The 65,326-nt window shown below is 46.7% G+C and overlaps 4 protein-coding genes across 4 annotated transcripts in view; all 4 read right to left on the bottom strand.

Moving 5' to 3' along the window:
* Positions 1 to 4,978: 4,978 nt before the first annotated feature.
* HOXD1 (homeobox D1) lies at positions 4,979 to 6,311 on the bottom strand. The gene is made up of 2 exons (XM_006866699.1): positions 5,669 to 6,311; positions 4,979 to 5,313 (listed from the first exon to the last, which is right to left on the bottom strand). The coding sequence occupies exons 1-2, from the start codon at positions 6,309 to 6,311 to the stop codon at positions 4,979 to 4,981; spliced, it is 978 nt and encodes a 325-aa protein (XP_006866761.1).
* A 17,738-nt stretch (positions 6,312 to 24,049) lies between these two features.
* Positions 24,050 to 32,299, bottom strand: HOXD3 (homeobox D3). Its single transcript, XM_006866670.1, has 3 exons — positions 32,213 to 32,299; positions 27,416 to 28,038; positions 24,050 to 25,657 (listed from the first exon to the last, which is right to left on the bottom strand). Exons 2-3 carry the CDS (start codon positions 27,951 to 27,953, stop codon positions 24,900 to 24,902), a joined length of 1,296 nt encoding a protein of 431 aa, XP_006866732.1. The 5' UTR covers positions 27,954 to 28,038; positions 32,213 to 32,299; the 3' UTR covers positions 24,050 to 24,899.
* A 10,605-nt stretch (positions 32,300 to 42,904) lies between these two features.
* On the bottom strand, positions 42,905 to 44,728 carry HOXD4 (homeobox D4). Its single transcript, XM_006866669.1, has 2 exons — positions 44,044 to 44,728; positions 42,905 to 43,522 (listed from the first exon to the last, which is right to left on the bottom strand). Exons 1-2 carry the CDS (start codon positions 44,477 to 44,479, stop codon positions 43,182 to 43,184), a joined length of 777 nt encoding a protein of 258 aa, XP_006866731.1. The 5' UTR covers positions 44,480 to 44,728; the 3' UTR covers positions 42,905 to 43,181.
* Positions 44,729 to 64,706: 19,978 nt separating this feature from the next.
* The window catches only part of LOC102838980 (homeobox protein Hox-B7-like), a 1,980-nt gene continuing 1,360 nt past the window's right edge, over positions 64,707 to 65,326 (bottom strand). The window contains exon 3 of the mRNA XM_006866698.1: positions 64,707 to 65,085. Within this exon, the coding sequence (XP_006866760.1) occupies positions 64,707 to 65,085 (379 nt within the window). The remainder of the gene's footprint in view (positions 65,086 to 65,326) is intronic.

The raw sequence follows: 65,326 nt of genomic DNA, 5'->3' as shown, positions 1-65,326 counted from the left end.
AAAAAAAAAAGAATACTGTTCTTTTTTCAAAGATCCATTACCTTAGTGTCAGGGATTCTGTCTCTCTGGGAAATGGCTAGAAGCTAACAGTGTAGATTCGCCATCTCGAGCTATGTCTTTCTGTGTAGTACTGAAAAAGAAATAGGTAGAAGCCTCCTAGAGGAGATAAATTTCTAACTCCTAGGTAGTGCAGTAACTCAGCCAAAAGTATCCCTGAAGAGCTGAGTGGAATGGGGAAGTCTAGAGAGTAGAACAAAGTCCCAATCTTCCCTTGTCCCCATTTCCTGCTATTAGAGAAGCAAGCAGTGAATCTGGTTCCAAGATGCTGTCTTTGGAGAAAAACAATCATTGCTATCATCTTATAGTCAGTGACTGGGCAGTGGAACTGCAGTAAGAGTTTCAAAAAAAGGGTCAGAGATGGAGTTCATATGGGCCAAGACAGCGTAGTGGATTACCTGTCAGACTGCTAACTGCAACGTCAGCAGTTAGAATCTACCAGCTGCTCCATGGAAGAAAGATGAGGCTTTCTGCTCTGGTAAAGATTTACAGTCTTGGAAACCCTATTCATGGTTCTATGAGTCAGAACTGACTTGGTGGCTCACCACCATCACCACTACCACCAAGGAAACATAAGATCCGCTGACTTGGCCCTCCCCGGTCCCTGAGGTGCCCTAACGAGATTGTTTTTATGATTTGGTTATTGCTTTTCACTTAAAGAAGTCCCCTCAAATTGCACAAACGTCATATTCCACAAACCTATATTTATATGTAAAAATGGGATGGGCTAAATGAAGTCTTGCCAACTCTATCTAGAGATATCTCTAAAGTGAGAGTGACCTGCTTTCTTAGTTATTAAAAGTTCAAATAACCATTTTGGTTCTCCTTTCTCAATACATCAATAGGTTATTAGAAATGGGAGGGATAATATCAAAGCCTTGATAATGTAAGTAAAAGACATTCCTTTCGTGTCAATATAGAGAATTTCTTCCCTGTTACTGAATTTAGTTAAAATTTCTACTGAAAATATATTTGCGATGAATAACAAGTATAACTTAAACAGTTACAAATAAGATTTTAAAATAGAACTATTACGTATATTATTGCATGTTCGTGCCCAGAAACTATGTATCAATATTGATAATTTTTCTCTCTTGGTCTGTTACTGGATTTAGTTAAAATTTCTACTCAAAATATATTTGTGATGAATAACAAGTATAACTTAAACAGTTACAAATAAGATTCTGAAATAGAACTATTATGTATATTATTGTATGCTCGTGCCCAGAAACAATATATACTAGAAGTCAAAATCATGAAAATCTTGCTTTCTATTTAGATGAAGATTTATCATTATCTGTGAGATATGTCCACTATGGTTTCACTTTAAAACCACAAATAAAGTTTTAACAATGGGCATTTTTCTTGTTGAGAGGTCTGTGGTCAGACAAAACATCTCTCTGAACCTGATTAGATTCTGAGGTTTTTAAATTCAATATTCAGCAAATATAGAACATTTCTTTGGCCATAAGGAATAATTAAGAACTTCAGAGCTTATACCACTCTCCTGAGCCTGCTCCTTTATTTCTCATGACATGATAATAAGACATAACCTCTTCTTGTCTTGGGTCTCACCACATATGAGATTGAGACAGAGTAACTCATACACAATTAATCTTTTGAGAATCTAGCTGACATTGCTTTAGGTTTTTACCACAGCAAGTCCTTCACTTGTTAGTACTCAAATTGTAGAAATTGGATATGTTCTTAAATGCTTTATTTCTTCATCCTCACTCCCAACTCTCCTGTATCCAGAAAAGTAGACACATGGTCATTATGTGAAGACAAAGGAATATTGAAGAGTTAATTATACAACAGTCCGAATTGTCCACTGTGTATTCATTCTTGTAATGGATTGCCAGAGGGTAAATTAGCATATTTCATTTGAAATCTTGTAAAATAGAAATGGGATTGTTTGGGCAGTTTCAGTTTGCATAATAATCATTAGACTTCATGGGAAATCTGGCTTGGAATAACACAAAAGTTCTGAATAAAGGAGAGGTGGGCAGTCTGTAAAGGATTCATATGAGCTAGTTAACAACACTGACAATATGTATTGGATAATGTCTAAAATCTACTTTTCATGTATAAACACAATCTCTCTGTGTTTCTAGAGACTTCATTAGCTTTCTTAGAATCCAACTCCTTCTCTTCCAAAGGTGATAGTGGTGGTTATGTGCTGTGGAGTGGGTTCTGACTCATAGTGACCCTGTTTAGGGTTTCCAAGGAGTGTTATCTTTACAGGAGCAGTAAGCCTCATATTTCTTCTGCAGAACAGCTGGTAGTTTTGAACTGAGGACCTTGAGGTTAGGAGCACTATCAGAGCTTCCAAAGATAGGCCTAAAATAAAAGATGCAGAAGTCATTGAATTGTTTCCGTAGCATTTGCTCTGCTGGATGGGACCTTCAGAGGTCACCTATTTGTCCCGATTGCCGGCCAGGACTCTCCCTAATACTGAATATAGCTATATAGCTATCTGCATTAAGAAAGCTTTTAAAGATCCCTAGGGCTGGTCAAAAAATAGCTAATATTGGCCTGATTCATAGAACAGCATTATATGTATGTCAAAATAGCCACCTTCATCAAGGAAAACATCCATCAGGGCTGTTAAGTGCTGGTGCTAGCTTCAAAAAGACAAGATTTATTTTCTCAGAGAAAAGGGTGATAGATTAAGGAAATGACCAAGTGTGTTGGTATTTTTTGTTGTTGTTTAGGTGTGCATTTGAATGTTTATCAAAAAGGAAACATTGTCATGTCAAAGATCACTGCAGGGGAAGCCTGGAGGTGGCTGTAAAGAAGATCACAAGTCCTTTCAAATACAGAGCTCAGAAGGGGGCTGTTGTTTGAAACATGAGCAGATTAACATCAAGTTATTAAAGGGCAGATGGTGAAACATAAGAATAATATTGACAGACCTGCTTTTTAAGTGATATATTTCTCCCCTAATCAGCTTGAGTTTGTTATAGCAGATAATTTTATTTCCTTAATTCTATTAAACGTTAGATGCAAAGGACGGGAATTTGAGTGTAATTTAAATTTTCTAAGACAACTAATCACATTGTTGTTTTATAGGAAAAGAATTGTTGAGATTTGTGAATTACTGGGTTGGAAACCTTATCCTAGAATCTGAATATCTAGCTAAAAGGAGAGCTGAGGCTCTTACCTGGGTTATTTGGGCCTATAAGCCTATCAGCTGAAATATACAGAATTTAAAGATGTGCCTAAATATTTAGGGTGGAAGGAGAGATGGGATGCAGCTAAAAGGAGATTAAATGATCTGCTCAATTGTTTCAAATATCCATTTGGTTGTGTAATTAATAGTATTACAGTTTTTTCAAATAACATTCTGGAAGGTTTCATAAAAACCTGATCAACTATGATGTTTCTAAAGAGAGGAAGTAGATAGGGGATAGGAGGGCTAACAGAGACAAGGTTAGAGAAAAGGTTACAACATTCTCTTTGGCCAGTTTTCAAGATTTGGGCTTGTACCTTTTCCAAAAGAATTCACTTGAAAATATTTTCTTTTTTAAAGCAGAAAGACATCCTCAATGCTTTCTCTCTCATCCAGGAGCTCAGTCTGGGTTACAGGAAGTGCAAGGCTCTGATTGCTGGCCTCTCCCAGTCTCCTTTGTAATTCTTGACTTTGAGAATGAGAATTCAATGACTGAGAACTTTTTGATGTGCAGCTGCCTTTCTCAGAGAACTGTAACCATGTAACAAAGTCTTCAGGTTGTCTTTCCTTTTCCTTTTGTCAAGATGAGAGGGAAAAGAACAAGGAGATCTCCCTTCAGTGCCTCCGAGGTTTTACAACATTCCCACAGTGGGCACCTAACCCTTGAGTGGATGCATGGTCTACAAACCCACCATAAAACTAGGCTATTTAAGGTACGGAAAGTACTTCCTTAGTTACTTGGATATTCGGCAGTGCATTTTGTTTCTCCGTAAAGTGCTCCGTAAAGTGCTAACTTGTTTGTATAGTTTGCCTATAAGAAGTATCATTTAAAGAAATTATCAACATAGACAAATCCCAGAGCAGAATCAAGACATTTCAGTTAGGGAAAAGTGAATCAGCTTTAAGGAAGAGAAATAAGTTAAAAGGAGTGTAAGGAAAAGAAGAGAGTAGCAGGTTCTATCATTTTTATTACAAAAACAAACAAACAAAAACAGACACTTCAAATCCTTTACATGCCATGACATTAAATGTCACATATTACATTTGTTGCAAGCAAATCTTTCTTTAAAAATATACATACTGTTTATATTTACATTCAAGTTTGGGTAACTGAGGTCAAGGTGTGGTTCAGGTTCTAATCTTTACCTACCCTGTGAATTTGTTCTGCTACTAACTAAACAGCGATTGTATCTTCACTCAGGCACATGGAGAGGTAGAAACTGCTTTTTAAAGGGAAGAAAAAAAGAAGTACAAATGTGAAGATCATCATTGAAGCATCAAGGAGTTCTTAACTAGCTTTGGTCACCTCAAGAAGCTGAATACATGTTGTTTTATCCTTTAAATGAAAAACAGAAGAACTTTGGGTAGGCGCTCTTCTGAGCATATAAGGAGGTTGACAGAGTTCAGCAACAAAATCTGTGCCACTCTTCCCCCACAGAATTGCATATGACGAAATTAGGCAAATTAGCAGCGCAAGGCTGGGCTGGCAGCTGAGTACCTTTTCCCTGATAAGACACAGACAATGCACAAACAAGTGGCTTAGGAGGCATCAACGTCATGTCTGTACACACACACAGGCTAGAACTAAGAAGCCAACGTAAAGTATTTCTTTTCCCATGTGAAAGCCCTGTTCACTTCTGCCCAGCTCAAACCCCCAAATCAAACTGCGCCCGCCGTAAATTTAGAGATCGGTGGGGATCTTGACTTCCGCAGATGCAGACTGAGGTAAGTCAGCTTCAAGACAGGACCTCATAAAGGCTCTTGGGTCTGAGAAGGGCTCTCGGGGTTCTTGCGGGACTTGGTGGGGCTCGTTCCTGAGTGGGGAAGTTGGAAAGAGGTCACAGGAGAGGCTGTGGCCAGAAGGCCTTCTCGTTCTCTTTTCTTCTGTTTCATTCTGCGGTTCTGAAACCAGATTTTGACTTGGGTATCATTCAGCTGCAAGGAATTGGCTATCTCTATGCGTCGGGCTCGAGTTAAGTACTTATTAAAATGAAACTCTTTCTCCAGTTCTGTCAGTTGCTTGGTACTGAAATTAGTACGGATTGCGCTGGAGGGGCTGGTGGCCCCATACTCCGTGAGTTTGCCTGCAACGTAAAGAAAGGGCGTCAGCAGGGCGAGAGGGCGTGGAGACCGAACAAACGAGGGCTGCCAAGGGCACTAGAATAAAACCCAAAGTCCCAGTAAAGGCCTCCTGGGTCCCTAGGAACTTTTACCATTATGTTAGGAGAAACTCCACGGAGAGATTCTCCATGCAATGTTCTCAATGCCTGGCTCGCTCATGGGAATTCGCCTGCTTTACAAAAGCCTTGGAACTCGTTTCCTTCATTAAACCCAACCCGAATTTCAAGAGGGACACTTGCAACACATTCCACGTGTAATTCCGAGGGGGAAACTCCGTCCCCAATCTCAGACGCCTGCGTCCAAGTCCCAAGTACTTACTTTTCTTTGGGGTGTTCCTCTTCACTTTCATCCACTCAAACGTGCTGAAGGCGGCAGGGAGGCCGGACGCTGGAGAGACGGATTTGGGGTAGGCGCCAGGAGCCGGGGATGCGGTGTGGAAGGGACCGGGGTGGCTGTCCACTGGCTCTTTGGTACACGCTGGAAAGGGGCCCGGTTCGCCGAAGGTCGCGTAATCCACCTGGCCGCTGAGGAGGAAGGAGCCACCACTGGAGAAGACGGCCGAGGTGGCGTAGTGGACGTGCGGCCCTCCATCGTCAGCCGGCCGCCCCAGAGCGCACGGGAAGTCGTACGCGGGCCCCAGAAAGCCGTAGTCCGTGCCTGCCGCAGCAGGTGCGGCGCCGGGCTCGTAGGCACCCTCCAGGGTGCACTGCGCGTAAGGAGGCGCGGGCAGGGGTGGCGCGGGCGGATGCCCGGGTGTGGCCGGGGGCGAGGGCGCAGGTCGAGCCCCGGCGGCGGGCAGGGGCAGGCAGCTAACGAAGGCGCCCTCGCCGCCGCTCAGGGGGAAGGCGGGCTGCAGGGCCACCGGCCGGGCGTCGGCGCGACAGAGCTTGGGCGCGAAGCTGAGCACGTCGCCGCCGCCACCTCCGCCGCCGCACGAGACGTACTCCAGGTAGGAGCTCATGGTTCCGGCCCACCTTCCCGAGTGCGCAGGTCAAGGCCGGGGTGCTCACCGCCTCTCGCCCCTACTGGTGCTGCCCTAGCCGAGCCATAGCTAGCCAGCCAGAGGTAAATAGTGGCTTAATATAGCGGCGAGGGCGACCACGTGTCGCTGGCCAGCCAATGGACGCCTTCCCCGCACGGCCGCGGCCCCGACTGGCGCGCGACTGCACGCGCCTGCCCCACCGCTAACTTTGCCAAACCTGCCGGTATCGCTGCCCAGTGCCTACCACTCCCTGGTAGAGCTGGTGAGACCCAGGAAATGGCCGGGCCAAGAGCGCAGGACGCCTGTCCTTTAGACAAGTATCGGGCGAGGTGAGGGGAAGAGGCTAGCCACTGGCTTCTGGGTGAGGGCATAGAGATGGAGGGAGCAAAAGCTTCTTCTCCTCGATCCTGGGTGGCTAATCCTTAGACTTCAGGTTGTGTGTGCCACGGTGTGGGAGGGGTTACAAGGGACATGAAGTTTGTCCTGTGAGGATTTGCTCCTAGACCATCATCCCCAGGGAAGGCAACAAACATGCCTCTCCACTTTTTTTTCCTCTGAATCCTATGCACTTTGGATTTTCTTGGTACTGGTGTCATCGCCCGCCTAAACCTGGAGCTGACATTTAACTTTCCGTCATTTTTCTCCTCCCCTTGATTCTTGGGACTAAATTTTATTCTGTAGGTGCTGTGTATCCCGGGTGGGAGTGAGGGCGGCACAATTTTTAACTAGGTTTTCACGTTGCCTCGCAGCATTCCTCTCTGCTTCTATCCCTTCCAGTTGTGGCTGTTATGGTGAGCGCGAGTGTCGGAATGCCACGGTTTTATTTGGATAGAAGATAAAGTTTCTGCTTTGTGAGGAAGTTTAGCAGATTCCCCTCCCTCCTTTGGCTATGTTGTCAAAATAAAGACTCAGCCCTTATGGTCAAACGGTTGTAGTGTTCCCATGTCCTCCGATCTTGGAGGTTGGCACACCGGTGCTGCGCATGCTTTCTCCGAGGGGTTTGGCTCGAGGTCGCACCGGCTTCCCGAAGATGGGTTAGATCTCAGAGGTTTGAACGGGTTTGTATCTCCAAGCAATTAAAGCTTCTGTTTCATCAGATAAGTGAAATCTGAGGACTCACAAAGTTAATGGGCTCATGTCTTTCCCTTGATAATATGGTGGGCTTTTTTTTTTTTTTAACTGAATGTAGAGGGATATAAAAGTGTAATTGGCATAGGAAATGAAGAGAAGGGTTTCAAAGATAAGCTTTACAGTGACAAAGTTTTCAATCTTTGAACAGTTTTCTTTAATGTTTCCTCTCTTTGGGGCATAGGAAAATAACAATAAATAAATGTTATGTATGCAAAGCAGTAATGGAACAGGTTGTTTTCTCAAAACCCTGTGACTAGAAGAGTTTAAAAGAGTCAGCGTTTGGCTTACTCAGATGCCCTTGAAAACTTGATCTATTACACACAGTTATGTTGACCCGTGGTTTTGTTGTTGTTTTACTGATCCACTTGTTATGAAAGAGCAGTTGTGCCTTTGTTTACAATTCCATATCCAGGAAATTCAGAAAACACTAGCCATCACAGTCCAGGGAACCAATTCCTTGCAGGGATTTGGGTTTGTGAATAAACAAAACCAGATCAAAATTGTAGACTGCTAGTGAGGCCAAAGTTGAACCAAGATGAGGGAAAGGGAGAACATAGTTGGAGTTGGAACACCCAAGTAAACTTCAGTTTAGCACAAAGCAAAGGAAACCTGGTGTAGTGCTATAAGATAAACATTGGAGTCCTAACCTTAAGGTTGGTGGTTCAAACTCCTTAGACATCCTATACAGGGCCACTGTGTCTTGGAACCAACCTGATGGCACTTAACAACAACAACAGAGTCTAAAGATTCCTGGGCTGATGAATTTCTTGGATTTGATTGGGAGATGAAGTGCTATGCTAAAAGTAGTCTTTCAACCTTGACTTTACTACTTCTGTTTTGTTCTATAGCCAATCAGATGACAGAAGTCCGAAACAGTTTTTATAAGGAGAAAAACAAATGCTCTTCTTTAGTACCATGGTAAGGAAAGGTCCCTACAGAGTGAGAGCAGACTTAAAATGCAGATGAATTTTTCACCACCCACCTGTGTTGTTAATGCAGAAGTATCAACAAATAAGATTCATCTGGATTCACAATGCTCTCTTCTCCGTCCTCCCTCCACTAGACTTTGTTGCTGTTGTTAAAGTGCGCGTTGGAGTGGTTTCCAATTCATAGCAACGCTGTACAGGGTTTCCAAGGAGCAGCTGGTGAGTTTAATAGCCAGTTTTTACAGGATGGGTGTCCCAGCTCTCACAGTTCTTTAGCCTAGAGGCTCCCGGAGGTCAAAAAGTGAGGTCCCCAATGTAAACCTCTTTTGGGGAACTGAGAGCCAAGATTTCAAACACAAAAACCCAGGCTGATTGTCTGTTGAATCTGATCAAAACCCATCAAATTAAGGGTCTTTCTCTAAGATTTTGAGGGAAATCTTGGCAGCTTAAATGGCAACAGTGACCAAATTTTTGCTGGTAAATACTTGGACCAAAAGGTTGCATCCCTCTTGACACAATTAAGCCTTGACTTTGTACCCACACCATTTCCCTTTTGAAGTTTTAGCCATTGTTGAGAAAAGAAAGTGTCCAAAGAAACAATTTGATTGTTTTTAAGTTTGTTTTCACAATTGTAGGTGAGAGTGGGTGGAAGGTTCAATTGTTGTTCAGTCTTTGTTAGCAGTTGCCTTAATAGTTGTATCAGACTACATTTCCTGTTATCCTTCTCTCCCCTCCCTTAATCTCCACATCCTTGGTTTAACCCATACTTTGGGCCACAGAATTGCCATCATTTATAAGGTGATTCTTGATTTGCTCCTGCTAGAAGTCTGTACTCTGGTGATCTCCGATTCAGGTTCAAGGAACATTTGGCAAGGAACTTCTATGGGAGGACACTTTCCTAGGGAAAGGTTAGGCTGGAAATCAAGGAAGTCCCCAACCAAAGGAAGAGGGACTCAGTTCTGGCCCAGGTCTTACCTGTATCATAAAGTCTACTCTAGAAAGATCTGAATCCATAATTTTCTAAGGAGAGACTGGAAGATATCACTGGGCAAAGTGTTGTAGAAGTATGTGACTATAAGATGTTTCAAGTAACTGTATAGTTTGCCTTTTAGATTTTCACAAGCTTTGGGAATTTTTTCTTATTAATTGTATTACTTGTTCACACCAGAGTTCCCGAGGGTCACTTGCTGTGCTTGGTCCTGATGCTGTGAGCTCTCTCTCCACAGGAGGTGACAGTAGAGAGGCCTGATTGCCAGGTTGTGTTTGATGTAGGAATGCTTTGATATTTCTCCCATCCTGCTTACCACAGCAGCTACACACTCTCCACTCTCTCACCTCCCAGGATTATCTTTCGCTCCTATTCTAATGACAGAGAGTAGCAGTCTGGTCTCCTATATGTTCTGAACATGCTCTTTTGACCATCTCCACAAACCCATCCTGTTCCCCTTTGGAGGTACTTGAACACATGCAAACACTTGGTTCTCAGTCTCAAGCATAGAACGTCTCTTGCTTGTTGAGAAAAAGGGGGAATCTGTTCTCTTAAAATAGATTTGCAGTTTTCTGTAACATCTTCAGACACCCCAAAAGGAGGGTGGGAATGAAAAATGTCTTAATGACTGGGATTCTAAATTTGTTAGAAGTCTGATTTCCTTGAGGAAATATCGCAGTGCTGTGTCTTTCCCTGAAAGCATTGTGAATGAAAGTTTTATGTGCCAAGTTCAGTGCCTGGTACATAGCTGGTAATACTGATTTTTCCCTTTTAGTCAAAAAACAAGTATTTGTTGGATGGAAGTAAAGAATGGACATAGTGGAGTATCTTCACCATGACTAATATTGATTAATGAATATTCTTAGCTTATTGGCTCCCCAACCAAACTACTTAGTGTATATAGGAATCATCATGTGAGCTGGATTTTTAAATGCAAGTGGTTTTTGGCCCACCCTTGGAGATTTTAATCCAGTAGGTGTGATTCAGGAGTCTTTATTCTTAACAAACATCATTGGATGATTCTAAAGCAAAGCTCTTCACAACTGTACTTTGAGAGTTTCTGCTTCAGGAGTTCTGGAGGGGGGTGGCTGTGATATGGTAGGAGGGGCCCTTGAAATAGCAAAATGAGAAGTCATGGCTAGCTGGAGCATGAGTGTACCTAAAAATTGCTCATAAACCTCTTGGGTGGTAGAGTAGGGACAGACAGGTCAATGTCAAGAACAAGCTTAAGTATAATGGGGCTGAAGATCCAGAAAGTATACTTAAGAAGTTGTCTGTAGGATTCCCTCATGTTTTGCTGACAAAACACGCTTTGCAGAGCATGTTCTCTTCAGGTCTTTGCTCCTTCCCTAACGGGTTTGATGATGCCAGTTGAGTAGGAAGTGAAAAGGACTTGCTTCTTCAAGTCTCTTCAAAGCAAATTGAAAGTGGTTCTGACTCCGTGGAATAAAAGAAGCCATGGGAATGAGGGTGGTCTCTTTTCCTTTCATCTCTCCCAAGTTGTCTGGAATGAACATTTGAGCCACAGGGCTCCATAAGGAAGGATATGTCCCTTAGCTAAAGCTGTAAGTCTTCTGCTGGTTTAAGGCTGACCTTTCACAGCAGAAGATGTCAGAACTAGAAAGCACCTTAGAGATAAGCCACATCAGATCCCTCCTTTTAGAGAGGGAGCCACTTTACACCGAGGATAAAAGGCCCACGTCCAGAATTACAGCTCTGGTCTCCTGACTCACCCAGTCTGTAAAGAGGGAGCCACAAGAAGTCATTCCTCACACTGTGGTGGGCCTTGATTTCAGGAGGCACCCTCATTTTTTGGAGACTCACTCAGTGGGGCCCCTTTAAAGGAGGCTGCCTGGAAGGCCTGCTGCCTTCTCTTTGGGATTTGTTTGCTAAACCCATCCCAGACTTCTGTAGCCCTGCATTGCAACAAAGGATAAAGATAGGCCTGTGTCCCCACCTCCTCCACCACAAAGCAAGGATAAACAATTCCCTCTTTCCTTTGGATATATAGTTGGGAAATAGAATTTCTAGATGTTGATCAGCATTAGAAGCTTTGGAGGGGCAAAACAAGGGATGTCACTAGATTAATTCATCTGGCTTGAGCAAGTGCAAAGAAGACATGACTGAGCACAGACAAGTACACCCAGGTCAGTTACAGTTACACGAACCAGTTATGATTTTTTAAAATATTGCTCCTTTAGTTTTTTGAATAGGGTATACATGTAAATGTACATGGTTCAAGATACAAAGGGTGCAAAAGAATAAAAGTGAAAAATCTTCCTTCTAACTCTGTTCTAACTCACCCATTTCGTCTTTGGAAAAACAACCAATTTTATTGTTCTGTCTATCTTTGCAGAGATGGTTGTACATACAATCCAACAACTATAAATACCCCCACATTATTTATACAAAGTATAGCACATTAGACAGACTCTTTTGCATCATGCTTATGTCTTACTATGGCATGAATATAATTCCATATAAATGCATACAGACGTTCCTTGTTTATTGTTACAACTTCATAGTGTACTACTGTATTCATGTAACACAATATATATGTAGTTCCTTCCTGGTTGATGGGTATCTAGCTTGTTTTCAATCATTTAATATTACAAACACATGTTCAAAGTTTTACTTCTCAGAAAAATTTCTAGAAGTGAAAATACTGAGCCAAAGTGTATGTGCACTGCTAATTTTGATGTTGTTGTTGATGTTAGATATCGAGCCTGCTCCAACTCGTAGCGACCCTATGTATGAAAGAGGGAAACACTGCCCGGTTCTGCGTCATCCTCACAATTGCTATTATGTTTGGGTCCACTGCTGCATCTACTATGTCAGTCCATCTCACTGGGGGTTTTCTCTTTTTCATTGACCCTCCACTTTACCAAACATGATGTCCTTCTCCAGGGGACTGGTCCTTCCTGATAACGTGTCCAAAGTATCATAGATGAAGTCTTGCCATCCTGGCTTGTAAAGAGCATCCTGGCTGTACTACTTACAAGACAGGTTTTGTTGGTTCTTCTGGCAGCCCATGACAATTTTCATATTCGTCTCCAAAACCATAACTTGAATGCATTAATTCTTCTACAATCTTTCTTATTCATTGTCCAACTTTCACATGCTTACAAGGGTATTGAAAATACCATGGCTTGGGCTAGGCCCACCTTAATCCTTAAACAGTTATCTTTGCTCTTGAACACTTTACATAGGTCTTGTGCAATAGATTTGCCTAGTACAATGCATTGTTTGATTTCTTGACTGCTGCTTCTATGAGTGTTAATTGTGAATCCAAGCAAAATGAAGTCTTGACAACCTCAATTTTTTCTCTATTTATTTTCTACATGATGTTATTTATTGGTCCAGTTTGAGGATTTTCATTTTCTTTATATTGAGGTTCAATTCACACTGAAGGCTATAGTCTTTGATCTTCATCAGTGAGGGTTTTAAATCCTCTTAGTTTCCAGCAAGCAAGTTTGTATCTTCTGCATATAGCAGTTTGTTAACGAGTCTTCCTCCAATCCTGATGCCAAATTTTTCTTCATCTAATCCAGCTTCTTGGATTCTTTGTTCACAATACAAATTAAAACAGTATGGTCAAAGAATACAACTCAGGTGCATACGTTTCCGTATTTTAAATTATTCAGTATCCCCTTGTTCTGTTCTAAAAGCTGCCTCTTGGTCTACGTACAGGTTACTCATGAGCTCTGGAATACCCATTCTTCTCAATGTGGTCTATAGTTTGTCATGGCCCATACAGTAGAAAGTCTTTGCATAGTCAATAAAGCACAAATAGGCATCTTTTGGTATTCTCTATTTTCAGCCAAGATCCATCTGACATCAGTAATGATAGCCCTCATTCCACATTCATTTCGGAATCCAACTTGAGTTTCTAGCAGTTTCATGCTAATTTTGATACATATTGCCAAATTGTTCCCCATAGAAACCAGTCAATTTCCAGTCCAACTAGTAATATGGAGTCCTGGTATGGTGCGGTAGGTTAATGCACTGGACTGTAAGGTTGGTTTGTACCACAGGTAGTCAGTTCTAGCTCACCAGCCGCTCCTTGGAAACCCTATACAGGGTCACTATGAGTTGGAATTGACTTGAAAAGCACTTAAGAAGAACAACTAATGGTATATGAATGGGAGTTTCTTTGTCCTTACATCCTTGCCAAATCAGTAGTATATTAAAGTTTTGGTTTTTTTTTGTTTTTTTTTTTTGTTGCCAATCTCACAAGTAAATTACTTTAACTCTCTCTTATCGGGTTACTATGAGTTGGAATTGACTTGATAGCAATGTTTTTGTTGTTGAGTTCCTTTTTTTTTTTTACTTTTTACTCTGAATTGAGTGAAGGCTTACAGAGCAGATCATTAGTTTTACATTCATCAAATCATATACTTCATTTCATTACATGATCGCAATCTCCTTCATGTACCATCAGAATATTTATCTCTGTTCACTTTAACTCTTGCATTCCTCCCAGTGTCTCCCTCTACTTTCATCATTTTTCCTCCACCAACCTCCCTCTTGTTGTATATTGCCTGTCCTGTCAGCCATGTTAACATGTGTGTACCCTCTAGCCTGTGAATAATTTTCCCTTCCCTCCCACCCCGGTACCCATCATAGAATGTGTCTTTAATCAAGAAAATCTTTTTTTTTTTTTTTTTTTAAGTTTTTATAACAGTGACTTCATACAATATGGTTGATGACTTTCACTTAGGAGTCCTAGTTTGGTGCTGTGGGTTAATGCACTGGACTGCAAAGTTGGCTTGAACCACAAGGTTGGTGGCGTAAGCTCACCAGCCACTCCTCCTCATACAGGGTCACTATGGGTCAGAACTGACTTGACAGCACTTAGCAACAAAAACAATTTCACTCAGCATAATGTCCTCTGGTAGCATAGTGGTTACGAATCAGGCTGCTAACCTCAGGGACAGCAGTTCGAAACTACCAGCTGTTCCATGAGAGAAAGATGAGACTTTCTGCTACCGTAAAGATTTAGCCTCGGAAACCCTATGCAGCATCGCTATGAGTCGGAACCAACTCCACGGCACATAACAACAACAATGTTCTCCATATCCATTCATGTTGTGAGGTGTTTTGCAAATTCATCCTTGCATAGTATATCATTGTGTGTATGCACCAAAGTTTGTTTTACCATTCTTCTGTTGATAGGCATTTAGGCTGACTCCTTTTTTTTTTTGCTATTGTGACTAGTGCTACAATGAACATGGGTGTGCATATATCTGTTCATGTCATGGATCTTATTTCTTGAGGATATATACCAAATAGAGGGATGGCTTGGTCATATGGTATTTCTATTTCTAGTTTTTTGAGAAAGTGCCATACTGTTTTCCACAGTGGTTGCACCATTTTACAGTCCCACCAGCACTGTAGGAGAGTTCCATCTCTCTACATCCTAGTTAGCATTTCTTGTTTTATCTTTTTGAACTTTGCTATTAATACTGGAGTTATTTTGTTATTTTGATTTGCATCAGTACAATGGCTCTGTATGATAAACACTAGACTGCCAATTGCAAGCCTACCAGCTACTCCATGGGAGAAAGATGAAGCTTTATGCACCTACAAAGATTTACAGCCTCAGAAACGTATACAGGATCACTATGAATCAATACCAACTTGAGGACACTTAGAAACAATAATACATAATGATCATGAACATTTCTTTGCTTGTTGGCTGCCTGAATGCCTTCTTTGGTGAAGCATCTGTTCATGTCCTCTGTTTATTTCTTAATTATCTTTTTGTTGAGGTGTTGAAGTGTTCTATAAACTTTAGAGAGTAGTCCTTTGTCTGATATGACATTGCCAAACATTTTTCCCTGTCTGTGGGTTCTGTTTTTACTCTTTTGGTGCAATCCTTTGATGCACATAAGTATCTAATTTTTAGGAGATTTCCAACACCTATTTTATCTTCTGTTGATATGTTATCAGTTATGTTTGATTATGGATTTATGCTGTGTATCAGGGCCTTGAAGTTTGTCCCTGTTTTTTCATTGATGATCTTTATAGTTTTAGGTTTTACATTTTGGTCTTTAATCCAAATTAAGTTCAGTTTTTGTATATGGCATGAGACATGGGTCTTATTTCATTTGTCAGTAAATGGATTTCCAATTTTCTCAGCACCATTTGTTGAAGAGACTATTTCTTCCCTATTTAATGTATTTTGGCCCTTTAACAAAGATCCACTGTAAGTGGATGGATTTTTTTTTTTTTTTTTTCTGGGTTCTCAATTCTGTTCCACTGATCTGTGTGTCATTCATTGTACCAATACCGGGCTGTTTTGGCTACTATGGCTGTTTTTAGATCAGGAAATGAGTTTTTAGATCAGGAAGTGAGGGGTATCCTACCTTGTTCTTTTTAAATAATGCTTTGCTTATCTGGGTCTCTTTCCCTTATATGTAAATATAAAGTTAATGATTTATTTTTCCATCTCTTTAAATAATGATGTTGGGATCTGGATTGGGAGTGCATTTCAGCTATAGATTGCTTTGAGTAGTGCTGACATTTTCACAATGCTAAGTCATTCTATCCTCAAGCATGGAATATGTTTTTGTTCCTGCAGGTCTCTTGTTTTCTTGTAGTCGTATTTTGTAGTTTTCTTTGTGTATGTTGACATGTACTAAGAGGTCTCCTCTTCAGTGGTCTGCTACCAAGACCACATTTTTGCATAAATCCTCTGGAGAGTAGCCCTTGGGGAGGAAAGGAGCATAGGAGCTCTTATTAACTAACAATCTGATCTAATCTGGTACTGTTGTTATTAAATGCTGTTGAGTCAGTTCCAACCCATAGCAATCCCATATAGGATTTCCAAGGAGCAACTGGCAAGCTTGAACTACTGACCTTGTGGTTCAAACCAAGATTGCAGTCCAGCGCATTAACCCACAATGTCATACCAGGACTCCGATCTGGTACTAAATACCAGTTATCTGGAAAGCTGTAGGACAACAGGATACTGCTGTTATTGATTTCCATGAGCTCTATTTCTCATTGTCTACCCTCCCCCAGGGTTTTGAATAGTGATTAACATGGTAAGTTGGGCAGGAAGGTGTAGGTCTTAGCTTTATACAGGACACACACTTGGACTTGGTGAAGATATCAATCAATACCTATAACACACACACTGCTCTAATGAGAAACATAATTGGTAGATTTATTTATTGACTGCTTAGTGGTTATGTGTTAGACTACTAACCCAAGCCCTGATATGGTGCCACAGGCTAACGCACTGGACTGCAAGTTCAGCTTGAACTGCAACGTCGGTGGTTCAAGCTCACCAGCCACTCCTTGGAAACCCTATATAGGGTGTCTATGAGTCCGAACCGACTTGATAGCATGCCACCCCACCAGTGGTTTCACCGTTACTGATGATGAAACCAAGGCTCTGGAAGATTACGTGAATTTGATACAATTTATCAGTAGCAAAGCAAAGCTATAAAATCTAGACCTACAAATTGAACACATTAGATGTCCCTGACAAATCTTCTCTTCTCTCTCCTGAATTTTTCCTTTTGGTGAACAGGGTGACCACCCACTTAGGCTTTCAGAATAGAAACATAAGTATTACCATCTGTAACTTCTCTTTACTCATCCAGTTGGTCACCAGGCCCGATACATTTTACCACCTCAAAGTCTCTCTCTTCTACCTTGTTATGTTAGTTTCTCTTGTAGCAGCTTCTAAGTTTTTTGTTTGTTTTACATCCTATCTCACTTTCCCTCATCCAGACACAATATTCCCAAGAGTTACCTTTCCAAATAGGTAACCTCACATCTCATTTTAAAACCCTTAATGACTCCCCACTGCCTACAGAGTAAGTCTATACTTCTTAACATTGGCTCTGTGCAACCTCTTCTATTTAGGATGCCCCACAACAAACTACCCCCATTGTTCCAAGCCCAGACCTGGGTCTTTCTTTCCTCTCTGCTTTGTGTGCTCCCTCTCCTAGTATGCTCTCCCTCCTTAACTCTGAAAAACTCCTATATTTAAGGGGCGCTAATTCACCTTCTATAAGAAGTTTTTCTTGACACTACATTTCCCTGCAAATTCTTCTCTTTCCTCTCCTGTATTCCTCATTTTGGTGAATGAGTGTTTTGTTATACGTTGTTGTTAAGAGCTGTTGAGTCAGTTCTGGAACCTGTATGGGGTTTCTGAGGAGTGGCTGGTGAGTTTGAACCACCGACCTTGCTGTCCAAACTGACCTTGCAGTCCAGTGTATTATCCTACAGCGCCACACCAGGACTCCCCAATTCACCTCCTCTGTGAAGTCTTTCTTGACACTATATTACTTTGTGGATCCTTTCTCTTTGGTCCAGGAACATTTTGGTTGCACAGCAGTTACAGCGTTTGTCACAGTATTTTAGGATTCTTTCCTACACTAGACTGAAGGACACAATCTATTAGTGACTCATCTTTGTATCCCAGAGCCGTGCATAGTGCATATAGGAGTTGTTCCGTGGGTGTTGATAGAAGGCGGAGAACCAAGGATAGCAGGACTGGTATGTTCATTGCTCAATGAGTTTAGAACAGTCAGTGTGAGGTTTAGTGCCTCAGCATATACATCCATAGCTTTTCTCCCCAGCAAGTAATTCTTGCCCATGAGGATGAAAAGAGAGATTTTTCTGCTCTTCAAGGCCTCTTTCCTTTGGGTAGGGGCAACCCATTTAACCAACTTTAGCAGATGTCACCCAATAAGAGTTAAAGGAATTAGAATTTGCAAGGAAAAGGCATGTATCACTCCAAAGAGGGTATTCTGTGCTTCTCAGCCACCACACATCCTAACCCTCTTGCCCTCAGAAGGTGGCAGTTTATCTATTTATGGTGTTTCTAAAATGAATCCTTAATGGTTGAGACTTTCACGCACATCAGAAGAGAAAGGAGAGGTATATCCATGTGGTTGGTGTTTTGAGTATATTTTTTATTATTTTAAAATAGCACTCAAGTTTACTTCCAAGTTCAACAGCCAATTTATTCTGCTTCCTCCTACACAAATCCTTCTGCAGGGAAGTGTGGAAGCTAAGCTGGTTCAGACTCTCTCCTGAATTCTAGTTCCTAGGAAGATCTTTTTCAAACCTTTAAAACCCATTGGGATTTTCCTTGCCCCCGCCTGAGATGGATTCATCCCTCTCTGGGGGTTATCAGTGTTTAATGGTGTCACTAGGGCAAGCAGGGGGTGCATTGATTTGGGGAGAGGGTCACTAGCAAGGAGCAGGGTGGGTGTAGGTGGGTTGGGATGGCTCTGGGTGACCAGAGTAGCCCGAGAATGGGGTAACGGGCGGCAGTGTAGACTGACCACCATTGTGAGGAGGTGACCAGACAGCCCTTCCTGGGTCATCGTGCCCTGGTTGAGCTGCTCCCCAGCGAGCTTGGGACGCGACTGGTCGTGCCCTCCATTGCGTCCCCCCTGCGACGCCTGCGTCTCCTCTGCTTGGGATTTCTGGTCGGATCCCAGCTGGCCCTGACTTCCTCTGAAGTAGGAGGAACCGCTGTCGAACGAAAAGTGCACACTGGGTGATTGATGAACTCTTAATAGGAGCAACCTCACCCGCCCCTCACCCTAGAGAAATCCTCCACCAGGGTCCCCTCCCCAGGCCCCCTCGAAGGCGAGAGTGGACTCGGCCGCCAGCCGGTAGGGTGATTAACTCACCGTTTGTCTTTCAGAAACTGTTTTCGGTCGATGCAGGAACACCCATCCGCAGCCTCGCTGCTCCCGCGCTCTGTAAACTGTCCTGTGGCAGTGTGGAGAGCACAGAGCCAACTCGTGTCACGTGGTGGCACGGGCCCGGCCCGCCTTTGTGAGGCTGCTGCACAGTGCCCCGTGAGGGGGCGGCTATTGTTTTCCCGCGGGGGGCAGGGAGTAGGGGGGTAGGACCCAGACTCAGGGTTCTGGCCAGCCCCCTTCCCAGAGCGTCCCAAGGTCTGAGGGCGGTGGGGGCTCCCTTTGTGTGTTCTCTGCAGGCGGCGCGGCTGGCTGTGTGGCTACCCCAAGGGGCAGGAGACGCTTGAGGGAGGCTGAAAACAAGTCTGCAACTACCGCAGCCTGAAGCTTAGCTCAGGCCAGCCATCCCAGTTTCCAGGATGGATCAACCATTGGGAAACAGTAGAGAGGAGGTTTCTAGGGCATCTCTTTGAACAATAGAGTCATCAAAAGGCCCTCTTATGTCCCCACAAGTCAGGGGTACCATTCCCCCCTCCTTCAGAAAAGCCCTGACTTGACAAGTTCTCCTGGCCTGGTTTTAGCCCTGGGCCCTACTAATGTTAAAACTCTACCTCTGTCGTTTTCCAGATCTTATTCCTCCAGGAAATGATCCAAACTAACTATAGGACTGGCCAAGTATTTTGCCACCCTATCAAGGACAAGGAGAATAACTCAGTAGCTCTGCTTTGCTGATCTGTGGACCTTCATCTACCACAGCTACTGCAAGTAGATATCCATCTAGTGTGGCTTTTCCAGGATGTGTGGAAACCTTTTGTTCACTGTACCTCTGACTAGACTTGGCCTGAAAATGGGCCTTTGTAGTTTTCCAAAATGTCAAGATGTGTGAGAGACCTGGGGGAAATGTTTAGGAATGAGTTTAAGCCAGGTATCTATATTCATCTGGCACTAACCTTGGACTCCATAGATAGTCATGTAAGGAAACAGTGAAAGCGTATTTCGTCCTTTGTGATGATCCTCTCTCTCTACTCACCTTCCAGCACCACCAGCACTACCAATGCTGCAAGTGCAGAAGATTCATCTATATGATCTTTCTTCTCACCATCTCCTTCTCTACGAGAGAACTAAGTCAGTCTTCAAAGGTGGTAAGAACTTGGCTGACAGCCCAGTCTAAGTTCCATGTCTGAAGTGTCTAGGAGTGGGTGTGCTCATGGAGACCCTAGGCAGAGCCTCTCTGGTCAGTTGTACTGCCCTGAAGAGATCAGGTCTCTAATTTCTGGGGCCTTCTGCCTCTCTTGGCCTTTTTACTTAATCATCTTGCAAATTTCTATTCTTCCTATTCTGTTCTTACAGTTTCTGAAAAAAAGGACCAAAGTAATGCCAAGAACCTCCAGATGAAGACTTTTCTAGATCTATAACTATAATCATTTGATTCTTGACTTCAGAAGGAAATACCAGCTAATTCTCAGGATAAAGTCAACACAAGTCTGAGATTGTCCTTGAAATACTAAAGGTGTAGACAAACTTCTGGCTCACTCAGGTCAAACAGAGGAACAATTTTTATTAGAATGCAAGGATACTTCTTTGTTATTTACACATACACCCACACTCATCCTCTTCACCCTCCCTAATGAAAAACCTCAACAGATGGAGAGCCTGGCCTCCTAGGCTGCTGGATACCAAGATGGACTTCACTCAAGGGAGAGTCAGCTAGTTCATACAGACTGGAGGAGGGAAATGGGACAAGTAGCTAGTATAGGTAATCACTATCTTTTAATACTCCTTACAAATAGAAATTTGGAAAATCTTGTTCAGCAAGGTTAGCAGCTTCTGGGGCCTCAGAAACCAATCTGGCTGATGTGTCTCTGATAGGGACTAGGCTTGAGGCTGCACCAAGGGTAAAGTACTGGCTCTCTATTCTCTTCTTCACTCTCATTTGAAAGCCTGCACAAAGAAATGGTACAAATGGATGGTTAACTTAATGATTCCATCAGAGATGGATTTTTATCTGTCAGGGCCCTGGATGAGTCTGAGGTCTGAAAGCCAGGAGGCAGAATTGGTACTTAATCTCCCTTTATTCCCTCAGCCAGGACTCCCCTCTAGGCCTTCCCCATTCCCTCTGGTTGGCCCAAGTGAGTCACTGCACTGGAGGCTGGGTCATGTGCTTCTCCTGATTGCAATGGCAACTCTCCCATCCCCCCATGTTGCAGCTATAAAATAACAGTGCCTCGCCTCTACATCGGGGACTTAGTCCACATTTGATAACCTGGACAGAGTAACCAGGATTGACCAAATCACTGCCACCCTCGTCAGCGGACTTGAGCTCTTCTTGGCCCTGATCCCTTTTTCCAGACTGCAGCTGGCTCCACAACCTCCCTGAACCTCGCCACCCAAAACCGGTCTCATTGGGAGGTGGGGGCTGGGAAGCAAAGCGGGCCTCAGCTTGAGCCAGAGAACCATTTCCTACTCGGAGGCAAGGTGGACCTCCCAGACACCAATGTCTAGGGCTGGCCTGGCCCTTTCCCACCGTCAGCTTTAGCGGGCCCAGCGCTGCCTTTGTGTGGCCTCCCGAGCTGCAGAGCCCATGAGGAAGCTGCGTACACAATGGTGTGGCCGCTCCCAGAAAGCCCTCAGTCCTTTGCCCCTGGAAGCTTTGGTACACTCACCCATGCCCCCTCAGGCTAGGCCCAGGAGAAAGAGTCAGGTTAGAGGGTAGGAACCCTTCCCTTGCCAATCCCTCTCATCCCGCGGCGAGCCACCCAGGAGGAGAGATCTGGGCCCAGGGCGCCATTGAGGCTCCCCTCCCCCATGCTTTCTGTGGCTGGAAGACCCGGAGGGAGGAGGCGGGCGGGCGCCTCCGCCGTCAGAGCAGCTATTGTGACCTTCTCTCTCCAAGCGGGAACCCAGCTGAGTGTGTACCGGTGGCGGGGGAGGAGAAAGCTAGCTGTGTGTGCGAACCTCGCGTGCGGAGACGGTGGCACTGGGGAAGAAAGAAAGGCCTGCAACCTCGGCCACTAGGGCCCTTCTGAGGGCCCATTTGGTTGTGTTTAGACTCGGGTGCTTCCTAACACTAATTGCAGGCTCAAAAGGAGCGGAATTTATGGTGAAAGCCAAGGCGGCTTGTTTATAATTTATGAAGTTTTAAATGGCTGTACCGTGGCCTCCGGCTGTCTCTCGCTCACAACCTTTGTGCGGCCCCCTTCCACACGCCCCACCGGCGGCCACGCGGGAACGCGTCCTCCGGGACTCGCTGCCGCCCCCACCGTGCCTGGAGCGACTGAGCGTGCTCCTCACATGACCCGGGCCCCAACAGCTCCAAGTCCGTTTCACCAGCCTCAGGGACCTACAGGGTTGAGAGAAAGCCCCAACACCTCCAGTGGAGACAGGTGCTATGGGATGACTGTGGCTAGGCTACCTGGATAGGCACCACCAACCCTGCACTTGCTTGGAACCAGAGTGTGAGAAGAAGCTGATGTCAACCCGGCTAGACACCGTTTAAAGTCTAATCCATGAAACCCTAAGCCGCAGATGACACTTGGGGCCTTGCAGACACCCGCAGACTCAGCAGATACTCCGCGGTAACACACCGCACTGGAAAACGCCTGGAGTCATGATAGATTATGTATTTTTATTATTACTTATGGTAGGAAGAGGAGATGAGGGAAAACCTGGCTGAATCTAAACAGCCTGACAATTCATCTATTTAATATTTCGCCAGTTAAGAAAGAGGATTGTAAACCCTGCAAGCTCTTCTTTGATTTCCGTAATAGTTTAAAAAATAATTTCTTCAAGACAATAAGAAATCCTGCCTATGGATGCAAATTTTATATAAAACAATTTGAAGCCTTGAAAGTGGGTAAAATATGCCTTCGAATGAAGTAATTTATTCTGCTGATACACTTCTACAACATGTATACTTTAAACCTGCTCGGATAAAGTGAATTTTAGCAAAAGGCTATCCCCCTCCCACCTCCACTCTAACATGCCATTTTAAAAACAGCACAAAAGAACAAGGAAACTAGATATTATTTTGAGCCATCATTATTCAGCGAAACACAAACATCCAAATAGAAACGATTGTTGTTCCACCAGAAGATTAGGAGTTAAATTATTTCCACACAATAGGAATTTCACCTCGTGTCACCAGGGGATGTAGTAGGAGTTGCATTATTTGTCAAACCAAATAGAGATGCGTGGGCCGACTTTGCTGAAATACAAAAGAATTAAACCTTATCTGAAGGCGTTAGCCAAATGCCCTCTCCCAGATAAGCGAGTATAAGTTGTCCACCCCTAATTAACGCCAAGCTAATATTTACAAAATGGTTATAAATCCTTGAAGACATTTTCGCCCGTTTTGTACAAAGAAACAGGAATAAACAAGGTGTTTATACTTATTATGTTCCATTAATGAAACATTTTATTACTTTACATCGCAAGGAATGTGTGTTTTCTTTAGAAATGAACCACCGACCACTACAAAGGGAAAAAAAAATTAAGACAGCGTTTTCTAGTGAAAAAGCTTAGGTGTGTCTCCAAATGACCTTTTCTTTTTCTTCACCTTAGCTTTTTCATAGCTCAATCTTTCATAGTCTTCTCTTGTGTCTTTTGATTGTCAATTTTCTTTCAAAGTTTATTTTTTATTACTTAAGCAGAAAAATGAGCTCTGACCTCCCCAATGTAAATGGATTCTTAAAAAAAGTAGATTCATGAGTAGAAAGAGGACGGTAGAATCAGCAACAGCGCTGAGAAAAGCCTACAAAATCATCTCACCCAGACCAGAATGATTGCTAGTTTTGCATCTTCAGATATGCTTTCTTAATGTCAATTGTTGGAATGTAATCAAGTATCCCCAGAACCAATTTATGCGCTAGACTTCAAATAATTTTTTGTGTGTGTTTAATTTTAAAGGGTTACCCTCTTTCAGGACCTTGTCTAGGGCAATTGTAATAAAGGCAGGGTGTTATGCTTGCAAGTATGCATGATTAACACAGATACACTTCCGACTGAGAATTTTTTTTTTTATTCTAAATATTTCTTCAAATAGTACCAGACAATTTGAAATCAATAAATTGTGTAGAGTGGTAAGGGCTGAGGCTGTTGAGAAATGAGTAACGGGTGTCAAGCCACGCTACGGGCTGCCTCACTCTACCCAGGAAGGACAATTCGAGGTCTTATTCCTGTACATCAACTACAAACACCAGCCACAGTTACAACTGTTCAAAACTACTCTCTCAACTAGTTCAGACCAAGGGGATTAAAGAGGTGAAATGTGGCCCCTGCGGCCTGGGAGCGCGTTCCTAAACCCGGCTGGAGGAATTCTACAAATATACACATAAATACATTAAGACGAGGATAAATAATCAGGGAAACGAAATGACTCGCTTCAAATAATAAATACAGATCGTTGAGTCCAATGCAATCCTTATGGGACGGGAAGGAGCACATAAATTAAGATCTCCGAAACTAAGCTAGACTTGGGCCAGGCCCGGGGCTCTCTGGGCTCTGGACCCTCTGCAGGGCGCGCCGCCGATGGGTCTCAGACTTACCTTCGGGACACCATTACCAGATTAGAGTCCCTCGGTCCGCAGTACACGGCACTGTCAGGTTTACAGAGGAGGATCCTTGCGGCTGATTTATGGCGAGTCACCCAAAGGAGGGCGCGCCTGGAGGGGAGGCCCGGTCGCCTGCGCCACGGCCGCTAGAGGCTCGAGACCCGGGAGGGGGGGCCGGGCCAGAGCAGGGAGGGGGTCACCGAGCCGCCTCGCGGGCCCCGCCCGCCATTCCCCCTCCCCCACCAAGAGAGGTAACTGAGCCGCGAGTTAAGAGCCGGCGGCGGCGGCGGCTGTGGCCGCTACAGATGTGTCAGTTTGGGGGCCTCGGGCAGACGTCCCTGAGACGAGTGGTGGGCCGAGAGATCTGTGTAGGTGGGGTGAGGGTCGCACGGTCCGTGGTGGTGGTTGCCAGGTATCTGCGCGGCACAACTGTAGTCCACGCTAGCTGAGGACGGGTGTGAGAGGTGGCCCAGGTTGAAGACGGGCCCGGACGCGGGAGCCATGGAGTCGACGAAGTTGCCGCCCACGTACACCGGGCTGCCCTGCAGGTTGGCACTGCCAAAGCCACCGCCGTTGCTCGCCATGGGATGGGGCTCGAACTCGGGCCCTGCGTAGCGCTTCTGCTGCGGCAGGCAGCTGCTGAGCGGCGCCGTGTAGGCAGCCAGGCCGTACATGTTGGGCTGCGATTTGGCGAAGGCTGGCGGCGAGGGCGCGTCGTAGGCCAGGCCCGGCACCGGTGGCAGCTGGCCGGAGTAGGCCACGTGGCCCGCGGCGCCGCTGAGCGGCGGGCTGCGCTCGGGGGACTGGCCTGCTGGAGAATGCAGAATGCCCTTGGCCTTCTGGTCCTTCTTGTATTTCATGCGCCGGTTCTGGAACCAGATCTTGATCTGGCGCTCGGTGAGGTTCAGTAGGTTGGCCATCTCCACCCGGCGGGGCCGGCACAAGTAGCGGTTGAAATGGAATTCCTTCTCCAGCTCCACCAGCTGAGCGCTTGTATACGCCGTGCGCACTCGCTTGGACGCCGGGCCCGGCGGGCTCTTATCCTCGCAGCTCTCTCCTGGGTAGGGAGGGAGAAAGGGGGTTGCGTTGAGTGTGAGAGATGGGGATACGCAGGGCAGGAGTAGGGTGCTTCTCTGGTTCCCTTCTTCTCCACCCTCCCCCCACCTCCAATCCTGGCTTAGTTGAGGGAGGGGCTCTTGAGACGTGAAATTCCTAGGGACTCTTCTGGCCTACCCGTTAGAGGCACCTGAAAGTTAGAGGCACCTGAAACCCTCTTTTGCCTTCTAAGGTCACTCTGCCCACCCATTCCCTCCAGCCTAGCCCACTATCCCACCCAAAGGTGATGAAAAACTATAATGAGAGATGAAAAGCCTCCGGTGCAGGCTTCTTTGATCACCCCCCCCCCAGCCTCTGCTACTGGGAGGAAGGCAGCCCCAAACTGGCAAGGAGTGGGGGTGGGGATCTTGGCATCCCACTCCAGTCCATCTGCACCCAAGGATTCTGCACTCAGAGGCAGGGAGGTGGTAAATCATTAAAATATGCCCTGGAGTTTTAGGGCACCCAGGGCCAGGCTGCCAGTATGTTGAGTAGTGAAGTGCTAGCAGCAGCAGCCTGAACACTGCCTTCCACCACCCTGCCACCTCTCAGCTGCTTGTCCACTCCCTCCCTAGGAAGACAAATGGATTTCTTCTGGGAGGGAGGGCCTGGGCCTGCAGTTGAGGAGGGAGGGTAAAGAAAAAGCTTGCAAGCTGGAAGATACTTTCTACCTAGGAGCAGCAGCCCCCCTTCCCCAGAGCATGGGACAAACCAGAGAACTGATAAGTCACATCCCAGGCCTCAAACTAACCCTGCACCTGGAAGCAGGTTCATCTACTTGAAGATAAACTGCATCAAAGAACACACTGTGCCTGTGCCTCCAGAAAAGTCCAGGAACCAAGCAAGTTGAACAGGGAGAGTGAGCAGACTTCAGGGCTTCTCCACACACCCTGGTGAGTTTATGGAAGACCCTCTGAACTCTAGAATCTCCCTCACCTCAGAGAGTCCCTAGGCAGCTCCTGCTTAAGGGCATATCCTATTTCCCCAGGACATAACCTCCTTCCATTATGGATTTGCTGGAACAGGGAGAATTGGACTTGGGTGAACCAAGTAAAGTTCTGTGATTATGTCTTGTGAGGAGCTCTGGAGTCTGGCTCTTGGGATTCAAAGCTACCACTTTGTAGTTTTGTGATCTTGGGTAAGTCAGTTACCCTCCCTAATACTCAGTTTCCTTATCTGTAAAATGAGGATGTTATCGTATACCTACCTCGAAAAAATATTTGGAGAATTAATAGTGCATACTTAGATTGGTTCCTAACATAGGCAGAACTCCAAAAATGTTAGTTCTTTTTAATTTAAGACAGTGGGATTCATGTGATATGGGCTACATGACCCCCTCAGCCTGGGAATCATCATACCTGTCTCCAAATTTGGAAGGGTTGTTAGGTGAACACTGAAGCTTGAGTTCTAACCAGCAGCCTCAGAAAACAGACATTAAGTCAATATAAGGAAGAGCTCTCTAGTAATAACTGAGACTTGTCCAGCAATCACATTAGCTGCTTGGAATGGAAGTGAGCACCCTGTCATTGCAAAGGTAGGACCCCCATCAGGGATACTACGAAGGAGGAGCTTAGACATATGGCCTCCAATATTGCACTTCCAGCCCCCCCCCCCCCGAGTCTCTTGGTTCCAAAGTGAACAGGGAGTCAGTCTGGAAGAGACTTTGATTAGTGGCCCTGGATGGGATGTCCGTCCCGCCCCCCTCCCCTTAGAGAGCTACCTGCAGTGGTACAGCTGTTCTTCTGCTTGGAGTTTTGTCGAGACTCTTTCATCCAGGGAAAGATTTGCTTACTGATGGTAGTGGAGGATCCAGAAGCATTGGGCCCACCCTTAGTCTTCTTGGCAGGTACCCCACCTCCAGGATTGGAGGGTGAGGATGGAGGCAGGGCTGGTGGTGGAGGAGGGGGTTGTGGTGGTTGCTGCTCTGAGTTCAGACCAGGGGGCTGGCTGCCGCCACCACCACCACCCTGACCATTTCCAGTGCCAGGTCGCATGCAGCTGCCATTGAGTTCAGCCCCCTTGTGGGTTGGGGTTCGAAGAGGTGCAGAGTTCTGAATGGAGCAGGCTGAGCCAGGGTAATCGGTGTCCAGGGAGTTGGCGGGAGGTGGGTAGGGCTGATGTGGGGCACTGTAGCCATAGGTATCCGTGGCTTTGCTGTAGCCATAGCCTCCAAAGAGTCCTGGGTTTTCATAGTAAGCAGCCTTCTGCATTGTGCACTCAGGAAGCTCCAGGGCCTGCTGACCCTGCTCAAATAACATTGACTGCCACCTTCTCCTTCACCACCACCGCCAATGTCTAGCTATTTTGAGAGGGAAGGTGGACCAGCCCCAGGCCCCAGATGACCTGCCAAGAAAAGTGAGAGGCCCCAGAGGGACTGTCATTGGCAAGACCAGTCAATATAGAAAGATAAGAGATAAGCCCTAGGCTCACTGCTGCCCACCCACTTCCTGGAGAGGAGGAGGGGAAAGGTGTACAATCTGGGATTTGGGGTGGTTTAACTTGAACCCTAGGAAAAGCTAGAAAACTTTCCTCCTAACCAAAGGCAAGATCCATCTTCTCTTCAGTTCAGTTCCAGCCTAAGGAAGGGGCTTTTTCCCCCCTCCCTTAGATGCATTTTTCTTGCTCCAGTATTGTCAATTTAGCCTCTGAACCTTCATGGAAAAGCTTTTAAGTCCCTCATAAATTTTAACTAGACTGTGAGCTACTTGCAGGGAGGGCCTGTGCCTTATTCAAGTATATATTTCTAACATCTAGCCTGGTATCTGGCATGCAGTAAGTGTGATAAATTCTTGTTGAATGACAGAAAGAAGGAATGAATCAATTAGTCAATCACTGGGTCATCCTAGGGTTGTAAGTGAACAAAAGAAACTCCTATAACACTTTCAGAACAGCAAATGTTCACACACAGACACACACAAAGTATCTTTCCCACCTGGTTTCAAAATCACAGCATCTTTCATGGAAACCTGGATTGTCTCCTTTCCAGTGACAGCAGAAGAAGCCGCCCAGTTCAGTACTGGGGAATGGACAGTGTCAAAAACTAGGAGATGAAAACCAAGAATAGGACTTAAGAAACTCCCAGGCTTATTTTGAGTTTTGTTTTGTCCTTCATCCACATTTTTCTAAAACTTTAACTTTGTCCATCCCACTATTTTTAAATGGATACCAGTAGAGATTGGCAAAAAAGGTTTAGATTTTGAAATACATAGTTTGCATGACCATGTGAGAATGGAGAATTCTTTATAACATTAATGTTTTTTATTCTGGATCTCTTATGTAAATAATATCTTATATAAATAGATATTATTATTGACCTCTTCTATGGATTATCTATTTTATCCCATCTCCCACCCAACCCATAACCAATGAGAAATGATGACATGATAACAAACAAAAATTAACAAGAAAAATTCTACCCCTTTTGTGTCCCCAGACTCTTGGAGTTTTCTCATCTCACCCTTCTCCCTTTTCTCCTCAAAGGCTCCTAAGAAGTTAAAGTATAACTAATGCTATTCAACCACTTTGGTCTGTCTTAGAAAGAAAACTCATAGGTCAGCTCCCTGGTCTTAATTCTTGATCTCATCTTTCAGGCAACTTTCCTCCCCAGAGATGCTTCTTAATTCCATTGTGATCATCATGATGGACCTTATTCTCTAGACAGTTTATGTGGCCAGATGGATTTGACCACTCTTAAACCTAAGTCACTTCTCCACTCTCTCATTTTTCTTCCACTTTCACCAAAGAGCCTAACCCAATTAAAAATATTTTCAAATTTTTGAAAATTAGTCTTTGCTTGTTATTTGGTAGCACTGTTCATTTTGTTTTTGAATCTAAGTGAATATGCCATTTATCTTGATGAGATAGACCCTTCTCAGTGAGATACTGGAATATGAGGATATTACATTTTTTGAATTGTTTGTATCAGAATTGTTTACATTATTGTTTTTAAATGTATGAAGTTAGAGTATCTACCTAACAATGTTGGACTCCATATTTCTTTCCATTCGTTTTCTATAGTCTCTTAATATTAGAGTCACTGAATATCAAATGGACAGCTAAATCCCCATTCTGTGATTTATATTTATATGTATTTGCCCTAGGGCCAAGGGACCAGGCAGTCTGGGTTTGGTTAAGTGGCAGGGATTTCTGGGATTCTGCTTCTAGTATTAAACCTTGGACCTTCTGGATGTTTAATGGTCACATTTGACACTCAGACCACCAGAATGCAAGCTGCTGCTTCTGTCATTCCATTTACAATGACCACAAAAGCAACACATCTCCTTCCTCCCCCTCCTAGGTGGACCAAGTTTATCTTGATAAGCCAATCAGCTGCATTAATATTGCTGCTTTAGGAAGTGACCAGGTCTTTGGGGTGGTTTTACATATATATATATATTTGTTCCTATGGCATATTTGTAGTGGGGGAAACTCTGTATACAGAACTCAAAAAGATAAATACTGGGCAACTTCTTGAGTAAGCAGTTTGTTCTCCTGCCTCTGTTTTCATTGTCTGAAGGAATTTTGGGACCAACTCAAAGATGATCCACCACTTTAATGTCTATTCCCTTAGAAACAAGGGCAGCAGCGCTCTCAGCTTTGCAGCCCCAGAAAGAAAAAAAATTTCAGCACTCCAAAGAAACCACCTATCCTAAAACAAAATGTGAGAATATTGTTACAAAACTGGTAAAGGGGCCTCATTTCTTTCCAGAAATCCTTACTCCTTGTGAACTCTGCTTGAACCTAAAAAGCAGGAATGGGTCATAAATCACTTGGACAATGGTCAACTGTTCAGTGGCTCATCTTTTCGATCACCCCCTATTTAAAAAGGCTTTCTCGTTCTCTGTTTTTTTTTTTTTTTTTTTCTTTTTTCTTCTTGTATGTGTGTGTGTGTGCCTTTGCTCATTTGGGTTCCAGATCCCAAAAGCCTTTATAGGTGAATGGGAAGACTATCCTAGTAGGGGGATGGGGCGGCTGAGCGGGAATCAGCTTTTCTTCCGAAGCCCTCTGCAGCCCTATCCTCTCATTCTGCCACCCCTTTACCCCCCAAACCCTTAAACCAACTACAGCAGCCTTTCCAGGACCCCTCTAACATCAACTCTGGCCTCTCCAGGAGGAAGGACACCAAACGGTGTACGGCTTGTCCTTTCTCGTGGTCCCTAGGAAGTTACCCAACTCAGCTTGGAAGCCTAACAGCAGGTCCAGAATGCAAGGCCAAACGGCCCCCAGACCCCAGGCAGGCGGCCTCGGAGTGACCGCCGCTCATTCCCGGGTAGCGCCAGCCCGCCGCGCCTCGGAAGCAGGCGAGCCCTGATACTCGCTCATTGCACTTAATTCTGCCCGGGATCAATACCTAATATGATACCGAATAAATAAAAGGCGCTCACAGCGGCCAGGGGACGAGGTTATTAAGCGGCTGGAGCTCTCACGGTGCATATCAATGCACCTGTCATTGTGGTTTGTAACAAAATTTATGACTGCAAGCTCGGCAGCAGTAAACGCTTCAGTAACGAATGAAAAGAAAAACACTTCCCAAGGCTCGGCACTTTTCAGAAGTGGAAAAGAGGCTCCGCGTAGGAGGAAGCGCAGCAAAAGAATTCTCTACTCCGCACTTTTCCCGGCCAGCGCCCCGCGCCCGGCTAGCAGGGGGATTATATAAAATGACCGGCGCCCGCCTCCGCCTGCAGCTCTGCTTGGCGGCCGCTTGCCGGATGGAAGGTGCGCTCAGCTCCGCCCGGGCCGAAGCCCTACTGCCTGCCACGGCCTCGGGACGCCGGGAGACCTGCCAGGACACGCGGAGGCCGGCCCGGCGCGGCCGTGGGAAGGGCGGGAGGCTTGGGAAGGGCGGGAGCGACAGTCGCCGGGCTGTGACTAGCACCGCAATCGCAACTGTTATAAATCACCGACCGCTAGTCAGTCTTGTAAGTTGAGAGAGGAGTGGGGGGAGGAATGGAGTGCTGGTTGCTTCGATTTCGCTAAAAATTGTTTAAGGTTCTAGCTGGTCTCGGCTCCTCTCCTTGGTTCGGCTAAACCAGGGCCTTGGCTGCCCAAGGACGTCGTTCCTGTGGACACGACTCTTGCCTAGGCATCCTCACGAATTCTCTGGAACCCAGAAACGATTTTCTCTGCTCTGGGTTTCCTTGCTACTTGGGTTTGCTCAGGAGAGAGTTTATTTGCTGGGACAGCTTTCTGTCCAAATCTTCCTGTTTCTCAGCCTGAGTCTCTTCAGCCCTTTGGGAAGCCCAGAACAGGCCTTCTAAATCACTCTTATTTGATCCAGATAACTCAATACCGCAATATACCCTGCATTTAAGGTACTGGGCTCGCCCCATTAAAGCGCCATAAATTTGAAGGCCCGATGATCGCTTATCATGTAAGGGCGGCAGTTCACACCGAGGTGATCCACTTCAAAGCCGCTCTTTGTTTTATGTCTTGAAGTATGAATTCTGAAATAGCTACCTCGAATTGCAGGACAGATGGAAATGTAGTGGAAATCATTTTTTAAAACACACCCACTCACCACAATCATGTGTGTGTGATTGTTTTTCCCTTGAATTTTGTCTCTAACTCTTTTTGTAGGCTCTTCGGGTTTCTTTTGATATTCTGTAAAGACGAATCTGGAACAAAATGGAAAACTCTTCAGTGGTAGTCTGTTCTTTCTTACAAACACATGTCCAGAGGCCTTACTCCTCTTTAAGGGTGTCATCATAATCCATGTGACTATTGTATATGGTGCCCCGTAGACATTGTGGACCCTTAGCACAGGCTGGCAGAAAGGAGGCTCAGTTATCTCCAGGAGAGCAGGAGGTCACAACATCAAAATCCTTTGCAGGATGGGGTAAGGGGTAAGAGTCCTGTACTGAACGAAGCACCAGATCCTCAGGCCACTAGGCTGGCCAAGTGGATCGGAGGTGAGAGAAAACAGGCAACACTCCTACCCCCGACTCTGCAACCGCCAAACTCTAGGTGCTCCAGGTGCCCCAAACCCGGAGGCCAACCCACTCCTCCAAGGGCAGAAGAGAACGGTAGTACAGAATGAGGTGTGGAGAAGAGGAGACCGTTTCGGACAGCAGGAAAGTGGACTTGTAAATGGGTCTGAGTGCTGGCTGAGTCCTAGTCAGGGGCTGACACGAAGAGCCCCGGTGAAGAGGGAGCTGGGTCCTATTTCTTGTGCATTATATCTAGTTATTTCTTGGGGTTTATTTTATTCCAGTAAGCAGCCACCACACACCTGACCTAGACAGTCAACGCCTATGTTGGGATCATCCGGCAAGCAGCCTAAGAAACAAATATCCCTTCCATCCATACCGAATACACAGAGGAGGCACCGCTGCCTCGCTCAGCGGGTGCCCGCCCCGTCAGGTGAAAGGAGAGAGACACAGTTCCCCCTCTTACATCTGCCCTGTGCAATTTGTCGACTCAGTAGTTTGCAAACACTAAACCGCGCCCGGGAAAGCCCCACACAAAGCTTCCCCAGCCCTTTAAAAGACCAGAGCGCGCAGCCATAAGCCTTTGAAGTGACCTTTGGCTCATGCGGCAATAACTCACCCCTTAATGAACACCCAACGGAAGCTCCTTGGAGAGATCCCGGCCCGGTTGGGCTCCTAACTTCGAGCCTCGGCCTCAGCTTCCCAGGCGACCCGGGGAGCCACGACACCCGTCCGCAGCCCCCCAGCCGGCTCCGCTGGGCGGGGCCCCGAGGGCGGCGCGGCGGAGGCGCGAGGTACCCTAGATCTCGGGCCGGCGGGTCCCGAAACCGCTTTATATAATACATTCACGTGGGCGGACGTCAACTTTCGCCGCTTGATTATTTTATTTATTTATTTTTGAGATGGTGTTCTTTAGAAATAGGAGCGTCCCCTCAGAAGAAGGGCTAAACTGGAAGGCCACCCAAAGACCCGATCTCTTCAGCGCCTATAGCTAGATTTTGTTTTCCCAGCGGCGGAGGACAGGGTAAGTTTGCGCCTGGGAGATCAGGGTAAGCTCTGCGTTCTGGGTGCCAAAGCTTGGGAAGCGGAAGGGAAAGACTATCCTAAGTTGGGCAAAGTGGGCCAGCCCAGAACCTCACAGCCTTCTCCCATTCTGCCTTACCTGGCCCACCTACCGTCAGTACCGGCCTTTGGCTCTCCCGGAATCTCAGGTTTAGCCTGGCTGGCTCTGGGCCACCAACTCAAGTACCCCATTTCTCAGCCAGATACTAGGGGAATGGCAAGAAACCCCTCTAGGGTAGCTGTCATTGAACAGCTAGTCCTAGGCCTTCCAGACTCTAGACCGCATCGCCACCAGCACCCAGGGAAACTCTAGGATAGGGCCGGCTTGAAGCCGAGGTGGAGATTATTGAAATTTTAGGGGAAGTTATAAGTGAGTGCTCCATGGGGCCAAATGAAATGCTGCTCGCAGTAATTGGATTCAGCTGACTAAGTTGGCAGGCGCGCAGCTCCAAGGCAGCCAAGAAAGAAAAATGTCCAGTGACTTTAAGTTCTGATGGAGCCAAGTGCAGACAATTGACAAAACAACTTTACTGCTCTTCTTTGAGGAAGAAAGCTCTAGAAGTCGGACCCTGTCACACTGGGACCCACCCCAACTGAAACTAAGCTAGTGCTCCTTGTGATCGGAGGGCTTTTCCCCACAGAGGCCCAGTATGGTCTGGCCCTGTGATGTTTCTAATCATGGAGCCGCCAACTCCAGCCTTATCCTGGGAAAGACCCTGGATGGGTTGTCTTCTCCTCCCAAGAACAAGTAAACAAAAGGATAGATGGGATGCACAAAACAAAGTATGATTTAGCTTTCAGCAGAAGCAGTACTGGAGCCTGTAAAACACTTCTGGGTAGTTTGGGGATTCTCTTGATTTGAGGGTGAAATGGGAAAGAGGAGCTTCAGTAGCATTTTAAATCCCTCAAGAAAAAATATTAAGCCAAAATCAAGAGGAAGAGGCATGCATGTGGGGAGCTTGCTCCCAGAACAATGCAGAGAGCTGGCTGGCCACCGAGTTTATTTAAAATACATATAAATCAAGCGGCCCAAGCTCAGCCGCGCAGTCCAAAGACACAAAATTAATATGACGCTCCATCTTACTTTGGCAGTGACAGTGTAAAAAAAAAAAGTTTATTTTTATTCATTTCATTTCTCAGCCCATTCTCATCACTGCATATTGACCCCCTAAAATACTTCCTCCAGTCCCCAGCCATTGTAATAGGCCCCCCAAATGCCACCGACCACCCTCCAAGCCTGGGAGGGTAATGTGTCCTCCTAACCTTTGGGTAGGCGGGGAGCGTTCCCACAAAGCGCACCTCGTTACGATTAATCACCGTCCTCTCGATGTATATGTAGAAGTGCATCTAGGTCTACGCGGGCTGCCTCACCAATTGGCAATAATCAAGATCACAGATTACACAAAATAAATCATATTTAGTATCCCGCTCAGGACGGCAAGCAGCCCCGCGCTCAAAGATTTTCATTTTGTCATGCAATTGCTTACCTGGATCCCAATTTATCATAAACCTGGTGTCCTCGGCCTCAGAGTGGGCGCCAGTGGGGGGCAGAGCAAGCCTTCCCCCTTTGTCTGCAATCAACACTGTCCCAACCCTGGTCTTGCGCGCTCGCAGACGCGGCCATATACCCGAGCACTAGGAATTCCCGGTAGAACGGAACCAGGCTGAGGTTCAACTACCAATAAACGCAGGAGGAACGAGTTGGTAGTCCCTAAGCTGGCTTCCCTTGCGTTGAGCTCAGTCGTCCACCCGCCCGTCAGTCCTACTCCCAGGCCCAGAGCGTTGACCATCCGTGCCCCCACCCACTCCTGGGTTCCAGCCCAGTTCTCCCCGGCCCCCCAGAGCTCAAGATTTGTTTTGCTTTCAGAACGTGGTCCTTTCTGGATTTGGAGAGAGCCCCGGAAACCCCCTGAAGTCGGGAAATAACAGGCGCTGCCTTCAAATGCTAGCATATTTGTTCACGTGACCTCACGGGAAGCTTGTACTGATAGAGGCTGAAACTTTCACGCCAACCAGCCCCAGAGCGCAGCCAGGCCTGGGGGCTGGGAAGACGCGGAAAGGAGGCCCGGGCCCTTCCCCCCCCCCCCCGCCCCCCCCGGGCAGAAACTGGTGGGTGTGGGGCGAAAGCAAAGCCCCATCTTGAAGCTCTGACTGACCCAGCCCCAACCTGGTCGCCGAGAATAGGATTGGGATGCTGAGTACCCCCCCATGACCTCTGGCCCTGTCCCAGCCCTTCCTGCATACAGACCTGAGGGGTTGGGGTGGAAATTTTAGAGGCTGTTTCTTTCAGAGGCGCCTCAGAATTCGACTGTCCGAGCTGTAGAAGCTTAGGGTTCTCTCAGCTCCCCAGTCGGCGTACCCTACTTCCTTCCCGCAGCCCGGGTCGGGTCTCCCCGTCGCTGAAAGAGGCAGTTACGTTGCGGCCTAGCTCAGGCTCAGGCCCTAAGGGGGAAATGGGGGGAGTCTCGGGCTCTCAGCCTAGACCGGGTCACCCCCGCGGAACACGACAACCACAATCTCTACCTTGGGACCTTGGCTCTCTCAAGCGAGCCGCCACTTCTGAGCCTGTGAAGGGGCCTGTCAAGAAGCCAGATGGAACCCGCAGTGGCCTCCTCTCCTCCGCCCTTGGTTCCCCGCCAGCCCGCGAGCCCGGAGCTGTAGAGGCTCAGAGTCTCTGCCAAACGGGCCTTGTGCGCCCCCAGATCCGGGCCCGGCCGGCGGAACTCATAGGCCCGGCGACCGCCAAGCTGCTGTTTCCCGCTTCCTGCGGCACCTCGAGGAAGGCGAGGAAAGCGAGCAGGAGGGCTAAGGAATCGGCCTAGCGGGGTTTATGTGGCGGCCCAGGGAGCTTCTATTTTAGGAAAATCAAATCGAAACACAGGGTACCAGCACTCTCCGAGAGGTCGGGTGGGATTTGCGGTAACAATTCTGCATGTGAGAATAAGAGATTAGGCGCGCAGCCAGCTTCTGGTTCGCTGAGAGCTCCGCACCGTTCTTCCTAGCCGGACCCGCATTCCGGAACCCCGTACCACGCGGGGCTCTCCAGCCCATCCCCAAAGTCTCCTTTTCATAACCAGTTGTGCTTCTCCACGGCATCGGACGTGGAGCCGACGTCCGGACGCCGCTTGCAGGGAACCCGAAGAGCCCAAGATGCCAGCAGCCGCAGATGAGCCGGGCCGGAGAGTAGCGTGCCCCGAATTCTCACTTCAGAGGCGCCAGAAGGTTCTGGAGGATGGGTCGCAGGCCCCAGTCCCTAGCCCTGACAGCGAGCCACTCCTTTTGTTCACCTGGTTGGGCCTGGCCGGAGCCCACTCGAAGAGTCTCTCAGAGCTGGGCTGTGGGTGTCCCTAATCCACCCCCACCCCGTGGACCCCGCCCCCAGCCTCCCACTAGGGGCCGGAGCAGGAGGCCCCGCAGCAAGTGTTAATCCCCAGCCAAAGAGGGGGGGCCTCTTTGCGAGAATTTGTCTCCAGGAAAGGATCTAAGACTTCTTCAATCGGAGCATATGTTCATAGAGCAATAAACCGGAAAGATTTACAGTCCTCGCCCGGCCCCCAACAGCCTCGCACCCTTTCAGGAATTACTTACGATGATTTATCACACCAACCCGGGCAATTGTCACACTGATAAAATAGCCCGGGCCGGTGCCCGCCAAGCCTGGGCCTTTGGAGGTTGCTCGGCTGCCGGGCTGCCAGCGGGACTGGGAGGATTTTTGTGGGTTTCCTCTCTGGGCCTACAAGGGGAAGTCAGGGTGGGTTTGGGTGGGTGGAGGTGGGAGGGGAGCCGATTCTCATTGAGAAAAACGCAAGCAGCTTCTAGAAAGCGCCCGGAATCTGCGACGAGTCACTCGCAAAGCACATAAACATTTGTCATCTTTGAATAATTGAATTAATGTGTTATTGTTTGAATGTATAATTCATAAAGGAGGAAACTTTGTCTCTGTCCTGATGGGGAAATATACACACACCAAAAAGAAATCAAAAAACGCATGCAATCCCCAAACCACTACCACACTCAGGTAGCTCCAGCTCAGGGAAATCCACCTCAAAGCCAATGGAGGCTTCTTGCAGTAACGAAAGCAGCAGCAAAGGAAGAGATCTGCACAAGCGGGGAGCTGGAAACATGCTGTCCCCAGCCCAGGTCCCCAGGCTAGGGCTGGGGTGGGAGAAGCGCAGTTACTCGTGGGACACAGAATCTTCTCGGAACGTGGAAGAAAAGGCTGAAATGGGCGCGAGCAGGCGAGACAACCTTTGCAGCTAGCCCTGGCCTCCCCCACATCCCTTCCCGGAGGTGTACTGGTCTCCCATTTGGGCGGCGGAGACTTCTTCCCCCTGTCTTTATTTCCACTCTTCCTTTAAAAAAAAAAAAAAAGAGAGAGAGAGAGAGAGAAATACACAAGTGAAGAGGGACATGGGGAAACACCTCGCTGGGGTGACAGAAACCGGAGTGTCTGGGTAGGGAGGGAGGCGAGAGGGAGAAGACACTCGGAAATCATTATCTGTTGGTTAAAACCTGCCTGGGGTAAAATTTCAACTCGATTTTATAGCCTTCTATTATGACGCAAAGAAAAATTTACGACCCTCGCTTGAAAAGAGGGCCGGGGCCTTTTCTCACCGGTTTAAGAATAGGCGGCAGATGCCGTGACAGCGACCATTGTTCCCGGTAGACCGGGCAACCTCGGCCCGCGTGCGCCAGGCGCGTCCCCAGCCAGGCGGGGTTTTTTTTCTTTCTTTTTTTTTTTTTACAACTCCTGTTGTCTCCAAGCAGCCCGCGCGCACCCTCGCCCCTAGCACCCTCACACACACACACACACACACACACACACACACACACTCACTTGGCCGCTCTTAGTAATTTTTCATAAGTGCAAAGCTGTGCTGAACCAAAGGTCACCATCCAAGCCACTAACAACTTCTCGCCGGCGCGCGGTTCCAAATCAGGAAGCAAAGGGAACTATTTGTCAGCGGCCCTGACAGCTAAGTTCATTAAGGATTTAAATCTGAAGAAATAAAAGTTGCCAAAATATTTACCTGTGGGCCAGGCTCCCGTGCCCGCTGCCAGGGGACCAGGGGGGTGGAAGGCCTAGGGGCGCCGTGCGGCCCCCCTCGGCGGGTGATATTCTTAGGATCCCTGCACTTTCCAAGTCGGAGAGAGCCCTTTGCGTGGCAGATTAATGACGACTCCGTGTTTCTTAAGGGACGTGCTGAATTAATTATTTCACCAATCACGTGGTCGGGACTTGAAGAAATCTATTCTTATCATCTTCCTTGCACTTTGAAAATTCTCCTGGTTATGAAAGGCCCTCTCCCGGCTGCCGGTGAGCCCCGGCCGCCCAGCCTGGCGCGGGGGTCAGGGAGGGGTCCCCAACATGGCGGGCGGGCGGGAAGCGCCGTCTGCCAAGGGTCCCGATTTACAGTACTGTATTCGGGCGGGCTCGGCTACGGACTCGCTTCCTCCTCAGCCTGGGATTCAATACACACAGCGGTATTGATGTATTTGTGGGCACAGGAGGAGCCATTAACCAGAAGACGGGCAGAGGGCAATCATAAAATGGATCTGAATATTTAAACTTCTGTCTGGGCACTTATAAATACACATGTCCACGCGTCTGGGACGAGCCTTTCCATATATTAAGGATACATGTCTGATTTTATGGATTCTGCTCATTTCCTGTCACGAACAACCCCTCCCCCCATCTATTTTGGAACTCCTGTGCTGGCGCCTCTTCAAGGCAAGACAAGTCAGATGTAAGAAAACCCCTTCATAAAATTAGTGCACCGAATACTTTTTAGAGTGTGGTGTGCTGATCGTTTTTTTTTCAGAGGTGTGAAAGGAAGGGATGAGAATGGGGCAGGTGCTGGAGGCCCAGTGGGACTGAGCAGCTCCCCCAAAGCGTAAGGAGCCTATGATAGGAGGCCAGCAGGGTCAAGTCAAAGCACCCACCAGACCCAGCTAGCCCAGAACCCAGCACCCAACCCGGCTGAGGAGAGGTGGGGGGTCTCTCAGCCAGCCAACCATTCACAAAGAACTCCTCTGATAGCTCCAAGACAGAATCGGTAGGGGGCTGACAAGGTCCAAGTAAAGAGCCAGCCTGAAGCCTCCCTTTAGCCTAGGCAGTGACATTATTTCCAGAAAAAAATGCCCACTACCCTGTAACCGAAATCCAACCCAGGCTTCTCTGTGTTCACAAAACATGGTGGCCAAATTGGGCATGTATGTGTGGGAAGGTAATGATAGCATTCCTATGCCCTAACATCCACACATTAGGTATAGTGCATAAAATAAAATTGCTTATACTGAATGTCAGCTGAAGAAGACTTAGGAAGATTGCATCTGCAAGGCACCAAACAGAGGAGGGAGGTTTTGCTACACTTTTTATTATTTCAAATATAGATCAATGAATTACATCAAAACTACAGGCAACAATTAGTATAAATAATACTTTAATCAGTGGCAGCAAAACATTGATCAACTCTTAGAAAAAGCATCTTGTGTGAACAGACACCATGGGGCTAACTGAAATGTCATCTTACAACAAAAGGCTGCCATGGACAAAGTGGGATGGGAGTCTAAGGAGCAGTGCCCTCAGTAAGCACTTCACTTCCTCCCCTCCCCCTAGTACTCCGCCCCCCCAAGAGCTTTTTAAAAAACACCAAAACAAACACTTCTGGCTCATATTTGGGGGAACAAACTGGAAACAAATAACAGCAAATGGGCACTGGAGCCTTTCCACATCTAGCTTTCTCCAGAGCAGTTCCCAGATGGAAACTCATTTCCTTCCCTGACCTGGGTGGTTGGGGCACCCTGGCCCTTCCAGGCCTCACGCCTGTGGGCCCAAATGGACTCTGGAGTCCAAGTGGGACTTTGGATTGGGGGCTGCCCTCTGGTCCATCCCGGCCAATTAACATTTCAAAAGACACTCCCCCCACCAAACTGAGAAAGAGAGCTGAGACTTAAAAACAAAGAAGTTGTATCTCTGATTAAGTTACTTTTCAAAGTAGTAGGACTATGTTTGAGAAGCAGCTTGGCTTTTTTCCACAAAAACCTGCCTCTTGGCTTTCCTTTGGGGCAGAAGGGAAGGCAGTTAAACAGTTATAATATTTGGCCTGAAGCTGAGATGAGTAACCGGAACTCATGGGGAGAGGGGATATCTACATAATAATCTCTCTAATATATATGTAGCTGGATGTTGCAAAAATATATACTCTTTCCCTTCCTCCAAGGAGAAGTTTCAATGTATTCAAAGATTAGAGTTTTAGGTAGAAAGAATCTTAGCAACTTTCCAACTTGTCTAAGGATAACAGTTCCTTTCAAATGCTACATCCAAAGACAGCTCTCCATGTAAGAGAAAAAAAAAAGAAGAGAGGGGTAGTTAGAGTCCAAAAGGTTAAGGGTTTAGAGGTCAGTCCTCCCGGCTGAAATACAGCTAATCGAATAGAAAATTTGTCCTCTTGGTGAACCTGATTCTGTAATTTACCCCGAACTTCAGTAAAATACCTTTTCAGCTTCTCAACGTGAGGGCGTCAGAAAAAAAGACGTCTTGACTATGTATGAACTCTGTGCTTTTTGTCATAGAAACAATGATGGAATAATGCAGGAATATCCATCTTTAATATCCCGACGTGGCGATATTCAAGGATTGCCATGTGCAAGTCTGAGAGCCAGGCTCAACCCAAGGAGAAACAAAGAGCTGTCCCCAGGGTCTAATACAAAAGACTGAAGCTTGGAAGATAGTTTAGAGAAGCCGAATTTCAGCCCAGAGACTCCAGTGAATACCTGCCTCAGTTCTCAAGAGACACTAACCTTCAGAGAAAGCCTCCCCACCCTCTTTTCCTCCCTGTAAATGTATTTTTTTAAATTACCTCTGAAACATTATAAAGAGTTCTGAAGCACTAGAAAAAATTTTTTTTTTAATTCTGTAAGCTCCCTTTCAAACTCACCTCTTTCTCCCTTCCCCCTTTGTCACTTTTCAGTAGCTACAACTAGGGATTTCATTTTTGGAGCCCAAGGCTTTGGAGTTTCAACTTTTGAAGTCTTGCTTAATCTGAGTATATGAACTCTTCCCCCTTACACTTAAGAGTCACTCACGATATTAGAAAAAATAGCTTTGAACCCTTCCCAGGCAAGGCATCAGAAAACTAGCTAAAGAACACTTCCCCTGTTGGTTTTGAGAGCGACAACTGTTTTTAAACCATTATTCTCAAAGGCAAGGAAGAGGGCCTGAAAACTTTTATACTTTTATCATATCTGTTACTAATTAATGGACTGGGGAAATGCTCTTAGATTTGTTTTTAAAATAAAAACTTCAGGGAAACAAAACAAAACAACAGAACCCTACGACTAACTTTTGTTGACTTCTAGATTCAAATGAGTTTTATTTCTTTCCCTTCCCACTTTCTCCCCAGTGCACAGTCCCTCCCCATATATGTCATATACCAATGACTACAAAATACTGCTGTGTAGGGTACTGGGGACATTTGGAATCCAGTTGGAACAGAAAATTCAGTCATTATCTAAAGACCCAGAACACAGAGGTTTTGTTTTCTTTATCCAGAAGGAAAATGTTGGACCATTTGTTCCCACCCCTCCTTTAGTCACTCAGAATTGGTTGTAAGCACAGAACTGAAAAGAATGTATTTTTGAGAAATCAACTTTGAGTGGATCCTTTACTTCTCACCAGAAATGTTAAGGGTCCCCTACACACATTTCTGGGGAAAGGGAAAGGGGAGGAGCTCAAAATGCCCAGGGACAGCCAGAAGTTAAGTCCACACATGTTTGACTCTGCTCCCTGAAACTCAGCCTCTTTCACCATCTTACGATTTGATTTTTGGCATGAAAGTGTCAGTTATTTCTGTACCCCATTTTCAACAAATAAATACGTAAGCAAATACAATCTAAACATAAAACAACCAGGTTCCAGTTCCTTCTTAGGCTCATTTCTTTGGGCATGGGGCCACTGGGAGCAAAATATTTTGGTTTGTGCTTTTAAAAATCACACTGGGGTTCTATAGACAACCCAGAACGTTCGGAAATCCTGCCCCAGCTCTCTTACTTCCATTGAAAGAGCCTAGTCTAGAAGTGGCCAACCTTCTACCTTAACTCCCCCCATTATATTACACCACAAAGCACCCTGGAGGGGTAGGGTGGCAGAGAATAGCCAAATACACACTGGGATAAAGCAGCCAGCCTTCATTTGCAAATTCAGAATCCAACAGCTGAGATTTTCATGAGTTTAATGACTCGCCAAGGGTGTATGTTCTCAGTAGCTCCTGCCATAGAATAATATACTTAAAGGCTCCCGCCCCCGCCCCCCCATCCCTAATTCAGGGAGGGGGCTGCCCTGGGCCAAGATGCTAACCTAGTCCGAGGGCGGCCTGCTCGTCCCAGGGCCACCCCCACAGTACCTTAGAGCCCAGCGAGGTGACAGCAGGCCCGGCTGCCCTCGTCGCTTCAGCTCGGCCGGGAGCACAGGAAGGGATGGGCCCAAGGTCCCCACTCCTATAAGGTCGTCAGGTCCGTGTGGTGGTCTTTGGCCAGCGGCTGCAAATGCTGGCCCGGGGCGGCTGAAGAGGAGCAGGAGGACGAGGAGGACGAAGAGGACGAGGAGGACCTGCCTTTGGTGTTGGGCAGCTTGTGGTCTTTTTTCCACTTCATCCTCCGGTTCTGGAACCAGATCTTGATCTGGCGCTCGGATAGACACAGGGTGTGAGCGATTTCAATCCGACGCCGTCGCGTCAGATACCTGTTAAAATGGAATTCCTTTTCCAGTTCTAGGACTTGTTGTCGGGTGTAGGCCGTCCGGGACCGCTTGGGCTCCCCGCCGGTATAGTTGGGGTTCACTGAGAGACAAAACAGACGGTAGAGCCAGGTCAGCGCTCGGTCACTAGTTAGGCCCCTCGCCACCACCGCTCACTTCCTGGCGCGCCCCGAGGCCCGCGGCCCTCCCCGCGCGCTCTCAAGCTCGCTTCCTCCTTCCCGCCCACCCTCCTGGGCGCCCACGCTCACGTCCACCCACCCACGCCCCCAGGCCCCCAGCTCGAGGATCCCCAAATTCGCTCCAATCTCCCAGGCCCACCATGAGCTCTGGAGTTCCCAAGCATTTTGAACATCCCCCCCTGGCCTCCACCGAGTCCCCTCCGCTCTGAAAATGGAGTCCTCCCCCACCCCACCCTCATCCCCACCCCCTTTTTCGCCCACAGCCAAGCAGCCAGCCACATGGTCCCGGCCTGCTCCCTCAGCTATAAAAATTTATGGGGAGAGTAATTGCGGCGCCCATTGAAGCCTCGCACGCCCCCACCCACTCACACCCCCTCCTAGGGGCCCAGGCCGCGGATCCTGCGAGCTGGGGCCCGCACCTTACCCGAATTCACGTGCACCTTCTTCATCCAGGGGTAGACCACCGCAGGCTGCTTGAGCGCCGTGCCGGGGGGTGGTTGCTTGGGGCCGCCAGGCTGGCTGCAGGCCCGGGCACCCGGTAGGGGCGCGGGCGGGGGCGCCGGGGGCGCCGGGCACGGCTCTCCCGGGGCGCCGTAGTGACCGCCTGGGCCGCCGGGCTCTTGCCCGTGACCCCGCCCGGGCAGCGCCGAGCCCGGCCCGGGACCACCGCCTCCAAAGGGCTGCTCACCGAAGTCCGGCCGCGAGTAGAGCCCCGGGGGCTGGAAGTCGGCGCCCTGAGCACCGCCGCTGTAGTAATCAGCACCCTGCTCGCCTAGGTAGCCACCCTGCAAATATTCCTCGCACGGAGGAAACTTGGGGTCCACATACTTGGAGTTCACCATATACGAACTCATGGCCATTAATTTCAGAAGGTAGAAAATACTAATTTTTCTCGTGTTGTCTTTTTTTCCCCTTCCATAGGGCCCTCCTACTTGCTGTCAACTGAATAAAGTTGGGCGGCCATGTGACTAGGCCAGCCAATGGCAAGGGAGCGAGTTTATCACCGGGTTGGTGAGCATCTCATAATTTTCACAAATTTAACTAAATAACATACGTGTAATCAAGTGACTCGCTGGGGCACATTTGAGGGCATCCGCCAGATGTTAATGTAGTTCCAATTCCCCCCCTCCCCCTACCTTATTCCCCGCAGGTAATCCCAGCTTTTTGTCTGCCATTGACTTTGCTAACCTTCTCTGTCCTAATCATTCACCCCCACATGAAATCATCCCCCAAAGTGGGCACAGTTCAAGGGAGAGTGAATCCCCCACATCCGAAACGCGGGACCAGGAAGGGAGGGCGAGCAGGCGGGTGAGGGGCCTCTCTGAGTTGGGCAGAGGGCCCCCACCTGCCCAGCCCTCGAGCGGGGATTCTGCTATACAAAGGCCGCGACTCGGCTTTGTCCTCGTCAGGGTCACCCAAAAGTTACCCGAATCCAGCCAGCCTGAATCAAATTAGGCAATGAGTAACCGGCAAGCTTTCTGCGGGTGCCCAGGCTCAAGCGTTCCCAGAGAAAGCCGGCCCCGCGGCTATGATGAGACCCCAGCTGCCTTGGGCCAGTGCAGCTGTTTAGGGGTGAGTCGGAAAGGTGATGAGGGCACTCCCATGGCACCCAAATGTCCCCCAAGGTTCCTGCAGCCTTCTTCTCATGCCGGGCCCTAAATGCGGGAAGTCTGTGTTGGATCCCTTCTAACCTCATGCCCTCGGGGAACAGATTTGGGGTTGGGGCTGGAAGACCTCCCATCTCACTTTCCAACCCTCTGATATTCTCTGTATGGCCCTGCATTCATGCAACCAATTAGGGTTCTTTGTAACACCCACAGAAACCTCTGTTTAAAGGTGAGAAGCTTCTTGAGGGACAGGCTGCTCTATGTCACCAGGATAGCAGATTCTCCTGGAGTCCAAGGTAACAAGACAGAAAGAGGCTGATCCGCACCCATGGTCTCTGCCTCCACTTCCACTAGCATTTTTGGAGAAACATGAAGTTTTTGCATCGACCATATATTCCCCTAGAATCGAATCTGTGACTGTGTGTATACCACACAAATTCGGTTCTACAGGGTATATATAGACAACGTTACAAGCTCCAGGTCCCACCCAGATCTGGTACCCAGACCGCTGCCAGTCCCAGCCTCTTCCTCTGAGGTGTCATCCGACCCAAGAAGTTACCCTCCCTTCCAGAGGCGGTTTGGGTAACCTGATGGGCTTGGTGACAATGTGCAGCAACGAGTTTCCCCAATCCATGTGCCACAGCGGGGGCTACTGAGTAGCCAGGGCATTCTTCTTATGAAAAAAAAAGAAGAAGAAGAAATAACCCTTCCTAGAGATGGAGGATTTATCACTACCCTCCTCTCGGGAGCCCAATAATCCCCCTTACCAAGTGGTATTTTTTAGAAATGAGCAAATGCCTTCAGCGGCAGAAGAAAAAGAGAGAAGAGAGGAAAATATCCTCTGCCCGCATCTTCTTCTCCCACTCCAGGATGGCTGCCAACGCTAGTCTCCAAAAAGTCTCGCTTTTACCTTCCTGGGCCCTGCGCTGGGCCGGCCTCTTGTGTCCCGGCGGCTGTGTTGCCGTTGCTGCGGCTGCTGCTACTACGGCTGCTGATTGTGCTGCAGACCTGGAGGCAGGCGCTGCTGGCAGGCATCGAGCAGCCCTGAGCTGGGGCCGGGTGCACTAATGGTGAAGGGCAGGGCGAGGGGTCATTTGAAATCATTTACAAACATATCACAAAGTTTCATTATTTTTGCTTTGCCTACATAAGAGTACAAAAGTTCATGAATTGCACCAGCCCACCTCCTCCAAGGTGTCCTGGGCCACCCCAAGGGTGAAGAAGTGCTTAGGATCTGGGTGGATTTCAGTGGCAGAGGGATCCCCAGGCTCAAGTGGGGCTTTTGGGTCCCTAACCAAAAGCCAGAGATGCATTTTAATTTTTTAAATTTTTGGTTGGTTTTCCTTCCCTCCTTGTTTCTTTTTCTGCTCCCCCTAACTCCCACCCCCTCCCATGATATAAAAATTACTTGTAAACCACAGACTGGGTCTAGTGGGGTAGGGCAGGGAGAGAACCCTCCCCGTCTAGGCTGACCAAAATTGGTCATTTTTTAAACTTTATTTTTTGATCTGAGAATCCTTTGGTTTAGCTATTTAGACTATTTGATAGGTACCAATTCTAACAATGGCTCTGAGGCTGCCCTACGCCCAATTCTAAAAGAGTCCCCCCAGTTGACCTTAATGCCAAGTACTTCCAGGAACTTACCTTCCTGGGGCTCAGGGCCTGGGCTTTATCCAGACAAATCAAGGAGCCTGTTGGGCTGGGTGGAGAACTGTGATGAGGGTGCACATTTTCATATTTGTTAGACACTGTGACCTGCATTTCACCTTATTGCTCGACTTGTTCAGACAGGTCAAAGCCAACGAGTTATTGATGAACAAAAGCGTTAAATATTCACCTCCCTCTCAACTGCCCATACAAATGCTTTTGATCTCTCTGCCTTTTTGTGTTGTGTTCAGTTACAACAGGGTGTCTTACAAGCCAGGAGCCTCGGCAGAGATAGGCACCCAGAGCCAGGGGGCACAGACGGGGGTGGGGGAAAGACCAGGGGTTCTGGGGTCTGGGGATTTTCCAGCCTGGAGCCCAGAGTCCGGTTAACTTGAGCTGGCCTACCCCCAGAGGAGAACTACTTGCCAGTGCGGTGCAATCTCCACTTCCAGAAGTGAGCAAAGTCCTTAAGAGGTTGGCGGCTGCGGCCTGGTACCAACCGGCCCAGAGCCAACCCGGGAGACAGCTCTGGTTTCTCATAAGAGAGTGAGAGTGCAGAGTTTCTGTGGAGCGAGGGCATATTTTATTTCCAATTAAAACAAAATCACCTCCCTTTTGCAGAAAAGGAGGGGCTGCTGGACTCTCCCTGCCTATTAAACAAACAAACAAGCAAAACCCACCACCATCATATTCATTCTAATGAGATGGTTCTCCTGAAGACGGTCACAGGCCTCCTCAGAAAGGTACCCATCTCCGGTGCCACATGAAACTCCGGAAGATCCAAACTTCCAAACCTAGGGTCCTGGGGAGTCTCTGCCCCAACTACACCCCACCCAATCCTGTTTCCCTGCAGTTCTGGCTCGATCATTCCTAAATTCTTGAACTGCAGTTGCAGAGAAGCAGAGGTGAACGAGAAGAAGGAGTATCCCTTCCTGCTCAGCTCAAGCCCCAGCCCTTGGCCCGCACCGCTGCGGCTGCGGGCCCCCAGGAGTGAGAGCCTGGGGAAGGATGAGCAAGTAAAGCTCAGAATTCCGAACCCTCCCCAGAAATGGGCCAATGCAACACATCCGGGGTTAAGTATTTTCGATAAAAACAAAACAAATAACAGAAGAAGGTTAGGCCGGGCTGGACCGAGTTGGGTTAGGCTGGGCTGCGTTGCGAAGGGGGCTTGCGTTGCCTTGGTGTTTATTAGGTTGGTTGGATCCGGAGGCGATGCTTGCCAAGTTGTTAATAGGACGGGCTGCTAATTAGTTGCAAGCTCGAACAGAGGCGTATGTTGTGGCGGCGCTGCACCTGTCCGAGCCAGAAAGGCCCTGGAAGGTCCGGGGAGGGCCCAGAAGGCCCAGAAAGATCCCGCGGTGCGTTCCATTGAGCAGGTGACCGAGAACTATGCCCTATAAAAGCTTTCCGGGAGCTCATTTTAAGAGCTTGCCCCTTCCAGAGCGAGTTCTCGCATCCTTAGGCTTGGGGAGGCTGGACAGTACCCGGTCACTCCGCTAGCGTATCCCTTCACCCACCACCTCCCAGCTTCTAGAACCGCCTCTTCGCAAGAAACGGGAAGGTACTTACAACGGTGGTCTCCCATGGTCCCGAACCTGTTGCAATAAAAACGGGGGCACTTAAATTCCACACGAACAGTAAAGCAGAAATGGATGCTACACAGAAAAATGACAAGGCCTAGACGCCCCACCCGATACCCAGACCTCCCTGTTCCGGGGTGCCCTCCCCCAGGCATTGCGCAGTCCTTAAGGGTAGACCCACAGAGTGTGGCTCCCAAAACCTCGTCCACTGCACGCACCCTTGGGCAAAGTCTTAACAGTTTGCTTGGCCCGACTCAGGCTGCCTGTAATTAGGTTTTCCCAGTGGGAAAACGGGAAGCGAGGCGAAAATGGGCCTTTGTGTGTTTCCCTCAGCGCAATCCTCCGAGTGGGTGCGGATCTACTAGGAAAGGGGCAGGCAGCTCCTTCTGTCCCCAAGCCCCCAGCACCCTGTCCCTCTCAGGCTGAGAGCAATTCAGCACCTTTTCCAGTTTCAGGTTGGTTTCAAATTCCCAGCCCCAACCAGAGCCCCAAACCTCTCCCATCCCCAAAGGATTCTGTATGACTGGGACTTTGCCTTCCTACTTGTGCTCCAATTCAAAACAAAGAGCAATTTCCCAGGGAAATGAGGACCCAAATGATAACCAAGGAGGAGGAAAATCAATGGTTTTAAAGGTAAATGGCAATGCTTTAGATTGTTATCCAGCTCTTTGGGTAGGACATCAATTCTTCAGCATTGCTGCTGGAGAACCCAGGACGCAATCTCACAAAGCAGGGGGTTCCTCATAGAAGCTGGCGCGCCAGTTTTAAGTTTTCAGTCTGCTCCTGTTTGATTCTAGGATGGCAGTCTTCTCTGAAAAATGTCAGGGGCAAAGACATCTTCACCCTCATTCTTTTTTTCTCTCTCCCACTCAGACTACCACTGTTTTTATTCCACATCTGAAGCAGAGGCTCCTTACGGGGGAGGGGACAGTAAGTGGGTGTCCTCAAATCTTAACTTTCTGTATATTCATAATGGAGAGGAGGAAAGCTGGTTCTCCTTCTACAAATATTTTCTCATTTAGGTGTAGGCTAAAATTAGAACTGACTTCCTTTGGACTTCTCTATACCCCAGACAGAAAAATCTCCCACCTCTGAAGTTGTTGCGGAGAAAGTAGTAAGTGACTTACTGTTTTTCTCTCCCACTGGGCAGGGGAGCTGGGAGTGGAAGTGTCTCCTGAGCCCCGGCGCTGGCTGGAACCTCACTTTCCAATCGCTGCTCCAGGAACCAAGCATCTGCACTTGTATGCTCTTAACCTAATTTATGGTGGGAATTATATTTTGGCTTGTCAACTCTCAAGCCATAAAACAAAGTTTATTGGAATCACGTGCTTGTAAATAGCCACTCAGGTCCCATCTCTGCAGAACCATAAATAACCTTCTGCTTTAAACTTTTATTCACTAAATAAAGGTTCACTGCAACTGTTCCCCCAGAATTAAATAGTTCCAAAAATCCAGGATGCAAGGAAGGTCATATTCATATCAATCCCGGGCTTTCCAAATAGCATCTTTTCAGAGAAAGCTGTTTAAAGTTGGGAGATAGTGCTATTTGGAAAAGGCTGGTTGGTGGGCATGTCTTATGAGTCTTTGGCTGCATTCACTGTGAGTACCTTCAACTCCTTTATTTACATCATTTATTTGCTCTAGAAATGGTAAATAAATAAAGAAGAAAGTCAAAGACCATTTCGTGCTTGCTTATACTGTAGGTTGGAAGTTATTTGTGATTTTGTTCAAGCTTCAATAGCGAGAGTGGTCAGGGAAGAGGCTGGGTGGGCTTGGGGGTGGGGGTGGCAGTTGGATTTAACACTTGGATGCATATTGTTGTGGACGGGCTTAGCAAAAGAAAGTTGAAGTTAGCCACATCCTAGAGGTTTCTATGATTTTCTTAGATCTGAAAGGGAAGTCTTTGCAAGTGACCAAACTGCTTAAAACAGCAAGACTTGGGGGTTTGGTAAAGTGAGAAAGTGGAGAATAGCCCCATAGAAATCTTTGGCAACTGAAACTCTAAAGAAGGCTATAAAACAATAAAACAGCCTTGGTGTGAAGGGGACAGGGTGTGAGGAAGCAAATGAGGCTCTCAAGGAATCCAAGACCAGGAAGTCAAATGTCCTTGCTCCCACAGTGTCCCTGCTCTCACAGTGTCCTCATGGCTCCTCAGGAGCTGAAACCTGGGTGGGAACCTTAAGAGAGCTTTCCTGGCACATCCACTTTCACCAAAGGGAGAGCCTAAGAAAGGAGCTGGGAGCACGCTGTCCTGACGAGAAAGCCAAGAAAAGGACTTGGGCCTGAGCACTCCTCTTCAGAGAATGTGACATTCTCTGCTTGAGGCAGGCGAGGGTGGGAAAGATGCCCCCAGCTCCCACCAAAGAGTATAAATAAAAAGAGAATTGACCTTAGTACCTTTTAATAGCCCGCCAGAGTTGCCACCAATCAGTGTGAAAACATTTGTGATTTTGACTATCCTGATTTAAATAATGGATGGTCTGTATAGATTTATAGAGCACACACACATATCTGATTTCTACATCAAATTCATTTGAAACAATTTCCATCAAGAAGTCTCATCCAACCCACAAAAGGAATCCTCTGTACAAAGATCTCTTTGCATTCTAATTTCCACCCATTCTCCATGTGCTTCTAAACCCATTTCCTGATTTGACTTTCATTAGCTAGAAGGCAGAGAGGACTGTAAGCCTGAACTTTTCAGCATCCAATTCTTTTTTATTCCATTAGTTAACTTAGGTTTTTTTTTTTTGTTTGTTTTTTTCCCAGTTGGTAGTATCTACTTTTTAAAAGAATGGGGTAAAACCCCAAGCCTTTAAAAATTGTTTTCTGATTCTGTTAGTACTAGGTCAGCAACTTCAAAATTAATCCATATATTTAAAAAAAAAAAAAAACATTTTGAATAGTTCAGAAAAGTTTGCTTTATTTTTCAAGTTAGTCCCAAAGAATTAATCAAAGGATGGATGCCTTTCTGGGCAATTTTGATGCACTTTTCATGGAGGAGACTAGTCTAAGAGTGAGGAGGTGGTGTTTGGAACAATGCCTGGCACCTGGTGGGAGCTCAGTAGATATTTGTGAATGAATGGTGATGGAAGGGTGGTGATTGGGACTTCTTTACAGTCTTCACTGTGGCTTTCATAAGACTATGAATAAAATTACATAGCCTTCTCTGTATTTTCAGGCAATAAAAGGAAAGTTAAGTAGCTATGTCTAGGGAAAGGAAGGGCAGAAGGAATTCAATGAGATAGGAATCTTCAATTATTTTCTAATCTTAGGACAACCAGGCAAAGTGACTAAAGAGAGATATATGTCCAACTTCCTATAATTTTCCCTTGCCTCCCTCCCACTGCCCAACATGTCCTGGATTTCTGCAGAAGGAGAGAATGGGCGTGGGGAAGAGAAAATTCTATCTAGTAAGAAAGCTGAGAGATGAGTGAGGTGGGGAGGGGAGGGGGAAGCACAGAGCAAATACGTGCCACCTTGATGAAGGTTTTCTAAAGACCAACCCAAAGACTCTCTCTCAATGGTGGTGTTGGTGATAATGATTCTTAAAATCTGTAAGGAATTCACTTCTGGTTAAAGTGGAACTCTGGGAACTCTCCCATTTGGCTGGAAAGAACCAGTCCTAGGAATTCCTATCCAGTGAGAAGCCTTGTAGAGATCCTCCAACCCAGATGCCAGAGAAGCTCTCAGGAAGAAGTAGAGAGTGATGGGGCCCCTGGAGGCAGTAGCTATACTCCAATAGCTACTACAATGGAGGCCAGCCCTCTGCCTGCCCTCAGGACCCTCTAAGTGGCCTCAGAAAAGAATGTTTTGATCTTAACTCTTAAGAAGTCTCTTGCCAGGAGGTGATACTGAGCTCTTCTCTTACAGTATTTGCACAACCAGAAGGGATAGGTGGAGATGAAGCTTTGGATGAACTCCATAGTCCAGGGACAGATGGAGGAAGGAGATTGCTCAGAACTGGCACTTAGGGATACAGGCAGGGGGTAAAGCCAGAAAAGGGTTTAGCAGCAAGTCCCCAAGAGGAAGAGACATTTGATTGCATATTCCTGGCACCACACTCAATCACTGGAGTCCTGGTGTGGCACTGTTGGTTAATGCACTGGACTGCAAGGTCAGTTTGAAACTGCAAGGTCAGTTTGGAACCGCAAGGTCAGCGGTTCAAGCTCACCAGCTGTTCTTTGGAAACCCTATACAGGGTCTCTATGGGTTGGAACTGACTTGACAATAACAACAGTCTATCACTGACAGAGGAACATTTATCTCTGTTCATTGCAGAGTAGACAATGGAGTTCATTCTTTGGAATTCTACTTGAGGTCCTTTGGGAAGAAGAGGTGATCCCAAAGGAAAGCAACTATAGTGAGATGTGAGACCGAAAAGAATGGGTCCCAGGGCAAGATTGGCAGAGATTGGGGGGGAAATCTCCAGTGGTCCCAAGAAGACCAGCGACTGGGGTCACCATCCAAGTCCTGAGGGAACTGAGATTAGATGCTACAGATTTGAGGGGAAGGGTGAATGGAAGAATTATTTCAGACCATGGGCAGAACTTGGCTGACAAGATAGATAGCAGAAGAGTGAAAAATCTGACTCAGACTCCTGGTCATACCAAGAGAAGCAGCTTGGCTAAGGCCAGTGGAGGCCCTCTTGAGAAAGACTAAAGTTATAAGTCAAGAAAGCCAGGATCTGGGTGGAACTTGGTTGCATTGGGTAGGAGTACGTATGTATGTATCGGAACTTGAAGCCATATTCCTATAACTCTTCTCTTTTTAAAATTGTTTTAAGTGAACCTATCTCAAAGATTAGGAAGGAACTGGTATAGTTTTGATAGGTAGGAACTCTCTAAGACATTGTTGTTGTCCTAGGAAGGGATTGGAGCTCATTCTTCACCCTGGAGCCAAGATCTTGGACCACAAGCACATTGGGGCTGGGGGACTACCTGACCTGCTCTGCTTTTGCTCACTGGTCTTTCACTATCCCACCTGTATTAGATTTCAAGGGATTGAAAAGATTTTTAAGAGACTGCCCTGGGGTTCTAGAAGACCCAGAGGAGCAAATAATGGCCCTATCGAAATATGAAGGTGGAAAAGGTGACTCAGGGTGGTAAACAATAGGACCCGTTCTCTGGAAAGGTCTGATGCCTTTTTTGAGAGTTGGAGATGTGCCACTGAGGTGTGAGGCCTCTCCTTTCTGACATTTATCCACTGAGAAGCGAAGAGTACCTTCTTGGTCATAAAGTCCACATGTCAATAGGTGCCAGACAGTGAGACCTAAAGGAGGAAGACCTAAGGGACCCACCATAGCTAAAGGGAAGAGTCCTAGAACTCTGTTTTCCTGGGTCTGCCACTTCCTGTGTGGCAAGCCAAGGCCCCTGGTTTTTTCTCTGTAGAGTTTGAGAACTGGGTCAATGAAGCAAATCTCTTTTGTTTAGGCATGACTGCTGAGCAGAAAAGGGATAATTATTGTAATAAGGAACATATATCAAACACTTGTTATGTGCCAAAGTTTTAAGTATTCAACAAGTGACTTGATATATGAGCAAGCTTCAAAAAGTTCATGGAAAATTTCGATCATCTTTCAGTTTAATTTTTTCATGACTTTTTGAAACTCCCTTGTATATAAGTGTCTAGCACATAGTAGTGCTGTGTAGAAAACATTCAAATCATAAACCACGAGAAATTTACTTTTGCTATCTCTATTTTTCAAGTGAGCACAGAGGTCCAGAGAATTATCCTTACTTCCCTAAAGTCATACAACAGATAAGTGGTGGAGTCAGGATCTGAAAACAGAACTTGTTCTCCTCTTTGAAATCTCCAAGCCAAAAGAAAAGGTTCTATGCTTTTTCCTAAAACAGAGCAGTTTATTCAGCCTACAATATTAGAAAACCCAATCAGGGAGGGAGCCCTAAGAGCAGAGGCTGAGAAAGAACTTGGCTTCTGGAGATCCTGAAACCATAAAAGAACGTAAATGCCCAGTGCAAGTGTTCACAAAACGTAGGTTCCCAGGTAACATACATTCTGATTAAGTAAGTAGATCTTGGGAGGGGTCTAGAAACCTTAAAGCAAGAAACTGATGCAGACCTTCAATGAGAACGACCTCATGTAGGGAGACATCGAGTGTGTGGGTCAAAGCCAGACATTTAAATTGGGTGTGACTGCTGGTTCAAGAAATGCCCTGTGGAACCCACTGAAAACCTGGAATTGGGCGGTGGGGAGATTGTGAGATATGGGGATGTGGGTGGGCTAGAGATGAATATTGTCGGAGTTCTCTAGTAGCGGAGCCAATGCGGTTCGCTCCTGCAGAACCTCAAGGAAGCCCTGGGACGCTGGGACGCAGACTTTGTTCCGACCAGGGAAGGCTCGGAACGCTTTGCTTTCCGGAGTCGCCCATTGTGAGTACCAGGGATAGGAACAGGGAAAGTGACAGGAACAGCAGCCCAATAGTAGAGCGCCGGTTGGGACCCCGCGAGATGGGTATGGTAGGCCTCTTCGTCGTAACCCGAGTTTCCTGCCTCCAGGAGCGAAGAATGCAGAAATCGCGCCCCCTCGGGGAAGGCAGTGGAAGCGAGATAACCCGCAACCCGGAATTAGCCTTCGGGTCCGAGGTCCTGACTACCTCGGTCGCCAGGCCCGGAAAACGGCCCCCGAGAAGAACGCGAAGCCCAGCCGACCCCAGCCCAGCCGGAGAAAGAACGAACTAGGCTCGCGGAGGTGGAAGCGGGACGGCATCACATGTCTTCCCCTCCCCCGCCCGTTGCAGCCCGGGGCATCTCCCGCGCACTAGCAGCCGGCAAGACGCTTGTCCTACAGCGCCTCCTTCTGGACAAGATGCCAGACTGCAGAGCAGGGGGACTGAGCCAGCCGACGGAACCCCAGGCCTCTGGCTTTCTCCGTTACGCGGAGGTCATCCCGCATCAGAGATGGTAAACTGATCCCGGAATGTCCCCTAGGGCCGCGGAGGGCTTGGACAGTACCCTAAGGCCTCTCCCACACTTGTCCCCGCTCCAGTACGGACGACAGGCTTGCAGCCCTGAAGCGCGCATCCCCCAGGAATGAGGCGAGCCTAGCCAGAAAATGCCTCCAGTTTGTCCGTGTTTATTTATTTATGTACGTGCTGCTCTCCGCTGAGCCACCGCCCTCCCAGAGCCCTCGGATGTGTGGCGCAGCAGTAACTGGATCCGGGAATGATCGGCCTGAAGGATTGACCTAAAATTTGGCGGTTTGAACAGGAGCCAGGATCATAGGCCTTTTCCCAAAACAGAAACACCAGGCTGAAGAAAATCTATACACTTCTCCGAGTGTTAATCACATATTCCATTAAATATATTTATTACATATAAATGTATGTTTTATGTGCGTATGTTGTTGTAATTGTTAATTGTCGTGAGTGATTCCTACTCATAGCGACCCTGTATAGGATTTCCGGAGAGCAGCTAATGGGTTTGAACTGCCGACCTTGTGGTTCGCAGTCAGTGCTGATCCTACAGCGGCACTAGACGGTTTCAAAAATTTCGTGGAAAAATCCATTATCTTTTAAATACATGTTTCCAAACACTTTTTGAAGCCCCTCTCATATAATCTTCTTTCCAGGTGTTTAAATATATATATGTATATAATATAAATTGTATATTGAATTTATATGTATAAACACCTGGAAAGAAGTTTCTGTTTCCTTTGGCCACTAGTTCGTTTTCCTATTTCTAATGTATAGATTTAAAGTGTATGTGTGTGTGATGAGTCAAGATGATGGAAAGCAGCGTGGTCAAGGCGGAGATGTTTGGCTATATTTAGATGGAAGACTGGAATCAAGGAAAGATGAGTAGCAAATCCTGGGGAGAGGTTGAGGGGGCGGGGGCGGGGAGATCGGGTTATATCTTTCTGCTGAGTCCACTCGCTCCCTTCCCCCACCCATGCTTTGCTGGTTGGGTTTCAGACAGGGCTATTTCACTGCACATGCGCCAGACGCGCGGGTGACAGGGCTGTGGGGCACTGAGCTGTGTGCCGCCTGTGCAGCGGGTGGATGATACCACGTATTGCTCCTCTTAACTGCAGATGAGCCTGGACGGCCCCTTCTCAGACAGACAGTAGATAAACATACATTTCTTTTCTAGAAAAGCCTACATTAAACCGTTAATCGTCCTTTCTGATTTGCAAGCCCTGTTCTGTAGAACAAACAAAACGCCATGTTGCCAATGAACACCCTCAACAGTGTCATTTGGAACAGCTATTTTATATGTAGTGTATGGCTCCATCTGAGTCTTAATCAAGGCAGACAGCAGCAATCTATGTTCAGATTGCACAATATCTTCTTCATTCAAGGCGAACTGTAGGAGAATCCAGTCCCTGGAAAGAGGGTATAGACTCACACCATATCCAGAAAGTGGCCTTAAATCTGAATTGGACTTAAATCTGAATCTCGAGTTCCTGGTGACTTCTCCACAGCTTCCGGTGCCCCCATGCCCTGCCTGGCCGCCGCAATGCGGCAAGGCGGTAAATACCTCTAACAGCTGCCTGCCAGCCCAGGGTGAAATACTGTCTTTGTTCAGATTTCCTCTACTTCTCGGGCTCAGAAAACACAACTCTGGCGAAATATATTTATTTAGAGGAGCATCTGACGGAAAAATACGCTTGCTTTTCAGCCTTGATGCTTGATCACATTTACATTAAACGAGCTTTGCTCTTTTTCCTCCCCGTCCCCGTCCTTGCAAGCCCAGCCTACAGCCCAACCCGCTGACGCTGAGGTCGGGACACACACTCAGTTCTCTGATCTATAAACCGGGAGGTTGGGGGGCCAAGCGTGCTACGAGTGGTACTCCCCAACTTGTGTGTTTGTAGGACCCATTTTTTTTTTTTTTTCATTTCATTTCATTTGTTGTTGTTGAGTTAATAGAAACAGTTGGGGCATTTCCGGCAGTGGCAAATGCATTAACTAATCTCCACAAGGACTAAGTGGCCAGAGTTCAAATGTGATTTTCGGATTATTTATTTCCTTAGATGTAATTAACCATTTCGTTCCAATAAACTCTTAACGCTACCACTGATTTACAAAAAGCCCTCAGTCCTCCATATCTGCCCATGACATCACTCACCGATGGGCACCCTGACCGCAGCCCGCCTAGGTTCTCGGCCTCTGAGGTGCTTGGTCACCAAACCCAGGGGAAAAAGGACTCAAGCCCTAGACGCTAAATCTTGACCATCAGAACCACAACTCCCCTCTTTTCTGTCTGGGGACTCCCAAATTGCTGAAGGAGGGCCTACCAGCCCAGGCTGACCAGGGGCCTGGTTTACACAAGAGAACGCTTTTTAACCGAAATCAAAGAATGATCTCAACGCCATTGCACCTCAATTGAGTAAGCTACTAGATATACACTCCAAATAAAAGATATCACTCAGTTTCTTGATTGTGAATGGTCAAAATTAGTCATCCACGACAATTCCGCAGAGGTCAGCTAGCTACAAATTGGCCCTCCATTTTGAAACGAGCGTGATTGCATCGTTAACGACCAAAAATACTTTTCTATGAGAAAATCGCTTATTACTCGTTTGCAACCCACACCTTTACAATGGAAAATTTCGGGAAACAATAAGGTCGGAGACGCTAGGTTTACCGCTGGATACTTTGGGGATGGTATTCTGATGCGCAGGTCAGCTCCTTGCGCAATGCGGCAGATTGTCCAAAGGTTTTAATATTTCATATAGTGTTCACCAGGGAATAGGCCATAGAATTTGCGAATTGCATCCTCAAGTGTCTTTGAAAACCAGTATAAGAAAAAATTCTTTTTTCTGAATAAGGTTTTCTTGAAGCATAATGTTTTGGTTCAGTAATTTTGAAATAAAGGGAAAATATATACAACTATATATTTAGTTGTAGGCAAAAAAAAAAAAAAAAAAACCCTGACAATACAGTTAGAGAGCAAAATATCTTTTCTTTTTCTACTCAGACAAATAAGAAACACACGCGATGTTTGAACTTGGGATGCTTCGCATTTCTGAAATATCTATTGTCTTTTTTGTGTTGTTTCCCCCAAGACCTGCACCAGATTTGCTGATATTATTACCTTCCCCCAAAACATGCATCCGTTTTGTTACACAGAATAATTCAAGTTCAACTAATGTAATGCCAGACGCAGTAGGAACCTTTCTTGCATTATTACAAAAACTCTTTAAGAACTAAAGAAACAGTTAAACGTATTCAAAATTCCATCTCATACACAAGGCCCAATAAACCCTAAATCCTGGAAGCTAGCCAATACTACCCACCAAAGCCTCCACTGAAAAACCAAGCACATCCTTCGAATAAAAATACGCCCCACCCCCACCCAAGTTCCAACCTTCAGAAAACACCTGTTAGCCTCTCAGGTACCTCTGACCATAGACAAACCGCAACATCATTGCTCTGCTCTTCACACTTCACGGGGCTTCTAGTAACCCCAGCAAAACTACGACATCTGACAGCTAGGAACCATCTGCACAGTCTTTCCAGGGTAGGGGTTGAGGGCCTTGAACCAGGGCAAGAAACCTTGTCTACGGTTACCCACCTCTACCTACCTCTGAGGAAAACCGGTTTCCCCCTATGACTTCTCAGCCCAGCCGGACCCACCTGGGGTCGGGGGACGCCCATTCTGGGATGGAGAGATTAAGGGGCAGAGGGCGCAGTCAGCGACCCTGGGAAGTATAGGATGGAAGTATAGGATGGTCTGCCTCACTGAGCTGCCCTTGGTGTGGGCGCGCAGGGCTCCTTGGTGGCTGGGTGCGGGGCTGGGGGCCACTCTTACCCGAGGCTGCCAAGCCAGAGGCGGAGGTCGGCCGGGACAGCTGCTGTAATCCACGAGGTGCTGCCCTGCTGCGCGCAATCTCAGCGGCAGGGACCCGCACATATTGATGATCGAGCCGCGTCCGATCGCGCGGCTGCGGGCACTCGGAGTAGGCCGTCTGCTCCGGGCAGGCGGCGGTGCCGGCGGGGGGCTTGGCGCCCGGGGTTCCTTCCAGGCTCTCCTGCCGGGCTCCCTACCGGCTCCGAGGCGGCAGCGGCGTGGCCAGGCCAGGCGCCGAGGCCGCCGCGGACCCCGCAGTCCCTCAGTCGGCGACTGGAGCCCACCTCTGCAGAGACAAAGGTTAGGAAAAGAGGGGGTGAGGCTCTGGAAAGGCAGAATGCGGGGAGAAATTCGCCTGGGAAATCAGGAAAAAGGCCGTGAAGGCGAGCGGCGCCTGCACATGACCAGCCGCAGCCAATGACGACCGCAAATAGGTCATAAAAAGGTCTATTACCAAGTTGTAAATTTTCTTCAAACAAAAAGGAATTTACTGCAATTCCTTGCGGATTTTGCACATACAGCTAGCAAGCGCCATGTTTTTTCCTCTCTTTCTCTCCCTTTCTCTCTCTCCCCCTCCCTATTTCACCCTCTCCTCCCTTCCATTTTCTCTTGCTTCTCTCACTCCTGCGTCTCTCTCTCTCTCTTTCTTTCTTTCTTACCTTCCTAAGAATTAATTTTTTTCCTTTGGCTTCATTCAAAACCTGTTCACAGTTGGTCTCTGTATCAGTAGGAAAACGAGCGTGGTGCACTGGCCAGGCACTGAAGGAGGGGACCCCGGCACCCCCCCTCTCCCCCCTCCCCTAGCCCTGCCCCCCACCGGTCACTGGGCTTCTCCTCCCCAACCCTCACAAAAAGGCCAGCTCCAGAAGGGATGTTGTGTACTTTCGGTTTTTGTCCTGCTCCACTGGAGACAAGCCAGCCCCAGTGATCCTGCGCAGAAAACCAGAGCTCTGCAGGCCAAGAAAGCTCACTCCCCCAACTCCGCCCCAACATAAATTGGGGAGCCTCCCATTTCCTGGGGTTTCTGCAGTAGGAGAGTCACCAACTAGCTCAAAACACGGAAATGGTTTTCAGTACTTGTCACCCTCTCCAGAACACCAGTGTGAGGGCCCACTGCCCTGGCCTTTATATCCTAGCAACATGCTTCAGGACAGTCTGGGTTCAGAGGAAACACAGTCTTTCTGGATTCCCTTGAATTCCTGCACTTTAAGTCCCTTCGAAGGGCAACTCTCATCTTTATGGAGTTTAATTGTAGTTCTCTCTCTCTTTGCCCTCAAAACGTTTGTCCATAGAAAAGCTTGCTCAGTGCAATGCCATAACAAAGAGAAAAGGGTAACTATTTGTGATTCCCTCAAATCAATCTAGAGAAATGGACGATTTTACGCCTCAAGGCAGGAGTCACATTCCTGTTTGATAAGAGCTGCTTTGGGTGCACCTCCTAGAAGTGGATGCCCTTGGCGGGCCTCCTGCAGTCCCCCCCATCATTAGTGCATGGGCATGACCTGCTAGGCTTCGGAACCTGCCTAAAAGAGGTAGCCCTTTCTCCCCAGTCCTTTCAAAGACACTGTCTGTGGGCTGCTAAAATGTTTGCAGTTGATGTTTGTGTGTAAATTTCCTACTATTACCATCCTCACACCCACTAAATATCTAAGTAGACATGGGCTTAAGCAGGAAGAAGTACAGCAACCTTCTGCAGCAGGCCATTTTGTAGCCTTCAGAAAAAAAAATCTGATAACCTTGAATTTTTTGATTAAAGGACTTCTGTTCTCATCTGTCTGTAAAAGTCATATTCTTTTTAGAAGCTAATGGAACCTAACTTGTGGGGAGACCCACAGCAGCAGTCAGGATCCATGGAAAGGTTTGCCTATTTCACTTGCCCATTCCCAGATTCCCAAGGATTTGGCAAACACAGGGGAGGCAAAAAATTACACACATTTGTATGTGAAATGACACCTTCTTCATTGATAAAAACAAAAAAATTTTTTAACCCACAATAGTTGTAATAACAGCAGAAAATCAGGCAAGTTGTTGAGCCCTCCCAAGCACAGGACACTTTACAGTGAAATATACATGTGGAGCTGAGCAAATAGATTGCTCAATTCTAAAATTTCCTGATAATCTATATTGTCAGTTTCCTTGGTTATCTTCTCCATTGTCTATATAAATAAAGTAAAGCTTTATATTCTCCTTTCAGGTTTGGGGAAGAAGAGTTAGACAGAGAATCTTTGCTCAGAAAGAGCGGCCATATTTGCAGTCTCCTCCTCCCCACTCAACCCATGTAGAGGTAAGGGATGCTCTGGGCTTTGTGGGACCTCACAAAATGGCAGTTCCTGAACTGATTTTTCTCGAGGAACCATTGAGACTCACACCCTCCTTTGTGTGTTTCTCACCCTTGCAAATAGAGAGCCTAAATCACTCAGAAGGCTAGGTTCTTTCATTCACTGCTAACCTTAGAGGGACTTGTTTTTCTCTAAACGGTTTACAGACCTCGGTAAGCAGACTGCAACATTCTAGTGCAGAGAAAAAAAAAAAAAAAGGCACCTGGGGTTGCAAAGCCAGTACTCCGAAGGTTTATGCAAATTTATGCAGCAAAAATGTTTGCTTGCTTGTTGGCGCAACGCTCAGACGTTTACAGATTTGAGCCAATTAGAAGGGTGTCTTGTGTGCCTGTCAATGCAGGTCTGTGTGCTTGAAACACAATAATGAGGATGAGGTGTCTAGCCATTGTAAATAAAAAGACAGTGAGTGTGTGTGATGTGTAATTCCCCGAGTTCTCTTTATTTGGAGGCAGACCTAGGCTACAAAAGGAAACATACTTACATTTATTACTGCCAGTGTCTGAACATATGTAATCTATGTATATGTATAAATTCATACTCCTGAATACATCATTTTTGCAACAGAATAATATTTTTCTACATGAACTAGGATTTTAGGTGCACTGGGAATCACAAAGGATGATACCTTCAGAGCACCACAGAATTCCAGGAAAATAAGGACATTTTAATTTCCTATTCCTTCCTTGGAGTCCTGATGTGACACTGGACTGCTAGCCACAAAGTTGGTGGTTCAAACCCACGAGCGACTCCTTGAAAACCCTCCATATGTAGTTTACATATAGGAAACCGACTCAATAGCACTTACAACGCTTTCCTTAATTTTATACCTGCCCATGTACCAGATGCCTCATCTGTACAATCTTGCCATAGTCAGTCCTTCTAAAAGTTACATCTGAGGAGCATCCTTAAGTGAGAGACAGCTACAGTTTTGCTAATAGGAAGAGAAGCCCCCTAAATCTGAGGCATCTGGGGCTTAGCTACTATTTGCCTGTGAACAGTTTACAGCTGAGGCTCTTGGCGGAGGTGGCTCTTGGCCCGGGTGGGGAGGTGGGGAGCTTGACATTCATGCTTTGTACCAGTCAGAGCAGAATTTCAGGCAGCGCACAGAGCAAAACATTCCCAAACCCAGCATATGCATTTGCAGCTGTTTCCTCTTGTGTAAATGTTTAAGCCTCAGGCCACCTGTGATTTAAAATGGCCTTTCCTGGTTCAGGTTGGTGAAAGGCACAGTCACAGACTTTTCTCTGGATGGAAAGTTGGCATTTTCTTTTTCAATGCCAACATTTCACAGTCCCTGAAGCGGCAAAGAGCCGGCAACACCATAGAGTGGGGAGGTGGAGGACCCAGATCTACAGTTAAAGGATTCTATTTTCTTGTCAATAAAAGTCACTTTGGAACTAAATACGTGCTTCTGAAAAATAAACATGCTAGAAAAGCAGTTGAGCCCTTCCCTGGTTACCTAATAAAGGTACTTTCCCTTTTGTGGGAGAGAACTGTTAACCTGAATTTCTTCACTTTTTTCCTTCTCTCTTCTTCTTCCCTTCCCCCATAAAATGGCAGCTGCAGAAGCAGGCTTGAGTAGAAAATGGATATCTTGTTAATAACAGATTCCAAACCCCAGCCTCAGTGGATAAAGTTCTGTTGTAACCTGGATTCTGGGCTGTCTGTCCCCCACTGGGCCGACAATTTGAGAATTTGAGTCCTTTTTTGAAGTTCAGTTATTTTAACCGCATTATTTAGAGCGAATAGATCCACTGATAGTTCAGCCCTTTTTGGAATTAGACCACCACCACCACCACAAACACACACACAAAACCTCCACAAGCAGCATTAAAACAAAACATGGGAAGCTCGTAACCCTGATCCCACCTTATTAAAGCCCTGGAGATTGTTAGTAATTTGGGAAAGGGTTTTTTGCGGTGCTCAAAGACACTGGCTCTAGAAAGAGATTCTTCATTTATTTATTAAGGAGCTCGATATGTTTTGGAGCGGTTGTTTACACTCGAATTTTTCTGCATTTGCTCTCAGGACTTGTTTCAAATGAGTGAAGCCATCGCTTTCCTGGAGTACAGCAGAGGACGTACCAACCGACATCTGAGATGCACACAGCAAGTTGGCTCAAAATGGGCATGTGAACAGAGCGCAAAGAATACAAATAATTATGACACCTACTCAAAAAAACAACAAGGAAATCACAGACCTAGCGAATGCAGGCGATTACAAGCAGGCTTCAAAATGAAAGTAGAAGACAAGTTAAAAAACAAGTGTTCCACAAGGCAACTGGCCAGAGTGAAAAGCTAATAAGTGAAAAATGTTACAATTGGCTTTTCAAGTATTCATTCATTCTAGATGATTTAATTGCCATAATTTATATGGATCATAGAAATGATTAAATGTCAACTCTGACATTGTCCTGAAATTTTTGTCACAGACCCAACACAGTTTCCCAAAGTTTCAGGAGGCGGTCGAGCCAGGACTACACATTACTCTTCAGCAACATGTGCTTTTTGGAATATTTGGCCCAGACTTTATCCCCGAGATACATTTACAAAATGCTCAAATAAACCTTTTAGAGTAAATAAAAGACAATCAAATCATTAATTAAAAAAGAAAAAAAGAAATACATAAATAATACATATTAATCAATTAATATAAAGTAAATATTCTGCAGGCATAATTAAAAAATTAATAGATTTCTTTTAATTTACTCACCATATGGAAAATATTTTAACTGTTCAATTGCACTTGTTTGATTAATAAAGCATTTTCTATTCAATTATTTAGTGCTATTCATTAGGAAGTTTACGTTGTCAAGGCAAATCACCAGCTCAAACATTTAAAACTATCATTATAAAAATATAGCTACAAGGTCAGTATCAAATGACTCTTGCACAGGACAGCGCAAGGGCTGCTTTTATGCAGTACTAGGAACTTTTTTAATACCCCAATCCCAGTCAAAGTACAGAAACCTCAAGAGCAGTGACATGAAGGTAGCTTGAAACACAAGTAAGGTCCTTTTCCAACAAAGAGAAGAGGTGGTGTCCACCAGTGTGTGATGAACATTAGTTTTAACAGTCTGGTAAAAATTTAACGGTGTAAGTTAATTTGTCGGGTCTTCGGCTCCGTCTTCCTCCAGTTCTTGGGCTTCCTTTTTGGTTTCCCCATCCTTTGCCTCCTGCCGAGAAACTGGAAATTTGTCCTTGTTGTTCTCCTTTTTCCATTTCATTCTCCTGTTCTGGAACCAGATTTTTACCTGCCTCTCAGTGAGAGCTAGGGCGTGGGAAACCTCAATTCTTCTCTTCCTGGTCAGATAAGGGTTAAAAAGGAATTCCTTTTCCAGCTCTAGGGTTTGGAAACGACTGTAGGTTTGTCTTCCTCTTCTTCTACCAGGAGCTGCTGAATAAAACAAACAAGGGAAAATAAACGTTTCAAAAATGTAATCGTTCCTCTGCAGGCTGCCGAAGGTTTCTGGAATTGGTCTAAGGGGTAAAACATACACAGCTCCCTTTAGGTCTGATCTATATACAGTGTGCCGGCAAGAGTGGTAGAGATGTTCACAATTATTCTGTCCCCATCATCTTTACACGGTTTCTACCTTTAAAACAAAAAAACCTGTATTACTTTATAAGTAATACATAATACTGTGACTACCCAAGAAGGAAAAAGAGAGAGAGAAAGGAGAGTTTTAAAGTAGGAATGTGAGATGAAAGCAAATTTCTC

The sequence above is a fragment of the Chrysochloris asiatica genome, unplaced genomic scaffold (genome assembly GCF_000296735.1).
Source record: "Chrysochloris asiatica unplaced genomic scaffold, ChrAsi1.0 scaffold00094, whole genome shotgun sequence".
Taxonomy (NCBI): domain Eukaryota; kingdom Metazoa; phylum Chordata; class Mammalia; order Afrosoricida; family Chrysochloridae; genus Chrysochloris; species Chrysochloris asiatica.
Note: the sequence above shows the minus strand (reverse complement) of the source record. Positions and strands in the feature narration are given on the sequence as shown.

Excerpts from the sequence above, each read along its gene's own strand:
- HOXD1 (XM_006866699.1), bottom strand. The coding sequence starts at position 6,311 with ATGAGCTCCTACCTGGAGTACGTCTCGTGCGGCGGCGGAGGTGGCGGC. Across the intron at positions 5,314-5,668 it reads GAGGAACACCCCAAAGAAAA|GCAAACTCACGGAGTATGGG; the intron begins GTAAGTACTTGG and ends TTTACGTTGCAG.
- HOXD3 (XM_006866670.1), bottom strand. The coding sequence starts at position 27,953 with ATGTTATTTGAGCAGGGTCAGCAGGCCCTGGAGCTTCCTGAGTGCACA. Across the intron at positions 25,658-27,415 it reads GAACAGCTGTACCACTGCAG|GAGAGAGCTGCGAGGATAAG; the intron begins GTAGCTCTCTAA and ends CTCCCTACCCAG.
- HOXD4 (XM_006866669.1), bottom strand. The coding sequence starts at position 44,479 with ATGGCCATGAGTTCGTATATGGTGAACTCCAAGTATGTGGACCCCAAG. Across the intron at positions 43,523-44,043 it reads GAAGGTGCACGTGAATTCGG|TGAACCCCAACTATACCGGC; the intron begins GTAAGGTGCGGG and ends TTTGTCTCTCAG.